Source organism: Heterodontus francisci, unplaced genomic scaffold (genome assembly GCF_036365525.1).
Source record: "Heterodontus francisci isolate sHetFra1 unplaced genomic scaffold, sHetFra1.hap1 HAP1_SCAFFOLD_121, whole genome shotgun sequence".
In the NCBI taxonomy this organism is placed as follows: Eukaryota; Metazoa; Chordata; class Chondrichthyes; order Heterodontiformes; family Heterodontidae; genus Heterodontus; species Heterodontus francisci.
The window spans coordinates 3,835,899-3,902,394 of NW_027140425.1; the positions used below are offsets into that span (position 1 = coordinate 3,835,899).

General features: G+C 46.5%; 4 non-coding genes across 4 annotated transcripts; 1 reads left to right on the forward strand and 3 right to left on the reverse strand.

The window, feature by feature from the left end:
- Positions 1–24,218: 24,218 nt before the first annotated feature.
- Positions 24,219–24,300, reverse strand: trnas-gcu (transfer RNA serine (anticodon GCU)). Its single transcript has one exon. It is a non-coding gene; the product is annotated as a tRNA-Ser (tRNA).
- An 11,549-nt stretch (positions 24,301–35,849) lies between these two features.
- Positions 35,850–35,938, forward strand: trnap-ugg (transfer RNA proline (anticodon UGG)). Its single transcript is given in 2 exon segments — positions 35,850–35,885; positions 35,903–35,938. It is a non-coding gene; the product is annotated as a tRNA-Pro (tRNA).
- An 11,610-nt stretch (positions 35,939–47,548) lies between these two features.
- On the reverse strand, positions 47,549–47,631 carry trnal-cag (transfer RNA leucine (anticodon CAG)). The gene has a single exon. It is a non-coding gene; the product is annotated as a tRNA-Leu (tRNA).
- Positions 47,632–51,376: 3,745 nt separating this feature from the next.
- Positions 51,377–51,459, reverse strand: trnal-uaa (transfer RNA leucine (anticodon UAA)). Its single transcript has one exon. It is a non-coding gene; the product is annotated as a tRNA-Leu (tRNA).
- Between the last annotated feature and the right edge of the window lie 15,037 nt (positions 51,460–66,496).

The window sequence follows — 66,496 nt, forward strand, 5'->3', positions numbered from 1 at the left end:
CCATTCCAGGTTTACACACACTCATCAGGATCACTCTTCACAGATCCCGCCATTCCAGGCTCGGATACCCGCTTCAGGATCACTCTCCACAGATCCCGCCATTCCAGGTTCGGACACCCACTTCAGGATCACTCTCCATAGATCCCAGCACTATGGGCTCGGAGACCCTCTTCGGAGATCCTAACACTCCAGGCACAGACATCCTTTGAGGACCACTCTCCACAGATTCTGCCCTCCAGGCTCAGACATCCTCTTCAGAATCACTCTCCATGCATCCCACCGCTCCACGCACTGATATCTCCCTCAGGATCAGATCAAAGAATGTTGCTTGTCACTTATCAGCTCAAGCCTGAATGTTGTTCAGGTCTTGCTGCTTGCAGGCACAGACTGCTTCAGTATCTGAGGAGTTGTGAATCATCTGAGAACATTCCCACTTCTGACTTATGTTGAAGAGAAAGCCATCAATGAAACAGCTGAGGATGGTTGGGCCTAGGGCACTGCCCTGAGAAACTAGGTATCCAGTCATGAAAGGTGGAGGACAATTAAATAACGAACCAGATGAGGAGGCTCCAAAAACATCCCTATCCTCAATGTTGGTGGAGCCGAGCACGTCAGTGCAAAAGATGAAGCTGAAGCATTTGAAACCATCTTCAGTCAGAAATTGCTCAGTGGATGATTCACCTCGGCCTCTTGAGGTCCCCAGCATCACAGCTTCCAGTTTTCAGCCAATTCGCTTCACTCCACATGATAGCAAGTAACAGCTGAAGGCACTCGATACAGCAAAGACTATGGGCCCTAACAACATCCCGGCTCTAGTACTGAAGACTTGTGCTCCAGAACTACCTGCGCTCTCAGCCAAGCTGTTCCAGTCGAGCTACAACACAGGCGTCTACTCAACAATGTGGAAAATTGCCCAGGTGTGCCCTGTCTGTAAAAAAGCAGGACAAATGCAATCTGACCAATTGCCGCCCCATCAGTCTACTATTAATCATCAGCAAAGTGATGGAAGATGTCACCAACAGTGCTATCAAGCACCACACACTTAACAATAATCTGCTCATCGATGCTCAGTTTAGATTCTGCCAGGGTCTCTCAGCTCCAGGAAATAATTTGGCAGATAGAGTAGAATGTGGGAAAATGTGAGGTTATCCACTTTGGTAGGAAGAATAGAACAGGAAAATATTATTTAAATTGTGAGAGATTACAGAATGCTGCGGTGCAGAAGGATCTGGGTGTCCTCGTACATGAATCACAAAAAGTTACCATGCAGGTACAGAAAATAATTAGGAAGGTAAATGGAATGTTACCCTTTATTGCAAGGGGGATGGAGAATAAAGTAGAGAAGTGTTGCTGCAAATGTACATGGTGCTGGTGAAACCACACCTAGAGTAGTGGGTACAGTTTTGGTTTCCTTATTTAAGGAGGGATATACTTGCATTGGAGGCAGTTCAGAGAAGGTTCACTAGATTTATTCCAGTAATGAAGGGGTTGTCGTATGAGGAAAGTTGAGCAGGTTGGACCGATACTCATTGGAGTTGAGAAAAATGAAAGGAGAACGTATTGAGACATATAAGATTCTGAGGGGGCTTGACAGGGTAGATGCTGAGAGGACGTTTCCTCTCGTGGTGGAATCTAGAACTAGGGGACACAGTTCCAGATTTAGGGGTTTTTCATTTAAGAAGGAATTTCTTCTCACAGAGGGTCATTAGTCTTTGGAATTCTCTACCGCAGAGAGCAGTGGAGGCTGGGTCATTGAATGTCTTCAAGATTTGTATCTACAAGAGAGCCAAGGGTTATGTGTGCAGGCAGGAAAGTGGAGTTGAGGTCATGATCAGGTCAGCCATGATCCTATTGAATGGCGGAGCAAGCTCGAGGGGCCAAATGGCCTACTCCTGCTACTAGTTCTTCTGATCTTCTGTTCTTATGATCTCATTGCAGCTTGGTCCAAACAGAGACGAAAGAGTGGAATTCCAGAGGAGAGGTGAGAGTGATTGCCCTTGAGTGAGTGTGGCATCAAGGATCCCTAGCAAAATTGAAGTCAATGGGAATCAGGGGGAAAACTCTCCACTTGCTGGAGTCGTACCTCGCACAAAACAAGATGGTTGTGGTTAGTGGAGGCCAATCATCTCATCCCAGGACATTGCTTCAGTAGTTTCTCAGGGTAGTGTCGTAGACCCAAACAAACTCAGCTGTTTCATTGACGACTTTCTCTTCAAAATAAGTCAGAAGTGGGAATGTTAGGTGATGATTCACAACTCCTCAGTTGAAGCAGTCTGTGCCTACAAGCAGCAAGACCTGAACAATATTCAGGCTTGAGCTGATAAGCGACAAGCAACCTTCTGGACACACAAGTGCCAAGCAGTGAACATCTCCAATGAGAGAGAGAAAAAAATCTACCTTTTGATATTCAGAAGCATTATCATCATTGATTCCCCCACCATCAATATGTTGGGGGTTACCATTGACCAGAAACTAAACGGGACCAGTCACATCTATGCTGCGGCTATAAGTGCAGGTCAGAGATTAGGAATTCTGCAGCAAGTATCTCACCTCCTGATACATCGAAACCTGTCCACCATCTACAAGGCACAAGTCAGGAGTGGGATGGAATACATCCCACTCAACAACACTCAAGCAGCTCAATTCCATCCAGGACAAAGCAGCCCACTTGATCGCCACCTAACCCACCACCTTAAACATTCACTCTCTCCACCACCAGTACACAGTGGCTGCAGTATGTACCATCTCTATATGCACTGCAGTAACTCGTCAAGTATCCTTCAACAGCACCTTTCAAACCCTTAAACTCTACCACCTCGAAGGACAAGGGCAGCAGATGCATGGGAACTCGCCATCTGCAGGTTCCCCTCCAAGTCACTCACCATCCTGACTTGGAACTATATCGCCATTTCTTCACTGTTGTTGGGTAACAATCCTGGAACTCCCTCCCCAACGGCAGTGTGGGTGTTCCTGCACCACATGGACTGCAGCAGTTCAAGACGGCAGCTCACCACTACATTCTCAAGGGCAATTAGGGATGGGTAATAAATGCTAGCCTTATCAGCGATACTCACATCCAAGAATGAATAAAAAACAAATCACTCTCCACAGATTCCCCACAATCTGGGCTTGGACATTCGCTTCAGGAGCACAGAACTTTATATAACTGCAACATGAGTTCCAAACTTCATATTCCGTTCGCTTTTCCCATTATTTTTCTACCAGTCCACTAGCTTTTAGTAATTCTGTATTCGGGTCTCGGCTCCTCCACAGTTTCTAACATCTCACCTCTTACAAAAAAACACTCTGATCTATCTTTCGTCGGTACTACATGACCCCACATTTTAAACTTCATCTGTCAAAGCATTGCTCATTCACTTAATCTATCAAGAAGATTTGAAAATAAATTTCTTGCCAAAGGATAATGTTCTGCTTCTGCTCCCTCGCCGTTTGCTTTTCCCGTTAGTCTTTCACTTGGTGTAAATCCACAGAAAGTAAAGATGGAAGGATGGGAGGGAGGGAAAATCTTGCTCCGTTTCGTGATCCCAATTTGATCTTCATTCCAGTCCAATTTGGGTGAAGAATCCCAATTGTCTGTCTCAATTTTAATAAAGTATAAACAATTCTGGAATCACCATCTGGAAATTGACAAGAACAGGTTTCCAGGCTGACTTTATGCAAAAAGTCCCCCATTGGAAACAATGCACCAAACAGCTCACAAACTAACAACAAGGATGCGATTCAAACCCATGCGTGCAGAACACAATGGATTAGCCATCGATTGCCTTAAACTTGCAAACACCTTAACAGTTGCACAAGCATGGCTGTCACCTTCAGTGCAACTCCTGGCTGTGCAGCCAGCTGCAGTGACCTAATGATTCAGGCATCTGAGTGATGTTAATCATAATGTGATCAAATGATTGCATGTTCCACTCTTTCCGTGGTGGGTTTGCACACTGAGTGGAAACGTGTTGGACATGGTCTGGAAATTTTTCACACCGCTCCATTCCCTGTTTCATTTACTTACAGAAGGTATATTTCCATCATTACACAACCCATAAGATGAACTTTTTTCAAAAGACTTCAGTGTATTTAACTCTGTGTCCAACACTGTGAGGCAGCTTTCTGTGTTTATAAAGAGTGTATTTTATTGACTGGTCTCTTGGATCTTGGATCAAACAGGGTAACAGACAGAGGTATGTGTGCAGAGGGTTTGGAGGTGAGCTCTGATTCCTCACCCTTTCTGGATTGTGAGGAATAAAGAATGAATGAGAGAGAGGGAATGTGGGAGAAGGGATGATGGAAGAATTTTTCCATGAACCTGAATGAAAGTGTCTCAAACACAAGATATCAAGAGCAGAACATTAACATAATCTGAGTTCCGCGATCTGGTCGGGTCCCATTCCCCTGAAGTGAGGAATGAACGCGTGAGGAAATTCCGCCTGGAGTTAGATTTGTCTCCAATGAAGATGAGTTCACAGTGAGGATGGAATAGCTCAGTTGGGAGAACACTAGATTGAAGAACCAGGATACAATCCCTGGTTTCATCAGTTTTAATTTGGTGTCTCCATCAATTTAAGTAGAGAGAATCAGAGGGGAGATTTTCCACTCTTGACCCCATGGGCTGAATTTTAAACTAACGGTGCGGCTCTCGGCAGAGACACCATGAGTGGGTGTCGTCACCACACAAGTGAAATGTGGCCGACCGACCCCGATCATGGAGCAGCCGACCAATTAATGAAGGGGAGGCGTGGGGCCCATGTAAACAAGGACCAGAGGTAGGGAACGAGGTGCCGATGGCACCGACATCTGACACAACGGCAGGTACTGGCACCATATTTAAAGGGCTGCCAGCCCTGCATTCACTGCTGCCTGGTTTAAAGGAGTGTCTTCCTGAGAGCCCTCTGCTGTCCCAGAACCCGTTCTGCTGCCTCTGCTGTCCCAGGACCCATTCTGCTGCCTCTGCTGCCCCAGGATCCGTTCTGCTGCCTCTGCTGTCCCAGGACCCGTTCTGCTGCCTCTGCTGCCTGTTGAGTAAGGAGCTGAATGCGAGCCTGCAGTGACCATGGTCCCACGGTTTAGCGATGCTTCCCTGCAGGTTCGCCTCCAGGTGGCAAGAGAAAGGTGGAAGATCCTCTTCCCAAGGGATGGGAGGTGGAGACCTGTCCACCAGACCAAGCAAAGCTAGCTGGAGATAGTCGGTGAGGTCAGCAGACGTGGGGTCACCCCCAGAACATGGATCCAGGACAGGAAGTGGGTCAATGACCAGATCCGGGTTGCTCAGGCGACAACTCAAAACACTTTGGACCCTTTGGACATTGCATGTGGCAGAGTGAGAGGGAGTGTTTGGTGGAAAGGGAGTGACCACCCAGTCATGTGTATTGGGGAAGGGCAGCAGGACATGCTGCCTGAGGCTTGGCTGCATTTCGGTGAGAGGCGCACGTCAGTCATTGTATAACCTCACACAGTCCCTTGAGAGGGGCCACATGCAGGAGGAATACGTGTGTCCCCATCATGGACTGCTGGATATCACCATCAGAGATGTTGGGTTTGTCCCCGCTGGGAGACTAACTTTGTTCATCATTGTGGCTGCAGGAGAAGACATCCCACAATTGGAAAGAGCGTGTCAAGACTGGCGGTGGAGTGCCTTATCTCCATGTCCTCATCCCGATGGAGGAGGAGGCCATAGAACTGGCTGGGCAGCAAAGCAGCTGCTCCACAGCTGATGGAGAGACAGGGTCACCTACCCAAGAGAGTGAGTGAACATCTCCTGGGGCACAAGGGAGCATCCTCTGCAAAGGAGCCACACTGCTCATCTGTTCACCACTGCATCAATGGAGCTGCACAGTAGGGGTGGTTGGAATGTCGTGATGGGCAGACCCTAACATTTCAATGTCCCTGTTTTCACATGCAGGCCCGGATGAACGACAAAAGCAAAGAGCTGGAGAGACTGGGGGACAGCCGGACACCTCTGAGGAGGAGGAGCAAGCCTCAGAGGGTGCACCATCACCTCATTCCCCTGCACCCTCCACCAGCACAGAAACCCTCATGTTGGTGGGTATCCGTTCGCGGTTAGATTCTGGCATACAAACTGATGAGCACACCACAGACAGGCCCGGGCAGCTGGCGGAGGCTGTGACAGCCGAGGCCACTGGGAGTTGGTGGTCTGTGGGAGGCCAGGCCCATGCTGTGGCCCAGGCTGATGACGTGCCTGTGGTGTCACCAGCAACACGGGAAATGCTGCAGCTGCAGTGAGAGGTCAGGCAACATCTGGCAGAGTTGCCGGAGGTTATGTGTACCCAAGTTCGGATGATGGAGGAGTCCATCCAGGCCTTGCATGCTGTACTGTCTCTGATGGGGGTGTGTCTGGCTTCCTTCCTTGAGAGATTGGTGACTCTGATGGAGAGCCAGATCCAGCCGACCAATCAGTGGCTGCCGGAGATGTGCGCAGACCTGCACTCCATCACTTTGTCCATGAGCTCCATCCAGCGGTGACAAGGTGAGAGGAGGGACGAGGCACCTGAACTCTTCACCAGGTCCACATCCCTCTCAGGTCAGCAGGGAGGTACAAGTGTGTCTTATAAGGGGGAGGAGCAGCTGGCTGCTACATCTGGGGTCTCCTCTCAGGGTGCTCCTGGTGTGGACAGTAATTCCAAAGTCCCTCTGCCAGTGACACCAGTGATGCCAGCACCTCCATCATCCTTGATGACAGAGGGGGTCCCTGTACCTGTGCAGGAGGCGCTCAGTGTGCCAGGGCCCCTCCAGGCCTCAGGCAGCCAGAGGACGGTCGCCAATGTCATCCCAAGCCATGGAGCAGCAAGGTCAGCAGCCTGTCTCCACCTCAGCTGACAGAGCAGGGGGAGCACCACGTAGGAGCACCCGGAAAAGATTTAAGAAGAGCACCTAGATTCACTAAGGGGTTCACGGGTGAATGTACATTCCAGATGGATAGGGTTGTGTTTGGTGTCACACAGAATAAAGAAATGATGTTCTCTCACTATGTCTCCTTCCTATTGTTGATGCCCTTTGGGACTTCATTTAAACCCTTCCTCCCAAGGGGCTGGAAGTGAGGGACCAAGCCCTGAGTTCACAAAGCTTCAGCCTTGCCAGTGTGCGATGTGTACCTGGGCACTGTAGTGTGGAAGGAAAGAGGTGACAACAGGGCTGCTTAAAGCTCAGGCTTTATTGCCTTGGTTCCAGAAGGTGGTAAGGCTGAAAGGAAACGTGAATGTATAAGGGTGTCTCGTGTCTCCCTTGTGTGTATCTCATGGTGGCTTTCCTGCTGTGCCTGAGGTCCTTCATCTGGCACTGCCTGAGCAGCATCCTCCTCCACATCCTCATCATCAGAGGTGCCATCACGCTCCATGATATCCTCACGAGTCAACACCTCACCCCTCTGTAATGCCAGATTGTGCAGTGCACAGCAAAACACCACGATATGCGAGACCCTCGCCGGGACATACTGAAGGGCACCACAGGAACAATCTAAGTGCCTGAATCTCATCTTCAGGAGACCAATGGCCTCTTTGTTGGTCGCTCGGGTTGACCCGTGGCAGGTGTTGTACCTCTCCTCTGCATTCTTGTGTGGGTTCCTCACAGGCGTCAGTACTCATGTTCTCACTGGGTTGCCCTTGTCTCCAAGGATCCATCTCAGAAAGCGCATGGGGCCACGGAAAAGTTCTGGTACCTGCGACTGCCTTGGTATGCAGGCGTTGTGACTGCTTCCCGGGATTTGTGCAAACACCTATGGGATCCATTTGCAGTGGTCGCAGACCAATTGCACACTGAGCAAGTGGAAGCCCTTCCTGTTGAAGGCTGCTGGCTGGTCTGCGGGAGCCTTTATGGTCACATGGGTGCAGTCAATGGCATCCTACACCTGGGGGAATCCAGCGATGGCCACGAATCCTGTAGCCCTTTCAGCTTGACTGTTTGGATCAATGTGCACATCGTCACCGGCCCTCCTGAACAGGAGATTGGTGACCTCCTTGATGCACTGATTCACCACAGACTGTGAGATTCCACACATATCTCCAGTGGATCCCCGCAATGATCTGCTGGTGTAGACGTTCAGTGGCACGGTGACCTTCAGTGACACTGGCATCAGGTGCCCACCAAGTCCCATCATGGCAGAAAGATCAGTGACAACCTCCGTTGAGAGGCGCAGTCTGTGGAAACACTCTCACTCGGACATCTGCAGGTAGTTGAACCTCGGCTGACGTGTTCCTCTGCCTCCTTCTCCAGCCTCCTGTTCGAGGCTGGCCCTCCTGTGGGCCCCCAAGCTGCTGTGGTGTCCCTGCTGGTGCCTGCACCTCCCTCCCTCCCTCTCTACTCCTCCTCCTCTTCAATGGGAGCCTCGAATCCAGGGTGAATGAGGGCCATGACAGGTTGCCCCTCCCTGAGTGCAAGGCCTTTACAGTAAACAACACCCAGCCACATTTACCTCACTTGTCACCCTCAATGAAGTGGCACTGCCCCAATGGCACCCTGGTGTTGTTCCCTCTGCAGAGCTGGCACATTGGCCCCCACTCCTGACAGTGTTTCCCGATGCCCTTTCCCCCTCCACCCTTGCTGCCAAGTTACGCTGCCTCACCCGATAGCTTCCCAGTGAAGCCAACACTCAGCTCCCACCTCCCAGTCACCTCCTTTAACCAGGCGAGGCTCTGAAGCCCCAGGGTTCCCGTGTGCTATTAGTTCAATTGGATCCAGTGAATAAAATTGCTGACAATTGGACTCATAAATACTTGAAATGCCTTCTTGCCGTGTGGATGTGCGAAGCCTGCCCTCCATGTCAGCCGCCGACAGAAAAATCCGGTCCGACGTCTTCCATCCCTATTTTATACACCCCCCTCCCCCTCCCCAGCCTCCATTCCCGTCTCCAACGGTCCCTTAAAATTCTGGCCCATGTCTCTAAGACTAATGGGAGTGAAACTACATCTGCTCCTTAGACTGAACAGGGAGAGCTGCTCTCTCTGTGTTTAAAGTGAATGAATCTGATCTTTACCTTGTCTTACTGGAACGTTCACTGTCTGGAGATGTCTGTTTGAAAATGTTTTCCTGTTATATTAATGGAGCAGAGGAGCAGATGTGAGGTACTGTTGAACAGAGAGGTTTGGAAGTGGGTGAAGGGGTGTAGTGACGGTGTGTGTGAGAGGTGCAGTGAGTTGGCCATTCTCAATAGAGTGTCAGGAATGAAGGTCAGAGGAACAGACCAGGCTGGAAACACAGAAAGAGCGAGGAGAAGCTGGTGTGAAAAACAGAGATTAAACAACAGGCTTGTTCAGTTGGTTTGGGTCTGGTGTTTAGAATACCCGGAATCTGGGTTCACTTCCCTTCCAACTCAAGCAATTGTACCAACATTATGTTCATAAAACCATAGAATGATACCCAAAGAAGGAGACCATTTGGTCCATTGTGTCAATGCTGTCTCTTTGGTTGTGCTATGCAATTAGTTCTGATGCTCAGCTTTTTCCTGTAATCTGTACATTTTCCTTCCAGTATTTATCCCTATTGCTTTTCAAAGTTACTACTGAATCTGCTTTCAAGTCCTGATCAGACAGTGCATTCCAGATCACAACACATCACCGGATAAAAAAATCATTCCTTATTTCGCCTCTGGTTCTTTTCTCAATCACCTGATAAATACATCCTCTGGTTACTGACCCTTTTGCCACTGGAAACAATTTCTCCTTATTTAACTTATTGAAAACCTTCTTGATGATGTCACATACTGGACTGCCAGTAAAACTGAAGCCCATGGAATAAAAGGGACAATGACAGCATGGATATGAAGTTTACAGACTGATCGGAACATAGGAGCAGGAGTAGGCCATTCAGCCCATTGAGCCGACCCCGCCATTCAATATGATGATGACTGATCGTCCACTTCAATGCCTTTTTCCCACACTATCTCCATATCCCCTATGTCATTTGTATTTAGAAATCTGTCAATCTCTGCTTTAAACATACTCAATGACTGAGCTTCCACAGCCCTCTGGGGTAGAGAATTCCAAAGATTCACAACCCTCTGAGTAAAGGAATTTCTCCTCATCTTTGTCCTAAGTGACTTTCCCCTGATTTTGAAATTGTGTCCCCTGGTTCTAGATTCCTCAACCGGAGGAAATAGCTTCATCTACCTGTCTATCCCTTTAAATACATGGTCAGTTTCAATGAGATCACCTCTCATTCTTCGAAACTCTAGAGAATACAGGCCCAGTTTCCCCAAAATCTCTTCATAGGACAGTCCCGCCACCCGGGGAACAAGTCTGGTGAACCTTCGTTGTACTCCCTCGATGGCAATGATATTCTTCCTAAGGTAAGGGGACCAAAACTGCACACAGTATTCCAAAGTGCAGTCCAACCAAGGTTATATACAATTGAAGCAAGACTTCACTACTCCTGTACTCAAATCCTCTTGCGATAGAGTCTAACATGTCATTCGCCTTCCTAATTGCTTGCTGCACCTGCATGTTAGCTTTCAATCACTTACTGACAAGGACACCCAGGTTCCTTTGTCCATCTACACTTTCTGATCTCTTACCATTTAAGAAATAATCTGCACATCTGTTTCTCCTACCAAAGTGGACAACTTCACATCTTTTCACATTATATTCCATGTGCCACTTTCTTGTCCACTCACTAAGTCTGTCCAAATCCCCTTGAAGCCGCTTTGCATCTTCCTCACAACACACATTCCCACCTAGTTTTGTGTCATCTGCAAACTTGGAAATACTACATTTGGTCCCCACATCCAAATCATGTGAACAGCTGGGTCACAGTATGGTGGTGAACAGTTGTATTTCTGTCTGGAGGAAGGTTTACAGTGGGTTCCCCATGGTTCCTCATAACCTCAGTTATGTGCAGAGACTGGAAAAGCTGGGGTTGTTCTCCTTGGAGCAGAGCAAGTTCAGAACAACTTTGACAGAGTTAGAATCAAGGAATCAAATGGTTACAGTACAGAAGGGGACCATTCAGTCCATCATGTCCATGACAGCTCTTTGCAAGAGCAAATCAGCTAATTCCACTCCTCTGCCCTTTCATTGTAACCCTGCAAATTTTCTCTATTCAGGTGTTTATCCAATTCCCTTTTGAAAAGCACGATTGAATCTGCCTCCAGCACACTCTCAGGCAGTGTATTCCAGATCCGAACCACTCTCTCTGTCCCACACCCCTGGTACCATTGCAGAAAATCTCTTCTGTTCATTTCATCCCTCATAAATAATTGAAATGAAATGTTTATTCGGAAATGCACAACATAAAAAGGAGAGAGAAATAAATGCTGAGCAAAATATAAGTTAATGTTTGGAAGGTAAAAAGAGCAAAAGATGTAACTTTTATTCTGGTTGAGTGAGAGGAATATATCACACTTTGGGGCTTTTGTAAGAGGATTTATTGATAAACCTGGGATTTGAGAGGAAGCTGGTTCATGGTTTACAGAACAAATTCAGCCCCTGGGATGGAGCCAACAGCTGCACTGTCCAATAACAGACAGGACAGGGACACTGTCTCAGGCATGGTGAGCTCAGTCAATGAAAGCATGAAACTCTGAATCTCAAGTTTTTGGGTTTGAGCCCCACGGTGGGTGTCTTTTATTTCCTTTGTAGGCTGATTTTACAGTCATTCTCCATCTCTGAATTCTTCGGCAGAGAGTTCAAGGAGTGTTTGAAATGAGATTCAACAGCAGGATGAGAAAGTCTCTCCTTGATTCAGGACTCTTACCTCTCTGCAGCATCTCGCTGCTGAAGTCTGAACTTTGTCTCATTTCATTCTCAGCTCAGGGTCAGTGTGGACCAATGGGACTTCTGGCTGTCTCCCACTTCACAATCCATCAGTGCTGAGAAAGCAATGGGGAATATTACTCACATGTTGTAATGTTTTATAAATACTTGAATGTATTTCACACCGTGTCTAACAGTGTGAATCTCCCCTGGTATATCAGCTCACCAATAGTTCAACAGAACATTCACATAATGTGAGCTCTGAGATCTGTTCGGATCCCATTCCCAACACCTGGAAAGTGGGATTGGGCTGGATCGCTCTTTTTCAGCTGGCACAGACACGATTGCTAAATGGTCTCAGTCTGTGCCATAAATTTTCTCCATTTTCTTTGTTCTGTGAAGTGAGGTGTGATTGGGAGGGGCAATTCCACAAGGGTTATATTTTCTACCAAAACAATGACACAAGGGATACTTCACTTTTTTATTCATTCATTCATGCGATGTGGGCGTTGCTGGCTAGGCCCGCATTGACCGCCCATCCTTAATTGCCCTTGAAAAGGTGGTGGTGAGCTGCCTTCTTGAACCACTGCGGTCCATGTGGGGTAGGTACACCCACAGTGCTGTGAGGAAGGGAGTTCCAGGATTTTGACCCAGCGACAGTGAAGGAACGGCGATATAGTTCCAAGTCAGGATGATGTGTGGCTTGGAGGGGTACTTGCAGGTGGTGGTATCCCCTGCATTTTCTGCCTTTGCCCTTCCAGGTGGTAAAGGTCGCTGGTTTGGAAGGTGCTGTCGAAGGAGTCTTGGTGCATTGCTGCAGTGCATCTTGGAGACGGTACACACTACTGCCACTGTGCGTCGATGGTGGAGGGAGTGAATGTTTGTAGATGGGGTGCCAATCATGCGGGCTGCTTTGTCCTGTATCATGTTGAGATTCTTGAGTTGGAATTGCACCCATCCAGGCAAGTGGAGAGTATTCCATCACACTCTTGACTTGTGAATTGCAGATGGTGGACAGCCTTTGGGGAGTCAGGAGTCATGGATGAGTGAGAGGAATATATCACACTTTGGGGCTTTTGTAAGAGGATTTAATCATAAACCTGGGATTTGAGAGAAGCTGCTTCATAGTTTCCAGAACAAATTCAGCCCCTGGGGTGGAGCCAACAGCTGCACTGTAATTACTCACCTCAGGATTCCAAGCCTCTGACCTGCTCTTCTCGTCACGTTATTTGTCTGGCTTCCCATTGTAACCCCCATGATGTTGATAGTGGGGGATTCAGTGATTGTAATGTTATTGAATGTCAAGGGGAGATGGTTAGATTCTCTCTTGTTGGAGATGGTCATTGCCTGGCACTTGTGTGGTGCGAATGTTACTTGCCACTTATCATCCCAAGCCTGTGAGACTGAAATAGCTCAGTTGGGAGAGTGTTCGACTGAAGATCCCTGGTTCAATCTGGGGTTTTGGCAGTTCTCCTTTATTCTGCATCGCCATTTAGTTTTGACTCTCGAATTGCACAATTTACACTGAAATTATTTACCCAACTCTGAAGGTTGGATTGGAATAGAGAGATATCAAGGATGGGAGATATTTACATTGTCTGCTTTAGCTTATTCTCTATCTCCTTGTGTCCTTTTCCCCAGTTTTTGACTCTCTCGGGGCAGGGTGAACATTTGATTTGCTGCATTTGTCCCAAACTGAAGCCTTTTCCACATCTCTGGGGGGTCAGACTCACTCTGTCTGTTTTTGCTGCTCGTGACCATGAACGAGAACAGGCCACGAGTTCAACGTTTATCAGCAAACGGAAGATAATTGGAAAGAATTCTGTGTTACTCCAGACCAGTGACAAAGATACAATGGATGTTATTCAAAATAAGTTTCCTCTGACATTTTATGTAAACTTGTTTGCATCTAAAAGTTGGATTTTAAGTGTTACAAAAATGTGTCAAATTAATGACTGACCATGTGACAGCGCACATGGGGATCAAATCCACAGCCTTGTTGTTATCAACACTGCGTCCTAACCAACTGAACTAAGCGGCCTATAGACAGAGCCAGGTATGGGTTTGAGCCGCACGCTGGGCGGTTTGTGTTTTATTTCTCACGCTGGGTGACAGAGCGATTGTACAAACAATGGACACATCACATCCCTGAAACATTGTTCTGATATAAAACAGTGTGAAATAAGAACTGAGCATGGAAATGGAACGGAACCAGAAATCAGGACTTTAATCTATTAAAGTTGATCTTGAAATTCAAACATTCACTGAACATTCCAATAGAACGAACTTTCTTCTGAGATAAAATCCAGGAACTTGAGCTGCTGTAAAACATAACTGAGCCTGATGTGATTTGAACACACAATCTTCTGATCTAGAGTCAGACACGCTACCGTTGCGTCACAAGCTCACAGATAAAGCAAAGTCTTCCATTCCTGACAGATTTACTTCTTGTTTAGATTCAGTGATTGAAATTAATTCAATCCTCATCTGACCTCCGCTCTGGAAAGGCCTGCTACCCGACCTGAACCCGACGGGACCCGACGACCTGTGTCGGGTTCGGGTCGTGTCGGGTCGCTCTTCCGGGCTTTCAGGTTCGGATCAGGTTGGGTCAGGTTCAGGTCAGGCTGGGTCCAGGTTAGGCTAGGTCCGGGTGTGACACACACAGTAAGTATTAAATTTTGCTCTGCTGGGAAGTTGAGTTTAATAAGTGTCAAAAGTTGAAAAGCCAACCTCAGCTGGGAGTCTGGGACGTCAAGGAGGGAAAGTCTGAGTCTGCTCAGTGAGCAAGTGAGCATCTCTATGATGTCATTGCGCTCATGCTGCAGCTTCCTGTAGATTCGGAATCGGGAGGTAGGTAAAGTGAACATTCCGGTGGTCGGGTAAGGCTCGGGTTAGTTTGGGCGTGGGAATAAATGGAGATACTCGGGCCGGGTCGGGCTCAGGTCCAATGTGGTTCTGTCAGGTTCGTGTCGGGTTTTTTTCCTGACCTGAGCAGGCCTTTACCGCTCTGTCAGTTCAGTGCCTTATTTAAACTATTACTTGGAGTTCTGTTTTACAGGGTCTCGGCTGTTTAAGTGTTTCCCAGACCCACTACTCTGATTAATCAGACATTTTGCTGCTAAATGCTGCTGCTACAATTGAAATGTAAAAAAGAATTTCCAGTGACCTGCAACCAAAGGGCAAATACATTTCAGAAAGATAAAGCTCATTCACCAATCCACAAATGTGTCTTTCTGCTTCTATTTATAAACAACTCCTTCTCTCCACTATGAGAACTATACAATCACTACAGTTATTTGAAAGTTAGTATAAGATGTTCCAGTTCATCAATTTTAAAACTGCAGCAGGTATTTTCCAGAAAACTTCTCTGTTGGAACCTCAGTCCCATTTAGATTGAAAGTGGACAATTAATGTATTCACTTGTTCATTGTGGACAGGTGTCTGACTTAGAATAAATCTCATTAACTTTCAATGAGGTGGCAGTATTTCTGTGCTCCCATTTTACACAGTCTGTCCTGTTCATGCACCATGTTTTTATTCTCCTCTCCCATTCGCCACAGGATACAGATTACAAGCATCATCAATCTAGCTGTTGAAAAGCATTGGAAGAATCTGGTCACACAGGTATTGAAACATTCATTATCTGCCATTTTACAAGTTGGTTGCTTTAAACACAATACAATGTGCAATCATCTTGAAAAGAGATTCTCTTCAATATCCAATACAAATTGAATTACAAACCTGACAGACAAACACAGGAGAACAAGTGACGAGTGAACACAAACCTCATGGTGCTCATTTTCAGATTTATTGCAGTCATCTTACAAAACAAGTGAAAGAATATTCCTGTGAAATGATTTGGAACGTAGGTGTGACTTTTGTTGGTGCCTTTCTTTGCTCTGTTGGTGAAACTTTCTTGCACCTGACTCCTGTTCATGTCTCTGTTTCCTCTATTGAATGAGGAAGGAGATATTTGATCAGAAATCAACTGGATTGTGTACCTTTGAGAGGGGATTTCTGCACCATCAGGGCTGGAAACAGGAGTGAGTGAAAGACAATGTGTGGAGTTTGATTTTGTACAGAGGGAGAGCAAATCTAACAGGGCTGTGAGACATTGGCCTGGATTTTACAGCCCCATTGGCGGCGAACACTGAGACTTTCACTGCTATTGAGGGTCTGAACAGCACTGCAAATGCCGGTACATGCACACACTAACACCAGCATCTGGAAGTTGTGGTGGTGCGAAATGTGCTCAGAAGGAGCCTCTGATCATAATCGCACCAGCCCACTCTTTAAAGTGACAGGGACCTGTAGTTCAGCAATTTGGGCTCATTGCCCACAATGAATCCTGATTTTTACCTTGGTTGGATTGGAGCCGGTACCAACAGGCTCAGGGCCTGTTCGGGAAGGACTTTTCTGTTGACACAACAGCTCCACTATTCCAGGAGGACACCGGTAGCAGCAGGGGTCAACTTTCAGAGGGAGTTCAGACATTTTAAATGTTGTATTTTGTTTCTTAGTTGTATGTAACTTTTTAGCATAGCCTTATCAGAGTTCTTAAATTTATATCTGACTTTTTATTAACAAGATTGAAGTGCTTTTAAAAGATCTCGAAATGTATATGCGTTTTCATCAAAGATTTACCTGGCTTCTTTGTAAAGACTCGAGTATGATTGAAGTGACTTTTAAAAACTACATCTTATCCTTTAAAATCCCGCTTCCATGTAGATGACATTGGAAGATGGATTCAGAATAACTTCGACTATCTTTCTAACAGGTACTGCAACAGCTTAAGTCCTACTTTCTGCAAAAGCTGGTGAATTACGAAGTAACAATGTATTGGACATTTTATAAACTGTTGATGCAGATGGGATTCAAACTCATACATGTAAAACAGATGGAATTAATAATCCATCATCTTAACCTCTCAAACACCTCATCACCCAGCTTTGTGCCAGTAACCCATCACATGTCTTTTTTGCCTCTTTGGAAATTTGGGCAGGACGGTCACCTTCAGCTCAGATCCTGACTGTGCAGCCAGATGTGCAATGATGGAAATGTAGCTTCTGTAAGTAAATGGAATTTCCATCACATCAGGTGATGGCCTGTTGGGAATGGAGCGGTGTGAAACATTTCCAGACCATGTCCAACACGTTTCAACTAAGTGTGAAAACCCACCACTGAAAGACTGGAACATACAATCAATTCATCACATCATGATTAACATCACTCAGACACCTGAACCATGAGGTCACTGACGAAGTCATGATAACTTCTAATTTCTCATGAAATGACAACTGAACTAACTGACTGGAAGAATTGCTTTAACTCCACGTGATCAGAGAGGCACAGCCTCAGACTGACTTGGGAGATGAATATTGATTGAATAATTTCAGTGTGAGGAATGTTCCAGCATCATAAACCAGGGGAACGTTCTGACTGAGCTGTGTCTTCATCTCTTCTGGGCAGTCGGACAGTTCACCCTTCATTCTGCTCTGATTCACTTTCCCAAAGTGGATCTACAGATTCTCAAATCTGGAGACTGGGTTTTCTTATTTTGTTCCTTTTGATTTTTCTTGCTCCTGAATGATAATATATTCTAAACCTCGGATCAACCCACCCCTTTGCGTCGTGTTATAGTCTTGGTTAAAAGAGACACAAAACGACACAAACACTCTGAAACATACAACACGGTCACACTTTCCTTCAGTGAGATTAATGTTGAGCTGTTTTCCAGGTTAAATGCAACTGCAAATACATTGCTCTCAAAGAAATTGTAGCGGATTGAGTTGCCGTTGAAATATTAGCACTGAACATCTGTCCGAGCAGGAACAGCCATTTCAAACTCACATCCTTCACAAAGGCAACCACTGAGCTGTTTTCTTTTGTGAATAAAATTCATAAGAAAAGTTAAAGTTCACAAGAAAACATATGTAAACGATTGACAGCTAAACTTTTGAAGCAAGGATATGAATCCAAGATTTTCTGATTATTAGACAAACACTCGAACCAATTAAGCTACTGAGCCAGATCACAAATGCTGTGACAACTAAGGGCAGAGGAGGGCACTCTTTATTCTCATCCCACTTCTCCACAGGTCACAACATCTATTTTAACTTTTCCCACTTACTGATACAGTCAGTCATGTACTCTATTTTTCCCAGAATAGAAGACACTGACCAGATTTCTTTAATGAACAACAAAATTATCCATTTATTGTCGAATAAGTTTTAACTAGTCATGAAGTGAAGCATAAACACACAGGTGGAAATTTTAAAAGTTCCTTTTTCACCTTGAACAACTTTTAAAGTCCTTTTTTTTGTCTTCGAGCCACACGCACACACACACACACACACACACACACACACACCGGATAGCTGAAAAAATAAAAGGGATTTTTTTTTTAATTCAGCACTCTGTTGCAGACAAAAACAACCTCTTGGGCTGTTTATTTGCTCATTTTTGAAGAAATCATCAGATGAGATAGGTTGCTCCAAAACTGGAATACAGTCTAACTTCCGAATATACGTAGACAGGTCACTAGGGTATTTTCGAACAGTTCTTTTCAGAAGGCATTGAGAATTAATTTTAGCAGGCCTTCTTCAAAGACATGCGAAAAGATGAATTAACTCAGTGGACTTCTCAGGGTCTTTTAAAGATTTTCTGGAAAACAAACTGGGTTGTGGTCTTCTCTCCTTCCTTGACGATTCTTCAGGCTAACTTTATCAGCTGCTCACTCCAGCAGGTAAAACACACTGACTGCTTCAATCAAAGGTTGTGAGTTTTCTGCTGTCTTCGGTTTGCGCTGCTGCTGCCAAGGTTGTCCATTCAAGGGGCATGACTGACTTCACTAACCACATTTCTCCCGGTTACCAGGGTTTCTGTTCTATATTTAACTTGAATCATGTGACAACCAGTAAACATAGTTGCCAAATTGGTCCTTTTGGTGCCCTCTTGAAAAAGAACTGGTCCTACATTTATTCAGTTTGATTATGACTTCTTCAAAAAATATTTTAACAAAAGAAACAGAATCCCTTCCATAACATCATGTACTTTCCCTGAGCTGCAGGTTATCGCAAGTCTCTCTGGCTGTGTTTATTTTAGCTGATTTTGTACTCAGGTTCTTTCTGAATCCATGTGTTTGCAGATCTTTGTGAGTGAGAGATGTGGTAATATGTTTAAAAGATTTCCCTGTAAATTATTCGTATCTCCATCTTTCCCCGAACTTTGTACAAACACATTAATATGGGAATCACACACATCAGGCCGTCAAACCTGTCTGCTAAACATTGAAAGGTGACGGTGTTTATTGTGACGGGGTTCCATTTCTGAAGACACATCTTGATGATTCACACATGTAAAAATTTGTATATTATGTTCATGACATAATGACATAAATAAACATTTCCTTGCACTTGGTGAACATTTTCTCTGCTGATGCCCCCTGAATATATTAGAGAACATGGTGAAGAGGTTGAGATAAAAGCCTGTAAATATAGGCAGCAAACAGCAGCAGGGACTGCAGTGAACAAGATTTACGTGACATATTTGTGCTTATATTGGTGGGTGAAATAAGATACTAAACACACAAAATCCGACATTTGAGCTCGCGTAAAAGATTGCTCTGTCTATGGAGATAGCATCAAAGAATGCTCAGGAATTTTGTCCTATGCCAGTGATAGTAACACACTTCAGGGGAACTTAAAAAAAAATGGTAAAATGGGCTTTCACATAACAGATGAAATTTTACACAGAGAAGTGTGAAGTGATACAATTTGGAAGGAAGAATGCCATATAAATGAAACGTTACAGTTCTAAACTGGGTGCAGGAGCAGAGAGACAATGTACACCAATGTGAGAAGGATTGAAAAGGTAGCTAAGAGCAAACAGGACACTTGGCTTTACTAATAGAGGCATAGAGTAAAAACATATAAGTTATGCTAAACCTTTATAAAATACTGGGAATGAATGGCCTCCACCTGTACCTCCACAGAAAGCTTCCATTCCAGGTTTACACCCACTCATCAGGATCACTCTCCACAGATCCCACCATTCCAGGTTCGGACACCTACTTCAGGATCACTTTCCATACATCCCAGCACTATGGGCTCGGAGACCCTCTTCAGAATTCCTAAATCTCCAGACACGGACATCCTTTGAGGACCACTCACCACAGATTCTTCCCTCCAGGCTCAGACACCCTCTTCAGAATCACTCTCCATACATCCCGCCACTCCACGCACGGATATCTCCCTCAGGATCAGATCAAAGAATGTTGCTTGTCACTTATCAGCTCAAGCCTGAATGTTGTTCAGGTCTTGCTGCTTGCAGGCACAGACTGCTTCAGTATCTGAGGAGTTGTGAATCATCAGCGAACATTCCCACTTCTGACTTATGTTGAAGAGAAAGCCATCAATGAAACAGCTGAGGATGGTTGGGCCTAGGGCACTGCCCTGAGAAACTAGGTATCCAGTCATGGATGGTGGTGGACAATTAAATAACGAACCAGATGAGGAGGGTCTAAAAACATCCCTATCCTCAATTTTGGTGGAGCCGAGCACGTCAGTGCAAAAGATGAAGCTGGAGCATTTGAAACCATCTTCAGTCAGAAATTGCTCAGTGGATGATTCATCCCGGCCTCTTGAGGTCCCCAGCATCACAGCTTCCAGTTTTCAGCCAATTTGCTTCACTCCCCATAATGGCAAGAAACAGCTGAAGGCACTCGATACAGCAAAGACTATGGGCCCTAACAACATTCCGGCTCTAGTGTAATTCTGAGTTATATTTGCCTTCAGTCTGGTTCAGTGAATATACTGAGTCGGATGTGTAGGTAAAATCAATTACTTTATTTGCGCATTTATCCGGCTGACTTACTCTAATGCAACGACACTGACTCCACCCAGAGTCTGTCTGGTCCACTAGAGTAAGTGAAGTTTTTTGATACGGGTACTACTGTTTATACATTAAGATTCATGCTATACCCCCTTGTTTAACCAATCAGTGCGATACAATTCGACTTCACCCACGTGGTGACATGCAGTACATCTGTTACTGAGGTTACAATACACTCCATTCTCAATACATACTTGTTACTAATAAAATATTGTTTTGTTCCAGCAAGATAAAACAAAGCAGACAAGCAAGCTAATCAGCAAGAGCATAGGAATCATTTATAATCATTCGAGTCTCACTCCCTACATGGATCATGAGTCTGTCTCTACCTTGTGACAAGTAATTGCGGCGCATCCTGCTATCTCTGTTAGGTGTACATTCCTGAGTGTTTCGTGCAGTCTGCAGCTACATCAAGTAGCGGCAGTTCACGAAGATAAGAGGGGCCCAGCACTCCTTATCACTCACACAGGGATGGACATCATTTGATTCACAGGAGTCCATTTGTTCCAAACCACAGGGAGTCACACAATCAGGCCATAAAGAACAGATGTCTTTGCAATTACCAGTGTCGGCTAGTCTTTACAGTCTCACACGCTCTGCCTTTACTTTTAACTATTTCATTGTGATTTCTGCCACTTAAAATCAAAGCTCAGCAAAGCTACTATTCCTAACTTGGCTAGATTTCCCATTAAGCATAGTGCCATGCCTTTCTGCTCACTTCCACACTCGTACTGAAGACTTGTGCTCCAGAACTAGCTGCGCTCTCAGCCAAGCTGTTCCAGTAGAGCTGCAACACAGGCATCTACTTGACAATGTGGAAAATTACCCAAGTGTGCCCTCTCCATAAAAAAAATGCAGGACAAATCCAATCTGACCAATTGCCGCCCCATCAGTCTACTATCAATCATCAGCAAAGTGATGGAAGATGTCACCAACAGTGCTATCAAGCACCACACACTAAGCAATAATCTGCTCATCGATGCTCAATTTAGGTTCTGCCAGGGTCTCTCAGCTCCAGGAAATAATTTGGCAGATAGAGTAGAATGTGGGAAAATGTGAGGTTATCCACTTTGGTAGGAAGAATAGAAAAGGAAAATATTATTTAAATTGTGAGAGATTACAGAATGCTGCGGTGCAGAAGGATCTGGGTGTCCTCGTACATGAATCACAAAAAGTTACCATGCAGGTACAGCAAATAATTAGGAAGACAAACGGAATGTTACCCTTTATTGCAAGGGGGATGGAGTATAAAAGTAGAGAAGTCTTGCGACAAATGTACATGGTGCTGGTGAAACCACACCAAGAGTACTGTGTACAGTTTTGGTCTCCTTATTTAAGGAGGGATATACTTGCATTGGAGGCAGTTCAGAGAAGGTTCATTGGATTAATTCCTGTGATGAAGGTGTTGTCTCATGAGGAAAGTTGAGCAGGTTGGACCGATACTCATTGGAGTTGAGAAAAATGAAAGGAGAACGTATTGAGACATATATGATTCTGAGGGAGCTTGACAGGGTAGATGCTGAGAGGATGTTTTCTCTCGTGGTGGAATCTAGAACTCGGGGACACAGTTTCAGATTTAGGGGTTTTTCATTTAAGAAGGAATTTCTTCTCTCAGAGGGTCATTAATCTTTGGAATTCTTTACCGCAGAGAGCAGTGAAGGCTGGGTCATTGAATGGCTTCAAGATTTGTATCTACAAGAGAGCCAAGGGTTATGTGGGCAGGCAAGAAAGTGGGGTTGAGGTCATGATCAGGTCAGCCATGATCCTATTGAATGGCGGAGCAAGCTCGAAGGGCCAAATGGCCTACTCCTGCTACTAGTTCTTCTGATCTTATGTTCGTATGACCTCATTGCAGCTTGGTCCAAACAGAGATGAAAGACTGGAATTCCAGAGGAGAGGTGAGAGTGATTGCCCTTGAGTGAGTGTGGCATCAAGGATCCCCAGCAAAATTGAAGTCAATGGGAATCAGGGGGAAAACTCTCCACTTGTTGAAGTCATACCTCGCACAAAACAAGATGTTGTGGTTAGTGGAGGCCAATCATCTCAGCCCAGGACATTGCCTCAGGAGTTTCTCAGGGTAGTGTCGCAGACCCAAACATCCCAGCTGTTTCATTGACGACTTTCTCTTCAACATCAGTCAGAAGTGGGAATGTTAGATGATGACTCACAACTCTTCAGATACTGAAGCAGTCTGTGCCTGCAAGCAGCAAGACCTGAACAACATTCAGGCTTGAGCTGATAAGTGACAAGCAACCTTCTGGCCACACAAGTGCCAAGCAGTGAACATCTCCAATGAGAGAGAGAAAAAATCTACCTTTTGATATTCAGAAGCATTATCATCGTTAAATCCCCCACCATCAACATCTTGACCAGAAACGTAACTGGACCAGTCACATCAATGCTGTGGCTATAAGCGCAGGTCAGAGATTACGAATTCTGCAGCAAGTATCTCACCTCCTGACACCCCAAATCCTGTCCACCATCTACAAGGCACAAGTCAGGAGTGGGATGGAATACATCCCACTCAACAACACTCAAGAAGCTCAACACCATCCAGGACAAAGCAGCACACTTGATCGGCACCTAACCCGCCACCTTAAACATTCAATCCCTCCACAACCAGTAAACAGCGGCTGCAGTGTGTACCATCTCCATATGCACTGCAGCAACTCGCCAAGTATCCTTCAACAGCACCTTCCAAACTCGTGACCACTATCACCTCGAAGGACAAGGGCAGCAGATGCATGGGAACTCACTACCTGCAGGTTCCCCTCCAAGTCACTCACCATCCTGACTTGGAACGATATCGCCATTTCTTCACTGTTGTTGGGTCACAATCCTGGAACTCCCTCCCCAATTGCACTGTGGATGTTCCTGCACCATATGGACTGCATCAGTTCAAGAAGGCAGCTCTCCACCACCTTCTCAACGGCAATAGGAATGGGGAATAAATGCTCGCCTTATCAGCGATACTCACACCCAAGAATGAATAAAAACCAAATCACTCTCCACAGATTCCCCACAATCTGGGCTTGGACATTTACTTCAGGAGCACAGAGCTTTATATCACTGCAACATGAGTTCCAATCTTCATATACTGTTCACTTTTCACATTATTTTCGACCAGTCCACGAGCTTTTATTAATTCAGTATTCGGGTCTCTGCTCCTCCGCCGTTTCTAACATCTCACCTCTTCCAAAAAAACGCTCTGATCTATCGTAGGTAGTAGATGACCCCTCATTTTAAACTCCATCTGCCAAAGCATTGCTCACTCAATTAATCTATCAAGAAGATTTGAAAATAAATTTCTTGCCAAAGGATAATTTTCTGCATCTGCTCCCTCACCATTTGCTTTTCACATTTGTCTTTCACTTGGTGCAAAGCCAGAGAAAGTAAAGATGGAAGGAAGGAGGGGAAGAAAAATCCTGCTCCGTTTCGTGATCCCTATTTGATCTTCATTCCAGTGCAGTTTGGGTGAAGAATTCCAAATGTCTGTCTCAATTTTAATAAAGTATAACCAATTCTGGAATCACTATCTATACACAGACAAAAACGGGTTTTGAGGCTGACTTTACACATAAACTCCCCCAACATAAATAGTTTATAAACAAGCGACAAAGATGGGATTCGAACCCACGCATGCAAAGCACAATGGATTAGCAGTCCATCGCCTTAACCTCTCGGCCACCTTGTCAGTTGCATAAGCATGGCTGTCACCTTCAGCACAGCTTCTAGCTGTGCAGCGAGCTGTGTCATGATGGAAATATATCTTCTGCAAGTAAATGAAGTTGGGAATGGAGCGGTGTGAAACATTTTCAGACCATGTCCAACACATTTCTACTCAGTGTGAAAACCCACCACGGAAAGACTGGAACATACAATCATTTCATCACATCGTGATTAACATCACTCAGACACCGGAACCATGAGGTCACTGACGAAGTCATGATGACCGAATTTCTCATAAAATGACAACTGAACTAACTGACTGGAAGAATTGCTTTAACTCCACATGTTCAGAGAGACACAGCCTCAGACCAACTTGTCGGGTGGTGTAAACAGATATCATTGCTTCTGATCTTCACCAGAACAGAGAGTGAGATGTGACATTGATCATCAAACAGACTGTGAGAGAATACAACAGAATAAAACACATGGAGAGACACTGTGGAATAACAAATAGATTTGATTGGAATGTTGAAATTTTGATTGGAATGGATAAAACACCAGAAACAGCAGATTAAATTGGGATTCTCATCATTATATTGATCTGGGACAGAAAAGAGAAACTGATGGAAAGAAGAGAAGAAGGAAGAAAAGAAAGGATGGAACTGTTCCATTTTTTCAGTTTTTTCACTCACCCATCAAAGCTGATAAAAAAAGTTGCAAATAACAGAGAATTTCACCAAAAAGGGAGATTAAATGTTGCTGAAACCTTGGATCGAAGGATGCCCCAACAGATCACCTGTTTAACTGTCTCCTCACTGGGGGATTTCAATCAGTGAGCAATATTATTCTCTACTTTTTTTGTTAATTGGTCCCAGAACTGTCACTTGGAATTAATATCAGTGTTCTGACTCCTGAATAATAAAATTGTGAGTTTCTCGATATTTTCTGGACACATTTCCTGCTGAAAGAACAAAGAACTCTTTTCTAATTTACACAATACAAAATACACACTCATCAAGCCTGCTAAGCTAGCATCCTTGGTGCTGCTCTCTCTTCTCCCGAACTTCATCTCATGTGACTGTTACATTATCACTCTGACATTGGGAGGGGTTGATCCCACCATCTTCAACATTAACCCTTTACATCCTTATACCACACTGTCTGTCCAAAAAAAATGGGTGGAGGGAACTTCCTTCATTTATCAAAGCACCAACAGCAGCACAGTGGCGCAATGGTTAGCACCACAGCCTCACAGCTCCAGTGACCAGGATTCAGTTCTGGGTACTGCCTGTGTGGGGTTTGCAAGTTTTCCCTGTGTCTGTGTGGGTTTCCGCCGGGTGCTCTGGTTTCCTCCCACCTCCAAAAGACTTGCAGGTTGATAGGTAAATTGGCCATTGTAAATTGTCCAAAATGTAGGTACGTGGTTGGAGAATGGTGGGGATGTGGTAGAGAATATGGGATTAATGTAGGATTAGTATAAATGGGTGGTTGCTGGTTGGCACAGACTCGGTTGGCCGAAGGGCATGTTTCAGTGCTGTATCTCTAAATAAGAAAAGTAAAATAAATGCTACCAGTCGTAAATCAACTCAAACCCATTAGAGAGATAGAGGGAGACTGTCAGAGAACTTCCTGCATCCAGTCCTGACCCTGTCACACTCAGCAGCTTCTCACCCAGACCCCACTCTCATCAAAACTGAACATTGTTACCGAGACCCTTCAAATACTGTTTATAAAAGGTAGAAAAATTCAAACTTCATCACAGCTAGATTGAATAGAACAAAGTTTAATATCTTCTCGTCGTCACCCGGTAACCACATGAAACAGTCCTTAAATCAGTAGCATAAATTATCAGCTGTAAGAATGTTTGTCATTGGGTTGAATCATTTCTGTGTGATGAATGTTCCAGCATCATAAACCAGGGGAACGTGTTGACTGAGCAGTGTCTCCATCTCTTCTGGACAGTTCACCCTTCATTCTGCTCTGATTCACTTTCCCAAAGCGGATCTACAGATTCTCAAATCTGGAGACTGGGTTTTCTTATTTTGTTCCTTTTGATTTTTCTTGCTCCTGAATGATAATATATTCCAACCTCGGATCAAACTTGCCCTGTCTCCCAGTCTCGGTTAAAAGCGACAAATAATGGCAACAACATTCTGAAACAAACAACACGGTCACATTCTGCTTCAGTGAGATTAATGCTGAGGCAGTTTCCGTGTCGAATGCGATTGTGAACAAATTTCTCTCAAGGAAATTGTGAGTGATCAAGTATTTGCACTGAATTTCTGTGCAAGAAGGGACAGTTTCAAACAGTCATTCCTAAATCACTTCCTTCACAAAGAAAACGACTGTGCTGTCTTAACGTGTGACTCAACTTCACAAACAAATTTGAACTCGAAGTTCAGGAGAAGACAGAGATGTGAATGATTGACAGTGTAATCTTTAAATCATAATTTTCCGTTTCTTCGTTGAAGTGAGGCTCAACCCTAAGCCACTAGAGATCGCGGAAAGCTACAAACTTGGATCCAGAAATCAGAAAAGTAGTGAAACAGTTGGTGAGTACATTGTGACACTGAAGAATTTATCACCACCTTGCAACATTGGCACATTCTTAGACCGTACATTATGAGACAGATTTGTGCTTATATTGGTGGATGAGGAAAGATACTAAACACACAAAATCCCACATTTGAGCTCGTGTGTAAGATTGCTCTTTCAAAGGAGATAGCATCAAAGAATGCTCGTGAATTTCGTCCTATGCCAGTGACAGTAACACACTTCAGAGGAACTTAAACACACTGGTAAAATGGGCTTTCACACAACAGATAAAATTTTACACAGAGAATTGTGAAGTGATACAGTTTGGGAGGAAGAATGAGACAATGTCCACCAATCTTTTTTGATCAAGGTTTGAAAAGGTTGCTCAGAGCAAACAGGACAATTGGCTTTATTAATAGAGGCATAGAGTAAAAGCAAATAAGTTATGCTAAACCTTTATAAAACACTGGGGCTGAATGGCCCACTCCTGTACCTCCACAGAAAGCTTCCACTCCAGGATCAGACACCCTCTCCAGGATCACTCTCCATACATCCCGCCACTCCACGCACGGATATCTCCCTCAGGATCAGATCACAGCTCCACAGTCCTGCCACATCCAGTCGTGAATGGTGGTGGATAATTAAATAACTAACAAGATGAGGAGGCTCCAAAAACATTCACATCCTCAATGATGGTGGTGCTGAGCAAGTCAGTGCAAAAGGCAAAACTGAAGCATTTGCAACCATCTTCAGTCAGAAATATTAAGTGGATTTGATCTGTGCTAATTTCAGCTCCTCATGCTCGCTGGTGCCTTGGTTCTCTGGTGCTAATTTCAGAATAAATCATGCAGCTTGACAATTGGAGCCAAAGAAAAAGACACAGGAGAGTTTGAAAGTGCCAAAACTTGGTATTGAACCAAAAAGTGTTCAACTGTTAGTACAGCACGAACTCAACAAAGCTATTTCAACAACACACGAAAGCCACCATTCTGTCACTGCTTTGGAAGACAATATATACATTAAAGTGTTTGTAAAAAGTTACAGAACACAACATGTGAGTAATATTCCCCATTGTTTTCTCAGTACTGATGGACTGTGAAGTGGGAGACAGCCAGAAGTCCCACTGTGCCACACTGACCCTGAGCTGTGAGTGAAATGAGATAAAGTTCAATCTTTAGCAGAGAGATTCTGGAGAGAGGTAAGAGTCCTGAATCAAGGAAAGACTTTCTGACACAATAAAAGCAAAATACTGCAGATGCTGGAAATCTGAAATAAAAACAAAAAGTGCTGGAAATACTCAATAGCTCTGGCAGCATCTGTGGTGAGAGAAACAGAGTTAACATTTCCGGTCTGTGACATTTCATCAGAACTGACACAGGTTAGAAAATAATTAGTTTTTAAACAAGTGAAGGGGAGGGGCATGTGGGAGAGAACAAAGGGGAAGGTGTTTGATAGGGCAGAGGGCAGGAGAGATTAAATAACAAAGCTGTCCTGGGACAAAGTGTGTTAATGCTTGTGGTTGCCTGACACCAGTCATGCTCTGATGTTATTGAACACAATGTTCAATCCACAAGGCTGTAGAGTGCCGAATCAAAAGGTCAGGTGCTGCTCCTCGAGCTTGGGTCGATTTTCACTGGAACACTGGAGCAGGCCAAAGACAGAAATGTTGACATGAGAGCAGCGGGGAGTGTTGAAATGGCAAGCAACCAGAAGCTCAGGATCATGCTTTCGGCCTGAGCAGAGGTGTTCCACCTAATCTGCTTTTGGTCTCCCCAGTTTAGAGGAGCCCGGATTGTGAGTAGTGAATACAGTATACATAATTGAAAGAAGTACAAGTAAATCGCTGCTTCACCTAAAAGTAGTGTTTGGGGCTTTAGATAATGAGCAGAGAAGAGGGAAAAGGGCAGGTATTATATCTCCTGCGATTGCATGGGAAGGTGAAGAGGTGTTGGGGTAATGGAGGAGTGGTCCAGGGTGTTGTGGAAGGAACAATCCCTTCGGAATGCTGACAAGGGAGGGGAAGTTGCGTTTGGTGGTGGCATCACGCTGGAGGTGACGGAAATGGTGGAGGATGATCCTTTGGATGTGTTTATGTTTGGAGATACAGCACTGAAACAGGCCCTTCGGCCCACATGGTCTGTGCCGACGATCAACCACCCATTTATACTAATTCTATACTCCTACCGCATCCCCACCTGTCCCTATATTTCCCTACGACCTACCTATACTAGGGGCAATTTATAATGGCCAATTTACCTACCAACCTGCAAGTCCTTTGGCTTGTGAGAGGAAACTGGAGCACCCGGAGGAAACCCACACAGACACAGGGAGAACTTGCAAACTTCACACAGACAGTACCCAGAATTGAACCTGGGTTGTTGGAACTGTGAGGCTGCAATGCTGACCACTGCGCCACTGTGCTGCTGTGGAGGCAGGTGGGTGGAAAGTGAGGACAAGGGGATCCCTGTTGCAGTTCTGGGAGGGAGGGGAAGGGGGAGGGCAGAGGTTGAAGGTCCATTCAACTACACTGGGAGGGGGGAGTTGAAATCTGGTGATGTTGTTGAATTTAATTTCAAACACCCCTTGAACTCTCTGCCGATGAAGTCTGAAAAAGGGAAGAACAACCACACAACATGGGTCTCAAATCGAAGACCCTGAGATTAAAAGTCTCATGCTCTGAGCTAACAAGGCCTGATACAGTACTTCTACTCTGTCTGTTATTGGACGGATGCAGCTGTTGGCTCCACCCCAAGGGCGGGAGTTTGTTCCACCAACCATGAAGCAGCTTCCTATCAATTCCCAAAATTATCAGTAAATCCACTTACAGAAGCCCCAAAGTGTGATATATTCCTCTCACTCATCGATAATAAAACTTATAAATCTTTTTACCTTGCAAATGCTGCCATCTATTTTGTCAGTATTTATTTCTCTCTCCTTTTTGTTTAGTACATGCATTCCTTTGGAATTTTTTTCCAATTATATCTGAGGGAAGAAATGAACATATCTGGCAACTCAAAACTGGGCATCCATGAGGCACTGTGGGCCATCTGCAGCAGCAGAATTGTATTTAAACACAATATGTTACCTCATAGCCTGACATATCCCTCACTCTACCATTACCATCAAGCCAAGGGAGCAATAGTGGTTCAATGAAGTGTGCAGGAGGGCATGTCAGGAGCAGCACCAAGCAGACCTAAAAATGAGTGAAGCTACAACACAGGATTACTTGCATGTCAAACAGTGGAAGCAGCATGCAATAGACAGAGCTGAGTGATCTCACAACCAACAGATCAGATCAAAGCTCTGCAGTCCTGCCACATCCAGTCCTGAATGGTGGTGGATAATTAAACAATCAACAGGAGGTTCCACAAATATCCCCATCCTTAATGAAAGGGGAGACCAGCATATCAGTGCAAAATACAAGGTTGAATAATTTGCAACCATCTTCAGCCACAAGTATCAACTAAATGATGCATCTCGACCTCCTCCTGATGTCCCCAGCATCGCAGATGCCAATCTTCAGCAAATCCACTTCACTCCACATGATATCAAGAAATGGCTGAAGGCACTGGATACTGACAACATCCCGGCTGTAGTGCTGATGACTGATGCTCCAGAACCAGCCGCGCCACTAGCCACGCTGTTCCAGTACAGCTCCAACACTGGCATCGACCCAGCAACATGGAAAATTGCCCAGGTATGTCCTGCAAACAAAAAGCAGGACAAATCCAACCCTGCCAATTACTGCCCCATCAGCCTCCTCTTGATCATCAGTAAAGTGATGGAAGGTGTCATTGACTGTGCTATCAAGCAGCACTTACACAGCAATAACCTGCTCATCAATGCTCATTTTGGGTTCTGCCAGAGCCACTTGGTTCCTGACCTCGTTGAAGCCTTGACCCAAATTTGGACAAAAGAGCTGAACTCAAGAGGTGAGGTGAGGAGACAGTGACTGCTCTTGCCAAGGGCATCAAGGAGCCCTTGCAAAATTGAAGTCAATGGCCACCAGGGAGAAAACTCTCCACTAGAATTCTTTGAGGATGTGACAAAGTTGATTGATGAGGGAAGGGCTGTAGATGTCATATACATGGACTTCAGTAAGGCGTTTGATAAGGTTCCCCATGGTAGGCTGATGGAGAAAGTGAAGTCGCATTGGGTCCAGGGTGTACTAGCTAGATGGATAAAGAACTGGCTGGGCAACAGGAGACAGAGAGTAGCAGTGGAAGGGAGTTTCTCAAAATGGAGACGTGTTCCACAGGGATCCGTGCTGGGACCACTGTTGTTTGTGATATACATAAATGATTTGGAGGAAAGTATAGGTGGTCTGATTAGCAAGTTTGCAGACGACACTAAGATTGGTGGAGTAGCAGATAGTGAAGGGGACTGTCAGAGAATACAGCAGAATATAAATAGATTGGAGAGTTGGGCAGAGAAATGGCAGATGGAGTTCAATCAGGGTAAATGCGAGGTGATGCATTTTGGAAGATCCAATTCAAGAGTGAACTATACAGTAAATGGAAAAGTCCTGGGGAAAATTGATGGACAGAGAGATTTGGGTGTTCAGGTCCATTGTTCCCTGAAGGTGGCAACGCAGGTCAATAGAGTGGTCAAGAAGGCATACGGCATGCTTTCCTTCATCGGACGGGGTATTGAGTACAAGAGTTGGCAGGTCATGTTACAGTTGCATGGGACTTTGGTTCGGCCACATTTGAAATACTGCATACAGTTCTGGTCGCCACATTACCAAAAGGATGTGGATGCTTTGGAGAGGGTGCAGAGGAGGTTCACCAGGATGTTGCCTGGTATGGAGGGTGCTAGCTATGAAGGGAGGTTGAGTAGATTCGGATTATTTTCATTAGAAAGCCGACGGTTGAGGGGGGACCTGATTGAGGTGTACAAAATCATGAGAGGTATAGACAGGGTGGATAGCAAGAAGCTTTTTCCCAGAGTGGGGGATTCAAATACTAGGGGTCACGAGTTCAAAGTGAGAGGGGAAAAGTTTAGGGGGGATATGCGTGGAAAGTTCTTTACGCAGAGGGTGGTGGGTGCCTGGAACGCGTTGCCAGCGGAGGTGGTAGACGCGGGCACGATAGCGTCTTTTAAGATGTATCTAGACAGAGACAGGAATGGGCAGGAAGCAAAGAGATACAGACCCTTAGAAAATAGGCGACATGTTTAGGTAGAGGATCTGGATCGGCGCAGGCTTGGAGGGCCGAAGGGCCTGTTCCTGTGCTGTAATTTTCCTTGTTCTTTGTTCTTTAGTTGGAGTCATCCCTAGCGCAAAGGAATATGGTGATAGTTGTGGGCGGCCAATCATCTCAGTCCCAGAACAGCACTCAGGAGTTCCTCAGGGTAGTGTCCTAGGCCCCAACCATCTTCCGTTGCTTCATCAATGACCTTCCCTCTATCATAAGGTCAGAAGTGGGGATGTTCGCTGATGATTGCAAAATGTTCAGTAGCATTAGCAACTCCTCAGCTACTGAAGCAGTCCGTGTCCACATGTAGAGAGACCTGGACAACATTGGGCTTGGGCTGATAAGTGACAAGGAACATTCAACCCACAAAAGTGCCAGGCAATGAACATCTCCAACAAGAGAGAATCTAACCATCTCCCCTTGACATTCAATGGCATTACCATTGCTGAATCCCTCACTATCAACATTCTGGGGGTTACCGTCGAGCAGGAACTGAATTGGATCAGCCACATAAATACCGTAGCTACAAGAGCAGGTCAGAGGCTGGGAATTCTGCTGTGAATCACTCACCTCCTGTCCACCATCCACAAGCACAAGTCAGGAGCGTGATGGAATACTCCCCATTTGCCTGGATGAGTGCAGCTCCAACAACAATCAAGAAGCTCAACATCATCCAGGACAAAGTAGCTCGATTGATCAGCACCCCATCCACCACCTTAAATATTCACTCCCTCCACCACCAGTGAACAGTGGTAGAAGTGCGTACCATCTACAAGATGCACTGCAATAACTCACCAAGCCTCCTTCGACAGCACCTTCCAAACCCTTGACCTCGACCACCTAGAAGGACATTGGATGCATAGGAACACCACCATCTGCCAGTTCCCGTCCAAGCTACACACCATCCTGACTGGGAACTATATCACCGTTCCTTCACTGTCACTGGATCAAAATCCTGGAACTCCCTTCCGAACAGCACTGTGGATTTACCTACACCACATGGACTGCAACAGCTCAAAAAGGCGGCTCACCACCACCTTCTCAAGGGAAGTTAGCAATGGGCAATAAATGCTGCCGTTGCCAGCGATGCCCACATTCCGTGAAAGAATAAAAAAGAGATTTGCCACAATGGTAGCAGGGTGAGGGACTTCAGTGATGTGGAGAGATTGGAGAAGCTGGGGTTGTTCTCCTTGCAGCAGAGAAAATTCAGAAAAGATTTGACACATTTGTTCAAAATCATGGAGGTTTTCAATAGTTTAAATAAGGAGAAACTGTTTCCAGTGGTAAAAGGGTCAGTAAGCAGAGGACACAGATATCAGGTGATTGGCAGAAGAACCAGAGGTGACATGAAGAACCATTTTTTACACAGTAATGTGTTGTGATAAAAAAGAAAAGACTTGCATTTATATAGCACCTTTCCTGACCACTGGATATATCAAAGCACTTTGTTGACAATGAAATACTTTTGAAGTGTAATCACTGTTGTAATGTCAGAAATGCAGCAGCTAATACCCACAAACAGCAATGTGATAATGACCAACTGATCTGATTGAGGGGCAAATATTGATCACAACACCAGGGAGAATTGCTCTTCACTTGTTTGAAATTGCAGCATGGGATCTTTTACATTCACCCAAACATGCAGACCAGGTCTTGGTTTAACATCCCACCTGAAAGGCAGCACCTTCAACACCCTCAGTGCTGTACTGGAGTGTCAGCTGTGAACTCTGAACCCAGAAGCTTGTGATTTCGAGGTGAGAGTGACCAACTGAGCCACAGCTTTTACCTGAGTCTCAATCCTTCTACCAACAGTTTCTCTCTATCGGGTCTGTCACGACCCCTCATGATTGTGAACACCTCTATCAAATCTCCTCTCTAAGGAGAACAACCCCAGCTTCTCCAATCTATCCACATAACTGAAATCCTAACCATACGTTGCAGAAAGGAATTTTTCCTCAAGTTCTTTCCAGTTTTGTGAGTCACATTAAATCTGTAACCTTCGGTTATTGACCGTTCAGCAGTTAGAAACAGTTCCTCAGTATTTACTCTACCTCAAACCTTCAAGGAAGCTCTGCAAAGTAACTGAAAATCAAGTTGTCAGAAGTGGGATTTAAACACATGCCTCCAGTGAAAGCTGCAATCTGAACAGAGAAGCTGAAACCGCTCAGTCACCTCAACTGTTCAGAAATATTGCGAGAGTGGTTAGCAAAGCATGTGGGATCTTGGGCTTTATAAATAGAGACATTGAGTACAAAAGCAGGGTTGTTATGCTGAACTCTGGTTAGGCCCCAATTGGAGTGTTGCATCCAGATCTGCTCACCAATCTTTAGAAAGGATGTGCGGATTCTTGAGAGGATGCAGAGGAGATTTACCAGAATAGTTCCAGGGATGGAGGGTTTTAGTTTCAAGGTTAGGTTAGAAAAACAGGGTTTTTTCTGCCTGTATCAAAGGAGATTGAGGGGAGAATTGATAGAGGTGTCGAAGGCTATGACAGTTTTAGATAAGTTGGCAAGGAAAAATTGTTCCCATTAACTATTGGTACAAGGACTAGGGGATTCAGATTGAAGGTTTTGGAGAAGAGATGCAGGGGGAATGTGCGGAAGAACTTTTTTACACAGTGATTGGTAATGATCTGCAACTCGCTGCCCCTGTGGGCGGAGGAAGTGGAGACAATCGTTGGTTACAAAAGGAATTTCGATGGGCATTTGAAGGAAATAAATTTACAGGGCTAGGGGGATCGAGCAGAAGAGTGGGACTGACTGGATCGCTCCATGGAGAGCTGGCCTGTACTCGATGGGGCGAATGACCTCCTTCTATACCACAAATGACCCAATGACTCGATGAGTCGATGTCACTCTCAGAATCAAGACAACAGAGTGACAGATTTAACACAACATTATAACATATGTTTGGTTTGACAAATTCAATAATAACTCGTCTCCACTCCTAGTATTTCTAAATCCCACACATTCACTATAATGTGAACAATTATTTCCTGTTGTGTCTCTCTCACATTTGTTAACTTCACTATATTGGAGTGAGGTGACATCTACTGGCGGGAAGCAAGAACTGCAATCAAGCAGCAGAAACTCCACAGTCTGTCAGGGTGAAAGAAACATTGCAATATGAGGAAATAGTGAAGGGGTTTGATCGGGTTGATGGAAACATGATTCCACTTGTGGTATCGTATGAAGCAAGGGCCGGAAATATAAAATTGTCGTTAATAAATGAAATGAGGAATTCATGAAAAATGCATTTGCTTAGAGAATGGTTATAGAGATATACAGCACTGATATAGCCCTTTGGCCCACTGAGTCTGCACTGACCATCAACCACCCATTTATACTAATCCTATGTTAACCCAGAATTCCCTACCACATCCCCACATTTCTCCTATCACCTACCCTAGGGCCAATTTGCAACTGTCAATTTATCTATCAACCCACAAGTCTTTCGTTGTGGGAGGAAACCAGAGTACCTTGTGGAAGCCCACATAAACAACTTGCAAACTCCACACAGGCAGTATACAGAACTGAATCAGGGTCACTGAAGTTGTGAAGCTACAGTGCTCACCACTGCACCACCCTTAGAATGTGGATAGAGTAAAAAGTGAAATTGGATGGACAGAAGCAGTCTGAAAAGATGGCTCAAACAAAAGGTGAAAACCCTGAAATGTTAACTCTGTTTCTCTCTCCACAGATGCTGTCAGAGGTGCTGAGTATTTCCAGCACTTTCTGTTTTTATTTCAGCTTTGTAGGATATTGTTTTGATCTGAAAAAAATGCATGATCGGCTGTGGGTGCCAGTGAAATTCCACAGGAGCGAATAAAAACCATGCCAACGGTGGCTCGTTGGTCTAGGGGTATGATTCTCGCTTTGGGTATATAAATGATTAATATGTGAGAGGTCCTGGGTTCAAATCCCAGACGAGCCCTTCTCTGTTGCCATTTTTAGTTTAAGGTCATCGATTGCTTTCAGCCTTCCAGAAAGCGGAATCGATTTCCAAACTGAGCCTGCTTGAGGACCGGGGAACTGGATTCAAAGAGCTTGTCGACAAAATTGAAATGAACAAAATATACAGATTGTCAAGTGGGAATATAAGGTTGCAACAGTAACTAAAGGCCTGCTCGGGTCAGCAAATGAAACCCGACCCAAGCCTGACAGCACCGCATCCGACCTGGTCCGAGTCCTTTAATTTTTTTCCCGTGCCCGAACTGACCACCAGAATGTTCAGTTAAACTTGCTTCCGTTTTTCACTTTTTATGCTTGTGCAGGTAAGGCAACAAAAACTGTAACTGGACTTGAAAGGTTGTTTAAATGTACATTAAGATTAGAGCTACGTACCGGAGGTGATGAGCTGAAGATTGTTACCATAGAAGTTAGTGATTGTGAGGTCACTAGTTCAAGAGAAACTCGTGGAGTTGTGCCCAGACAGGTTGTCCCACACTGTATTGATTAAAATATTGCCCGAAGGCGAGAAAATATCATTATACATTCCCTGCTTTACAGGTTGAAATACTTTCTGCAAGTTTATCCAGAGAGCAGCTGAGATGCAGAGACCAGGAAGGTCTTGAGTGATTAATTATTATAAAATATACATTCTTATATTAAGGAGATTGTGCTCTACCTTCGATGGAATCGCTCACTGCAGACTAGTGCGGAGTGTTTCCCGCCTTGACGTCCTGGCTGTCACTGGATCTTGAGTCCAGGCCTCTGGATTACTGGTCCAGTAATCTTTGAAATTTCTCCCTTGATCTAATATTTTAATCTGGTAAGTCAGATTTTACAAAAAAAAATTCAATGATTTAAGACTGCTTCATGTTCAGCAGTGCCAAATGAATAAAGAAATTCAAATATATTCAAAATTATATATCAACTATTAAATACTAATGCCCAGCTTTGAATACAAAAAATGCCTCTAACTGTGTTCTGGTTTGGAATGGAATTCTTCAGTGTTTCTGTTTAGCTTGGATTGACTCATCGATTTTCTTGTTTTTCACTTTGTCGATGCCTTTGAATAATTGTGGATCCTTCTTCAGGGAGTCTTCTTTCACCAGGTAGTTCTGACCTCTGATGATGTTGATCGTAATCAGCTTCAATTTGTTGATAGTTTTGGAAGTGAGCAGATTTCCTTTGCTTGAGTTTACAACAAGGAACTTAGTCTGACGTGTGGACCCATGGGAGGATTTGAAAGCTGCCCTTGCATTGGAGCATACAGTTGCATCCATCCAAACAGAGGAACAGTAGAAGTGACATATTCAGTTCAGTCTGTCGATCATGGGACTTTTAATCTCAGGGTTGTGAGTTTGAGCGCCATTTAGTTTTTCCATTTTTTAGGCTCCATTAGCAGAGAGTACAAGGAGTGTTTGAAATGAAATTCAACAACAGTATGAGAAACGCTCTCTTTCATTCCGGACTCTTAACTCTCTGCAGCATCTCGCTGTGAAAGATTGAACTTTACCTCATTTCTTTTTCAGCTGGGAGTCAGTGCGGCTCAGTGGGACTTCTGGCTGTCTCCCACCTCACAATTCATCAGTGCTGAGAAAGCAATGGGAAATATTACTCATGGCTGAGTAAGCAGAGGACACCGATTTCAGGTGAATGGGAAAAGAACCAAAGGCAACATGAGGAAAAACCTTTTTTATGCAGCAAATGGTTAAGATCTGATATGTACTGCCTGAGAGTGTGACGGAGGAAGATTCAACCATAGCTTTCAAAAGGATATATGATAATTATCTGAAGGGAAAAAAAATCAGCTTTTCATGGAATACATGAGGATGTGGCATGAGCTGAGTTGCTTGTGCAGAGAGGCAGCACAAGTACGATGAGCTGAATCCCTCCTTTTGTGCTGTAAGTATTCTGTGATCTATGATTCTATACAAAGTGAAACCAACACTCACATATGAGAAACTGACAGGTACAGTGTAAACCCCACACTAACAAACCAGCAAATGCCAGGGACAGAGTAAAACCAACAGTCCTAGACAAGAAACTGACAGATACTGTGTGAAACCCAAAAATCACTTATCAGGATTTGGCAGTTAATGTGTAAAAACCTCTCTTCAATATCCATCCTGCAAGGTACAAAGAAAATTAGGTACAAACCCAGGCTCATACTTCGAAGACTGAGAGATAAAGAGCAAAACACAGACTCACCTACAAGAGGCTGACAAGTACAGAGAATAAAATAGAGGGGGTGCAGATTAAAAACACATGCATGTAACGGATACTGATAGGGATAGAATCAAACCCTTTCTCACACATGACACGAAGATTGGTGGTGTCGTAATTAGTGAGGAGGAAAGCCTTAGATTACAGGCCAATATAGATCGTCCGAGGCAGAGAATATAAGAGCAGGGAGGTTATGACGGAGCTGTATAAAATGCTAGTTAGGCCACAGCTGGAGTACTGTGTACTGTTCTGGGCACCACACTATAGGAAGGATGTGATTGCACTGGAGCGGGTACAGAAGAGAGTCACCAGGATGTTGCCTGGGCTGGAGCATTTCAGCTATGAAGAGAGACTGAAAATGCTAGCGTTGTTTTCCTTAGAGCAGAGAAGGCTGAGGGGAGATAAGATTGAGGTTTACAAAATTATGAGGGGCATTGATGGGTTAGATAGGAAGAAACATTTTACCTTAGCGGAGGGGTCAATAACCAGGTGGCATAGATTTAAGGTAAGGGACAGGAGGTTGAGATGGGATTTGAGGAAAAAAATTTACCCAGAGGGTGGTTGGAATCTGGAACGCACTCCCTGAAGAGGTGGTAGAGGCCGGAACCCTCACAACATTTAAGAAGTAACTTATTCGGATTTGGAATGAATTGTCTGACAGGGTGGTGGAAACAGATTCAATTATAACTTTCATAAAGGAATTGGACAAATATTTCAAAGTGAATTTCTCCAGGACTATGGGGAAATAGGCAGGGGGTTGGACTAATTGCATCATTTTTTTCACAGATTCAGCACAGGCACAAAAGACCGATTGGCCTCCTTCTGTGCTGTTTGATTCTATGAAATAGTGACACTCAGGGCAAGTCTGTATAAGAAGGAGAAATGGAGACAGGTCAGGGAGAGCACATCACCAAAACTGGAGATACTACATTGGACAGGGAGGGTCGGAGGGGGAGAGAGCATGTACATACAGTCAGAATCAGCACCTTCAGGGGAGGAGAGAGAGAGGAACCAGTGAGTGTAGAACTGAACCCAGCCAGAGTCAACCTGCTGAAACACCAGTGAGTTCACACTGGGGAGAGATCATTCACCTGCTCCGTGTGTGGGAAGGGGTTCACTCAGTCATCCAACCTCACTGAACATCAACTTGTTCACACTGATCAGAGACCTTTTCAATGTCCTGACTGTGAGAAGAGCTTGAAAAGCAGTAATGATCTGCTGAAACACCAACACATTCACTCTGGGGAGAGGCCGTTCCCCTGCCATGTGTGTGGGAAGGGATTCACTCAGTCATTCAGTCTGCTGCAACATCAGCAAGTTCACATGTAACTGCAGGGGTTGGATTCTGCTGTTGTTGCTGCTATTCATCACTTTCAGAGACAAAGTTGGGTCTTACTTTATAACCAGTGTAGTCCAGAGCAAAAGCGTCTTCTTAATGTTGAGATAAACGGGAGAAGAAACCGGGAAGTGGCGGCGAGGATGGGGGAGGTGCTGCACCATCACTTTAATGGTGCACCCTCCCTCCCCCGGGGTCCTCGCTGCACGTCCGCCAGGCCTGGTGGCTCTGACTGGGGTCCTGAGAGCCCCTGAGACTCGGTGCAGCTGAGGCTGCGCTCACCCCCGCTCAGCTCTGTTGTGATATTTAAAATACGAAAGGCCTGTTGGACTGAGAGCTGATCTGGAATTCAGAAAGCAGCATTACTGGAGGCTCATTGCTGCTCAGCACAATCTCACCCCCGATCCTGGGAATTGTTGATTCTGCACCCTGTAGTTCAGTTCTGCAATTAACTCGAGGGGGAGATGTGTGAGCAGAAAAACAGAGCGAAATGAAAACACAGCTGGACAGATGTGCAACAGGTCAATCCACTGTTACAATAACTCCATCTCTGACTCCCTCCTGACAGTAACCAGCCCTTTCACAGAGACTGTGGGTGGCTCTGAAAAGAGCCTTTTGTTTATTAGATGTCATTTTGGCCGCTTTACTTTTTCTGGGAGCTCTGAGCGCTGGTTTTCTTGCGCAGCAGCACGGCCTGGATATTAGGCAGCACCCCGCCCTGAGCGATGGTCACCCCTCCCAGCAGCTTGTTGAGCTCCTCGTTGTTGCGGACGGCCAGCTGCAGGTGTCTGGGGATGATGCGGGTCTTCTTGTTGTCCCGGGCCGCGTTACCGGCCAGCTCGAGGATTTCAGCGGTCAGGTACTCGAGCACAGCAGCAAGATAGACCGGGGCTCCAGCACCCACACGCTCAGCATAGTTACCCTTTCTCAGGAGCCTGCGAACACGGCCCACCGGGAACTGCAGTCCAGCCCGGGAGGAGCGAGACTTGGCCTTGGACCGAGCTTTCCTGCCGGTCTTTCCTCTTCCAGACATTTCCACAATCTCACAAATACTTTCACAAAGAATGGATAATTTCTCAGCTTTTGTCGTAAGCTTGAAACAGTCAGGATGGCGAAGTGGTCTAAGGGGCTGTGTTCAGGTCGTAGTGTTTTCTAGAGGTGTGTGTTCAAATCCCAAATCTACCAAGTTGTGTTTTGACTGAACTGGAGGGATTTGGGAGCAGCGGTGAAGGGAAAGCATGGAAGATTATTGACAAGGAAAATGAAAATGGACCCAAAGATGTTTCTTCAATACATTAAGGTGAGAGGCAACTAAGGAAAGAGGAGTGCACTGAAAAGACCAAAAAATCACAGTGATTTTTGACATCCTGCCAGGAGTGAGTGGCGCGTGCACGGGATGATGTCATTTTGCAGCGCCAACATCATCACATTTCCGCAACAAATCCATCTTCGTGCACGCGTGATAAAGCGTCATTGGGTATCTAGCCACCCCATCCCCCCACCACTTGGCTGGTGGAAGTGGCTGAATGGGAGATTTTGAAGCTGTAGCTCTCCCCCCTCGGCAACTCACTCCAGGCCTTGACGATTCCCCCCCTCAGCCGCTCGCTCCAGACCTCGCTGCTCCCCCACCCCCCCACTCCCCTGGCCAGTTGTTCCTCGCTTCGCACTACCCCACTCTCTGACCACTCGCTCCAGGCCGCGCCGCTTCCCTCCTCTCAGCTACTCACTCCTCCGTCGCCCTGTCACTCCTTGCGGCCCTCCTGCTTCTACAGGTGGCGCCTGGTGAAGAAATGTGGGAGCGAGTGTCACGGCCAGAGCTAGCAGCTGAGGGCTGGGCTGGGACAGGGTGGGGGGTGGGGGTGCGGAGAGCGAACAGCCAGAGTGCGGAATTTCGCCAGTAGGGAGGAGGGGGAGAAAGCGAGTTGCAGAGTGGGGAGAGCGGTCAGTGAGGTGGGAGCTAGTAGCTGCGTTCGGGTGAAGTCAATCCTGGTCAGTTATATAAACAAATCACAATAACGAATTGGCAGCACATTTTATCCTCTGCCCAATTTTGCTTTCCATCGATCGGGGTGCTAATTCACTATCTTCCAATGGAAATTCAATCATAAAATTCCTTTTGTATTTCATAGGATTACTGAAATGTTAAATGGATCTGAGGATTACAGTTCGTATTAGCAAACACACCCGAGTGAATTAGCACCCCAATCGATGGAAAGGAAAATCGGGGAAAGTATAAAATGTGCCGCCAATTTCGTTATTTGGATTCATTGAGTAATTAGATTCTGCCCAACACTGAAATTGGCGGCTTTTTTGAATTCAACCTTTCTGCCAGGACGTCAATTTAAGCCAATGATTTGCTGTATTTTCTAATTCGAGGCTCGGCAATTGGTTAAGACATGCGAATGGGAAGAGGGTGACCAATCAGAAGTGGGCTCTGGATAGCGCGGGCTCAAACTGTGGGAATTCCAGGTCCCTGAATGACTGAGCTGAAACTGATCAGTTTCACAAACCCTGTCAGTTTCAGTGCAGGAAACACCGTCTCGGGGGAAATAACATCACAAGTGGGTCTGGTTCCAGCGACCGATTCAACGGCTGCTGCAAAACTCCCGGATTCCCTCATTGCAGCGAAATCATTTTGAAATTCTATGAAAACAATGAGTGATTCTGGAGGAGTGATGTGGCTTTTCACTGAGGGCATGTGTCGACTGGAGAAATAACAAACTGAAGAGCCTCAGGCGCTGTTTACACAGCCCGTTCAGAAAATCAAATCCACTGCATATCCTTGCTACAAATGAAATGTCAAATTTGGGGATTCTAGTTTTGTATCCCGAACACAGCACAGATTTATTCCAGACAGTTCTAAACAGCCTATCCCAGCTCCCGTTTCCAGGTCACTGCTCTCTCTGTGAGGCGGTGGGTGGCTCTTAGAAGAGCCTTTGTTGTGTTTGCTGTAAAGGGTCGAGTTGTTCAGCCGCTGAATTCGTAGAGAGTGCGGCCCTGCCGTTTCAGAGCGTACACCACATCCATGGCAGTGACCGTCTTGCGCTTGGCGTGTTCAGTGTAGGTGACCGCATCCCTGATCACATTCTCCAGGACAACCTTCAACACCCCGCGAGTCTCCTCATAGATCAAACCCGAGATCCGCTTGACCCCGCCACGGCGAGCCAGGCGGCGGATTGCTGATTTGGTGATGCCCTGGATATTATCACGAAGCACTTTGTGGTGCCGCTTTGCTCCGCCTTTGCCCAGTCCTTTCCCTCCTTTACCTCTGCCAGACTTTCTTTTATTAATTTCCAAAATATACTTTATTCATTAAAATCTGTAAAATAAAATACATTACAAAACAGTTCCCAAAAGCACCAAGTCAAACAATACAAAGAGTGCAAAGGAGATCAGTTTCCTTCAATACAGGAGTGAGTTGCCTCACAACCCTTCCATTTCATTGTCATGCCATGTACATTTTAAAGCAAACAAATATTTTCTGGCTACAGTTCGAGTGGTTTCCCATGGATCCGGCCCCTCAGTTCAGCTTGGTGAGGGGACCTTACACAGTGGTCTTTCCACATTGAGCCTTTGCTGCGGCTGCCCCAAGTTTTAATGCGTCCCTCAGCACATAGTCCTGGACCTTGGAACGTGTCAGTCTGCAACATTCGGTCGTGGACAACTCTTTGCACTGGAAGACCAGCAAGTTTCGGGCAGACCAAAGGGCATCTTTCACCGAATTGACAGTCCTCCAGCAACAGTTGATTTTTATCTTGGTGTGCGTCCCTGGGAACAGCCCACAGAGCACAGACTCCTGTGCTACAGAGCTGCTTGGGATGAACCTCGACAAAAACCACTGCATCTCTTCCACACCTGCTTTGCAAAGACACATTCCAGAAAGAGGTGGGCAACGTCTCTTTTCCACCACAGCCACCTCGAGGGCCGCGTGTGGATGGGGTGAGACTTCGGGTGTGCAGGAAGGATCTGACAGGGAGGGCTCTTCTCATCATCAGCCAGGCTACATTTTGGTGCTTGTTTGAAAGTTCTGTTGATGAGGCATTCTGCCAAATGACTTTGGACTTCTGCTCAGGGGACCATCCGACAGGATCCACCATCTCCTTTTCCCGTAGGGCCTTGAGGATATTCCGTGCAGACCACTGCCTGATGGATTGGTGGTCAAAGGTGTTTTTCCACAGAAACTTTTCCATGAAGGATAGGTAGTACGGCACAGTCCAACTGGATGGAGCATTCCGCGGCAATATGACCAGGCCCATCCTTTGCAACACCGGGGACAGATAGAACCTCAGCACGTAGTGACACTTGAAGTTTGCAAACTGGGGATCTACACACAGCTTGATGCAGCCGCACACAAAGGTAGCCATAAGGATGAGGGCGACGTTGGGTACATTTTTCCCGCCCTTATCCAGAGGTTTGAACATCGTGTCCCTCCGGACTCGGACCATTTTGGATCCCCAGATGAAGCGGAAAATGGCTCAGGTGATCGCCACAGCGCAGGAATGCGGTATGGGCCAGACCAGCACCACGTACAGCAATGTGAGCACCTCGCCCTTGATGACCAGGTTCTTACCCATAATGGAGAGAGATCGCTGCTCCCACATGCTCAGCTTATGTTGTACCCTGGCTACTCGCTCCTTCCAGGTTTTGGTGCACGTCCCAGCCCTTCCAAACCATATCCCCAGCACCTTCAGGTAGTCTGACCTAACGTTGAAGGGGACAAAGGATCGGTCAGCCCAGTTCCCAAAGAACATGGCCTCGCTCTTGCCGTGTTTAACATTGGCTCCCAAGGCCAGTTCGAGCTGGTCGCAGATGCTCATCAGTCTGACGACAGACAGTGGATCCGAGCATAAAATGGCGATGTCATCCATGTACAGGGAGGTTTTCACCTGAGTGCCTCCGCTGCCTGGGATTGTCACCCCTCTGATGCTCGCATTCTTCCTAATAGACTCTGCAAAGGGTTCAATACTGCAAACAAACAAGACAGGGGAGAGAGGACAGCCCTGTCTGACTCCAGATTGGATCGGGAAACTTTCTGATTCCCACCCATTGATTGAGACTGCACTACTGATGTTTGTGTAGAGTAGTTTGACCCAATTGCAGATTCCCTCCCCAAACCCCATTTTGGAATGCACATCCATCATGTAAGTGTGCGATATCCTGTCAAAAGCCTTCTCCTGGTCCAGGCTGATGAGGCAGGTGTCCACCCTCCTGTCCCGTACATAGGTGATCATATCCCTGAGTAGCGCAATGCTATCAGAGATTGTCCTGCCTGGTATAGTATAGGTCTGATCAGGGTGAATCACCAACTCCAGAGCAGACTTGAATCGACTGGCTATGACTTTTGACAGAATCTTGTTGTCAGCATTAAGCAGTGAAATGGGCCACCAATTTCTTATTTCTGTCCTCTCCCCCTTCCGCTTGTCGATGAGGGTGATGATGCCTTTCCTCATGGATTCTAACATACTGCCAGCCTGGAGCATACTCTTGTTTACTGCCAGACAAGTTGATTCTTGCCTCACATCGGTGCACAATAAAAGAGACTGATTCCGTCAGGCTCCTTTTTATACAGGCCACCCGGACCTGGCTGAGAATGGCAGAGAGAGAGCAGGAAGGGGAGGAGACAGAGTGAAGATTGAACAGAGAGCAAATGGGGAGGAGACACCCAGAGTGACAGACGGAGAGAGAACGGCCCCTCATCTTTCAGCTCCACCTCCAGTTTCCTCCGGGCTGCCAATTTCAAACCCTTTATTAACAGTGGAACCGAAACCCAGCTCTCCACACAAACCCTTCCAGACTCAGTCTTCATAGTCAAGGCTTTCCAGAAAGCCGGAGCTTTTAAATATGGTCCCGATGCAATTAACGCTCAGTAATATTCCCACCTAAACACAGTCCATTCTATACAAAGAAACCTCCTCAGTAACATCACCATTTCCACACACATCCCCTTCCAGCAGTTTGCAGCACCTTACTGCAGCTGCTTGGGGAATCTCCTGTGTTAAGATTGGAGTTGGAAAGCGGCCTTTACCCGGCAGTGTTATTGTCTCACACTGAATCTGCGAGACATCCTGTTCTCTTTAATGCGAGAGAGAAAGCACGGATTTAGGAAATGTTCATTTGAAATGATCTCTATTGAGAACGAGCCCGGCCGTGGGACAGGTATTCCAGTGCCAAGAGCTGTCCATGATCGAGTGTTGCAGACTGGCACATTGCAACGTCCAAGACTATGTGCTGTGGGACGGCATTAAAGCTTGGGGAAGCCACCATGGAGACTCAATGGGGAAAGGCTGCAGTCTAAGGCCCTAGTAGGCCACAGTACAGTGAGGGGCTGGAACCCGTGTAAAACCCCTCGGGCTGTTTGCACCAGAGAATGTTTGATGTGTAATGTAAATACTGTAAATATAACCTGTGCAGGCAGGGATAGTGAGATACATCATGTACATTATTGAAGGAAACTGATCTGTATTGTACCTTATGTAATATTAAATTTGAACTGCTTTGCAATGTAATTGCACAAATTATACGAATAAAATACATATTGTGCAAAAGAAAGCAGCTTTCCTGTCAACACACACCTTGTCTCAGGGCACAACTTTCCTGTGATCTTGTCATACCCAACTTCGCTCTATATCTTCTGACACACACACTTTACAGTCTGTCATTTCCAAAAACAAGCATTCTAAAATCAAAAGACCTTTTGTTTATTTCTCCTTTCTTTTCATTTCTCCTCTATTCTTCTCAATCACTCCCTTCAACAGTCCTATTCAGATCAAGGTGGAATGTGAATCGTGTCACAACTCACCTGACACTATTATTACCCTTCTTTTCTCTTGTCTCATTCAATGGGAAAGTTTTATTCACCAGTCTGTTGCTGTTTTACACTCTTGCCATACCATCTGGTATTGCATCCATCTGAATTCTGTGCTTTCATGGCCTTACATATCTTTTCCTCTTCTGGATGATTTGTTTGCTTCTGTTCCATTCAACCAGGCTGGACCACAGGGAAGCTTAGAACCTTTGCCTTGGATGGGTCCACGTTGATCCATTACATTCAGAATCACCTCCTTGAAATAACTCCATCGTACAACTACAGAAACCACACAGAATCTGCTTCAAACACTCCTCCTCATTTTATCTGTTCTGACTGTCAACACCTCCAGCTCTTTTGTTTAAGTGGAACCCATCAGGTTTGTATAGGCTCCTTCTATTCTGAAAGCTGTAGCATTGGTTCAGGGAATTCAGCCCTGTTTCTCTACTCGAAAGGATCAGCCATGCTTGATCTGCCTCGTATTTTGCTTTTATTGCAACGTTACAAGACCTCTAATCCTCTGGCACCACACCTGTATCCAGTGAGGGATTGGAAAATGATGGTCAGACCTTCCACTATTTCTTAAATGCAAAATACTGCGGATGCTTGAAATCTGAAACAAAAACAAGAAATGCCGGATTCACTCAGCAGGTCTGGCAGCATCTGTGGAAAGAGAAGCAGAGTTAACGTTTCGGGTCAGTGACCCTTCTTCGGAACTTCGGAGTTCCGAAGAAGGGTCACTGACCCGAAACGTTAACTCTGCTTCTCTTTCCACAGATGCTGCCAGACCTGCTGAGTGAATCCGGCATTTCTTGTTTTTGTTCCACTATTTCTTCCCTGGCTTCTTTCAACAGCCTGGGGTACATTTCATCTGGTCCTGATGATTTATCCACATTCAAGGATGCTCATCCCATTAAGACTTCCTCTCTCCTTAAGTTATCACGTCCAATACTTCACACTCCTCCTCCTTTAAACAATATCTGCATCACCCTCTCATTCGGGAATACAGTAAAGTATTCATTAAGGATATTGGCAACATCTTCCACCCCGATACAAAGGTTACATTTTTGATCTTTTTTGTGCCCTGCTGTTTGTTTAGTTGCCTCTGACTCTAATGTTTTAATGCAACATCTTTGGGTCCATTGTTATTTTGTTTGTCCATGTTCTTTCATGCTTTTACTTTGCTTTTTGCCGCTGCTCCCAAACGCCTCCAGTTCAGTCAAAACACAACATGTCAGAAGTGGGTCTTGAACCCACGCCTCCAGTGGAAACTGCGACCTGAACGCAGCGCTTTAGACCGCTCAGCCATCCTGACTGCCTGCGATGTATTATCAATGCTAAGGAAATTATTCATTCTTTGTGAAAGTATTTGTGAGATTGTGGAAATGTCTGGAAGAGGAAAGACCGGCGGGAAAGCTCGGGCCAAGGCCAAGTCTCACTCCTCCCGGGCTGGACTGCAGTTCCCGGTGGGCCGTGTTCACAGGCTCCTGAGAAAGGGTAACTATGCTGAGCGTGTGGGTGCCGGAGCCCCGGTCGATCTGGCTGCTGTGCTCGAGTATCTGACCGCTGAAATCCTCGAGCTGGCCGGTAACGTGGCCCGGGACAACAAGAAGACCCGCATCATCCCCAGACAACTGCAGCTGGCCGTCCGCAACGACGAGGAGCTCAACAAGCTGCTGGGAGGGGAGACCATCGCTCAGGGCGGGGTGCTGCCAAATATCCAGGCCGTGCTGCTGCCTAAGAAAACCAGCACTCAAGAGCTCCCAGAAAAAGTAAAGCGGCCAAAATGTCATCTAATAAACCAAAGGCTCTTTTCAGAGCCACTCACAGTCTCTGTGAAAGGGCTGGTTACTGTCAGGAGGGAGTCAGAGATGGAGTTATTGGAACAGTGGATTGACCTGTTTCACATCTGTCCAGGTGTGTTTTCAGTTCCCTCTCTGGATTTCGCTCTGTTTCTCTGCTCACACATCTCCCCCTCTAGTTAAGTGAAGAACTGAACTACAGGGTGTCAGAATCAACAATTTAATAAATCCCGCTGCCTTCGATTTGCTAAATCCCGAGATTATCCCGGTACATTAACGGGAACTGGTTCGGAGCTGATGAATTAATTTAATAATGGAAGTGTCCGGGTTAATTCTCTGTGTTTCATTTGGACAGTTTGAATTGTGTTTTTTTTTTCTCTCTGGTGATCTGAGCGCCGCTTCTCAATGAGAATCTGCTCCCGGAACAGAGTAAATGCAGGAAGGAAGAGGCCATTCTCGGGCTGTGTGTTTCTCTCCTAACCTGATCTGTTTAGACCGCACTGTTCCCAGAGGACGGAATCAGTGAGAGTTGTGCACACACAGGAGCTGAGTCCATTGCAGCGCTTTAATATGTGCCTTCCCCCCGGCCCTCCCTATTCTCCGGACACAGAGCTGTCTGTTACCCCCGGCGGCGGGATAGAGTCGGGGATTCTCTCCCCGCAGTGTCAGGGTCTGCAACCCCGGGGAACTGGCGGTTTCAGTCAGAGTGACCGAGCTGCCTTACATATCCTGTGTACTAATCTCCAATGGATTCAAATATTAGTGAACTCATTGGGTAATGTTAGTAAATAACCCTCATGTGAACGGACCCGGCTCCATTAATGCCTTCCAAATAAAACTGGGATCCATTTCTTTTCCCCAAATGCCAGCTAACGGATCCCAGGAGCGGGGTTGAGATTGTGCTGAGCAGCAATGAGTCTCCGGTAATGCTGCTTTTTAAATTCCAGATCAGCTCTCAGTCCGACAGGCCTTTTGGGAAAGTGATGTGACAAAACAGAAACCATGTGGCCGCCCCTCCAATCTAATGGGTTTGATGATGAACAGAGATGGCAGCTCTTTCCTTTGCTGATTTGGTGGCTCTGAAAAGAGCCCTTGTTACACTTGTTACTGAAGCTAGGTTTCAGGTGCGTTCCCCGCGGATGCGGCGGGCCAGCTGGATGTCTTTGGCCATGATGGACCGGGATCATTCTGGTGAATCTGCTCATTTTCCGGCAGAAGCATCAGTCGCTGTTTGAACTGTTTAAAGTCAGGGGTGTATTAGCAGCCAGAAAGTGAAGGGCAGTTCATTGCTCCCTGCAGCATTATCCGCCTCTTTCAGGAGAAAAGATCAGAAACCGCTCGTTTCTGTCAGTCCCCGAGAAGCCTGTGAGAGGCGGTTAGTCGCTAATTTGTTCCTTTTACAGAGTGGAAGCTGATATTTGTCTCGTTTTAAATTGCTGAACCGGACCTTCCTCCCGCCGCTGACAGTTAACAGATTGACAAATGAAAACGATTCCTAAAATCGCGTCAGGATTTTGTGACGGTACATACAGTAAAACAGAACATAAAATGAGAGGTTTTAAAATTGTTGCTTGAAAATTGAAATTTTCCATCACTTCAATTCCTTCCTGCTCTGGAATTGCCAGGCTTTTTCCAATTGGAAAATCTAAGCCAATGAGAACTTCTATTTACTTATATGTGATTCTCCTATTGGTTAAGAATTGGATTGAGAAGCGGTGACCAATCAGAGACAGAGTCAAACTGCGGGGATTCCAGGCCCCCAGTAACTGAGCTGAAACTGTTCAGATTGACAAACCCTGGCAGTAGCTTCACACATTGGACACTTCACACTGAGTCATTCAAGGGCTGGTGTGAGAGAAGCTTCAGATCCTGTCATTACTCTCTGACTCATTATTCATCTCGAACCAAACAATTAATAAATGTGAAGCAGTGAAGAGACTTTTCATTCTCACTGCAGAATGTGTCATCTGGGGAAATAAGGAACTATTGTTTTCGGAGATTCCAGGTACATTCCTCCCTGAACAAATCCATTCCTAACATTCCCGATCACAGCCTATCCCAGCTCCTGTTGTCACCCGACTCCAGCTGAATTGGAGAAACTCATGCGTTGGGGTTTGATTTGTGAGGTGGGGTTTCTCCGCCAGTGTTACTGTCTTACAAACTCTCCCCCTGAATTTGTGAACTGAGACTGCACCGAACACATCCCCAGTTAGAGTGAGGGCCGGACATCCCTCTGTTTTATGACAGAGAGTGGGGAAAGGGCTGGGTGGAGGGGAGTCACCAGGGATCCTGGATTTACTCCAAATCATTTCCATGTGGAATCTGCAGGCGGGGCCTGGACAGGGATCATTTGATCAGGGGATCAGCTCTTTCCTGAGAGATGTGGGTGGCTCTGAGAAGAGCCTTTGTGTTCAGATGTTTACAAGTTTCCCGCGCTTTCACTTCTTTCCACACCCTGCTTTCTGAGACTTCGCTGCTTTCGGCTTGACCTTGCTCTTCCATGTCTGCACTTTCTTCAGCGCCTTTCCGCCCGCCGCACTCTTGCCTTTTTTGACCTTCTTCGCAGGAGACTTTTTCTGAAGCGCTGCTTTCTTCACCGCCTTATTTGGCGTTGCCGCCGCCTTGCTGCTCGTTTTCTTGGCTGTTACTTTCTTTGTTGTCACTTTCTTGTCTTCTGGTTTCTTCACCAAAGATTTCTTGTCTGCTGGTTTCTTCACTGAAGATTTCTTGTCTGCTGGTTTCTTCACTAAAGATTTCTTGGCTGCTGGTTTCTTCACCTTCTTTCCCACTTTTCCCTGGGTTTTCCTTCTTGCTGATTTTGAAGGAGCCGGAGGCGCCCTGTCCCTTGCTCTGCACCAGGGAGCCTTTGTTCACATTCCTCTTGATACTTTGCTTGATCTGGGTCTTGAGCTTCTCCTGAGCGGTGGCAGACCTGCAAGGAATCAACTACCAGCTAGCGTACAAAGCGAGACCAAGGCTCAGGGCCTTCAGTTACCTGGAGGGGAGTCGGAGAGGCAGCGGATCCTGTGAGGAACCACAATCCAGGAAGGATGAGAAGGTCATTGTCAGGGTACAGAGGAGATTAAGTTAAAGATTTACCAGTTTATAAGCAAGCGCAGAGCCAAGGAACGGTGCTGGGGCAGATCAAATAATAGGAAGCTGTGATCAGTTGGAAGGCAAGAGTGATTAAATGACAGAAGAGATGATGATGCAAGGCAAAAGTCAGGGAAAGAATAAATAACATTTTATAAGCACAGATACCAGGAGTGGGGTTTGAACCCACGCAGACACATGTCTGTTGAATCTTAAGTCCAACACCTTAACCACTCGGCCATCCTGGTGCGTTAGCCCACCACTGAAAATGAAATTTAATGTGATCCGGGTGCCATCTGGCCTTTTCCAATAAAAAGTTATGACTCCTCTCCCATGCTAAATTGGACCCTTCATTATTTATGAACCTCAATCGGATCACCCCTCAGTCTAGGTTTCTCTAAGGTGTAGGGTCCCAACTCTTTTAGTCTAACTTGATAACCAAGATGTCTTATACTGGGAATTCGTCGAATGTCTCTCCTCTGTACCCTTTCCAAAGCCTCAATATCACCCATCATGTGAGGAGACCAAGACTGGATACAATATTCCAAGTGAGTCCTGACCAAGGTTTCATAAAAGGACAAATTCATGACATCTCAGATACTGAAGGAGTCCGTGTCCAGAAGCAGCAAGACCTGGACAACATTCAGACTTGGGCTGCTAAGTGGCAAGTAACATTCACACCACATAAGTACCAGGCAATGACCATCTCCAACAAGAGAGAATGTAACCATCTCCCTTTGACGATCAACAGCATTGCCATCGCTGAATCCCCCCACCATCAACATCCTGGGGGTTACCATTGACAAAAGCATAACTGGACCATTCATATACATACTCTGGCTACAAGAGTAAATCAGATCGTGGGAATTCTGTGATGAGTAACTCAGCTCAAGGCACGTGGTGAAATGCTCATTAGGAGAGCTGGAGAAATGGACTGGTCAGGTGGGCAGAAAAGTGGCAAATGGAACTCAACTTGGAGAAGTGTGAGGTGATGCCTTTGGTGAGGTCAAACACAGCAAAGGAATACACAATTAATGGGTGAATGCTGAGAGGTGTAGAGGAAGTGAGGGACCTTGAAGTGAATGTCCACAAATCCCTGAAAGTAGCAGGACAGGTTGATAAGTTGGTTGAGAAGGCTTATGGAATCCTTTCCTTTATTAGCCGATGTATAGAATATAAGAGCAGGGAGGTTATGCTGGAACAGTGTCAATCATTAGTTAGGCCACAACTTGAGTTCTGTGTGCAGTTCTGGTCACCTCATTCCAGAAAGGATGTAATTGCACTAGAGAGGTTACAGAGGAGATTTACGAGGATGTTGCCAGCTCTGGAAAAATGCAGCGATGAGGAAAGATTGGATCAGCTGGGGTTGAATAGAGGAGGCTGAGGGGAGATTTGATTGAAATGTACAAAATTGTGAGGGGTCTGGATAGAATGGATGGGAAGGGTCTATTTACCTTAGTAGGGAGGTCAGTGACTAGGGGGCATAGATTTAAAGTGATGTGTTGAACAATTAGAGGGGAGATGAGGAAAGGTTTTTTCACCCAGAGGGCTGTGGGAGTCTGGAACTCACTGCCTGTAAGGGTAGCTGAGGCAGAAACCCTCAACTCATTTAAAAGGTGTCTGGATGTGCACCTCAAGTACCTGAACCTGCAGGGCTACGGTCCAAATGCTGGGTAATGGGATTCAGCTGGGTGGCTCGTTTTTTTGGCCTGCCTGTGCTGTAAACTTTCTATGTTCTATGATTCTATGCAGACACAATTGGCCGAATGGCCTCCTTCTGCACTGCAATAATTTTGTGATTTTTGACTCTCCAGAACTTGTCAACCATCTACAAGGCACAAACCAGGATGAGTGCAGCACCAACAATACTCTAGAAACTCGACACTGTCCAGGACAAAGCAGCCGCCTTGATTGTCACCCCATTCACCACCTGAAACATTCACTCCCTTCATCACTGACGCTCAGTGGCAGTAGTGTGTACCATCTGCCAGATGCACTGCTGCAACTCACCAAGGCTCCGCAGACAGCACCTTCCAAACCGAAGACCTCCACCACTTTGAAGGACAAGGACTGCAGATGCATGGAAACACCACCATGTGCAAGCTCCCCTCCAAGTCACACACCATCTGATCTGCAAATATATCGCTGTTCATGCACTGATGCTGGGTCAAATTCCTGGATCTCCCTTCCTAACAGAACTGTGGGTGTACCTACACCACATGGAGTGCAGCAACTCAAGAAGGGAGATCACCGCCACCTTGTCAAGGACAATTAGGGATGGGTAACAAATTCTGGCCTTGCCAGTGTCGCTCACATCCCATGAAAGAATATGCCTCATTTTATACTCAATTGTCCTCTGAATGCAGCCCAACCCTCTATTTGCTCCAACTATCACTTCACAGCATTGCTGCTGTACCTTTAGAGATCTGTGCACTAGAACATGCAGATCTCTGCTCAAAATTATTTTCTTTTTTCCACCTACTTTAATGTTTTTCCCTGAAGGGTGTATGAATGTTGAGCATTCGCCCTGTCCTCATGAATAACACTGCACTTACCCAAATTAAACATAATTTACCAGTCATGAACCCAATCTCCCAACACATTAAGATCAGCCTGAAATAGTCGAGTATCGTCTACAGTCTGAACACTCGCACAGATCTTCAAATCATCTGTAAATTTACAGATGGTGCCCCCTACACCTACATCCAGATCATTAATAAAAATAGTAAAGAGCAACAGTCCCAACACCGATCCCTGTGGGACACCACTAGTAACTGGTCTCCAAACAGATCCAGATCCATCTGTAACTACTTTCTGCCTACGTCTGCCAGTCAGTTCCCAATCCAGATCAATATTTTACCACTGATACCAGGGACTTTAATCTTATAGAGAAGCCTCTTGTGTGGAACCTTATCAAAATCTTTTGACTGAGATCTGCGAATTGAACACAGGCCGGGGATAAGGCCTAGGCCTGTCCTGCTTTGTGTGTGGGTCTCAGGACCACACAAGGTGAGATCAGCTCACTGAGCACAGGCCCATCCTGCTCTATATGGTGCTCAGTACCTCACCAAATGAGAATAACTAACACACCAAAGGCCATGGAGCCTCGGCCCATCCTTCCCTGATTGCGGTTCAGTGCCAACCAGGTCAGATCAGCTAATTCAGCACAGGCCGGAGATGGAAGCTGGATCTTTCCTGCTCTGGGGACTCCGTACCATACCAGGTGCGATGAAGTAAAATACCACAGGCCGGGGATGGAGCCTGAGATTTCCCTGTTCTGTGTGGGGCTCTGGACAACAACGTGTGAGAAGAACTATCATCCCTCAGGCTGAGGAAGGAGCCTGGGCCCATTCTGTTCTGTGTGGCTCCTACCACACTGAGTGGGATCAGTTAACACAACACAGGCCATGAATACAACCAGGCCCTTTCCTGCTCCGTGTGGCTCAGTATCACACCAGGTGGCATCAGCTAACACAGCACAGGCTGGGGCTGGGGCTGGAGCCTGGGCCCGCCCTGCTCTGTGGGCTCAGTAACAACCCGTAAGATGAACTTTTTTCAAAAGACTTCAGTGTATTTATCTCTGTCCAACACTGTGAGGCAGCTTTCTGTGTTTATAAAGAGTGTAATTTATTGACTGGTCTCTTGGATCAAACAGGGTAACAGACAGAGGTCTGTGTGCAGAGGGTTTGGGGGTGAGCTCTGATTCCTAACCCTTTCTGGATTGTGAGGAATAAAGAATGAATGAGAGAGAGAGAATGTGGGAGAAGGGATGATGGAAAAATTTGTCCGTGAACCTGATTAAAAGTGGCTCAAACGCAAGATAATATTAAGATATCAAGAGCAGAACATTAACATAATCTGAGTTCCGCGATCTGGTCGGGTCCCATTCCCCTGAAGTGAGGAATGAACGGGTGGGGAAATTCCGCCTGGAGTTATATTTGTCTCCAATGAAGATGAGTTCACAGTGAGGCTGGAATAGCTCAGTTGGGAGAACACTAGATTGAAGAACCAGGATACAATCCCTGGTTTCATCAGTTTTAATTTGGTGTCTCCTTCATTTTAAGTAGAGAGAATCAGAGGGGAGATTTTCCACTCTTGACCCCATGGGCTGAATTTTAAACTAACGGTGCGGCTCTCGGCAGAGGCACCGGAAGTGGGTGTCGTCACCACACGAGTGAAATGTGGCCGACCGACCCCGATCACGGAGCAGCCGACCAATTAATGAAGGGGAGGCGTGGGGCCCATGTAAACAAGGACCAGAAGTAGGGAACGAGGCACCGATGGCACCGACATCTGACACAACGGCAGGTGCTGGCACCATATTGAAAGGGCTGCCAGACCTGCATTCACTGCTGCCTGGTTTAAAGGAGTGTCTTCCTGAGAGCCCTCTGCTGCCCCAGAACCCGTTCTGCTGCCTCTGCTGCCCCAGGACCCATTCTGCTGCCTCTGCTGTCCCAGAACCCGTTCTGCTGCATCTGCTGCCCCAGGATCCGTTCTGCTGCCCCAAGACCCGTTCTGCTGCCTCTGATGCCCCAGGACCCGTTCTGCTGCCCCAGGATCGGTTCTGCTGCCTCTGCTGCTCCAGGACCCGTTCTGCTGCCCCAGGACCCGTTCTGCTGCCTGTGATGCCCCAGGACCCGTTCTGCTGCCCCAGGACCCGTTCTGCTGCCTCTGCTGCTCCAGGACCCGTTCTGCTGCCCCAGGACCCGTTCTGCTGCCTCTGCTGCCCCAGGACCCGTTCTGCTGCCCCAGGACCCGTTCTGCTGCTCTGCTGCTCCAGGACCCGTTCTGCTGCCCCAGGACCCATTCTGCTGCCTCTGCTGCCCCAGGACCCGTTCTGCTGCCTCTGCTGCTCCAGGACCCGTTCTGCTGCATCTGCTGCCCCAGGACCTGTTCTGCTGCCTCCGCTGCCCCAGGACCAGTTCTGCTGCATCTGCTGCCCCAGGACCTGTTCTGCTGCCTCTGCTGCCCCAGGACCTGTTCTGCTGCCTCCGCTGCCCCAGGACCAGTTCTGCTGCATCTGCTGCCCCAGGACCTGTTCTGCTGCCTCTGCTGCCCCAGGACCAGTTCTGCTGCTTCTGCTGCCCCAGGACCAGTTCGCTGCATCTGCTGCCCCAGGACCTGTTCTGCTGCATCTGCTGCCCCAGGACCAGTTCTGCTGCATCTGCTGCCCCAGGACCAGTTCTGCTGCCTCTGCTGCCCCAGGACCAGTTCTGCTGCATCTGCTGCCCCAGGACCTGTTCTGCTGCATCTGCTGCCCCAGGACCTGTTCTGCTGCCTCCGCTGCCCCAGGACCTGTTCTGCTGCCTCTGCTGCCCCAGGACCTGTTCTGCTGCATCTGCTGCCCCAGGACCTGTTCTGCTGCCTCTGCTGCCCAGGACCCGTTCTGCTGTCACTGATGCCCCAGGACCCGTTCTGCTGTCTCTGCTGCCTGATAGGTAAGGAGCTGAATGCGAGCCTGCAGTGACCATGGTCCAATGGTTTGGCGATGCCTTCCTGCAGGTTCGCCTCCAGGTGACAACAGATAGGTGGAAGATCCTCTTCCCCAGGGATGGGAGGTGGAGACCTGTCCACCTGACCAAGCAAAGCTGCTTTGAGATAGTAGGTGAAGTCAGCAGCCGTGGGGTCACCCCCAAGACATGGATCCAGTGCACGAAGTGGGTCAATGACCGGATCCGGGCTGCTCAGGCGCAAACTCAAAACACTTTGGACCCTTTGGACATTGCGCATGGCAGAGTGAGAGGGAGTGTTTGGTGGAAAGGGAGTGACCACCCAGTCATGTGTATTGGGGAAGGGCAGCAGGACATGCTGCCTGAGGCTTGGCTGCATCTCGGTGGGAGGTGCACATCAGTCATAGTATAAACTCACACAGTCCCTCGAGAGGGGCCACATGCAGGAGGAATATGTGTGTCCACATCATGGACTGCTGGACTATCACCATCAGAGATATTGGGTTTGTCCCCGCTGGGAGACTAACTTTGTTGATCATAGTGGCTGCAGGAGAAGACAGCCCACAATCGGAAAGAGCATGTCAAGACTGGCAGTGGATGCCTTATCTCCATGTCCTCATTCCGATGGAGGAGGAGGCCATGGAACAGGCAGGGCAGCAAAGCAGCTGCTCCATAGCTGATGGAGAGACAGGGACACCTACCTAAGAGAGTGAGTGAACATCTCCTGGGGCACAAGGGAGCATCCGCTGCAAAGGAGCCATGCTGCTCATCTGTTCACCACTGCATCAATGGAGCTGCACAGTAGGGGTGGTTGGAATGTCACGATGGGCAGACCCTAATCTTTCAATGTCCCTGTTTTCACATGCAGGCTGGGATGAACGACAAGAGCGAAGAGCTGGAGAGACTGGGGGACAGCCAGACACCTCTGAGGAGGAGGAGGGAGCCTCAGATGGTGCACCATCACCTCATTCCCCTGCACCCTCCACCAGCACAGAAACCCTCACTCGGTGGGTATCCACTTGCTGTTAGATTTGGGCACACAAGCTGGTGAGCACGTCACAGACAGGCCCGGGCAGCTGACGGAGGCTGTGATAGCCGAGGCCACTGGCAGTTGGAAGTCTGTGGGAGGCCAGGCCCATGCTGAGTCCCAGGCTGATGACGTGCCTCTGGTGTCACCAGCAACACGGGAAATACTGCAGCTGCAGCAAGAGGTCAGGCAACATCTGGCAGAGTTGCCAGAGGTTATGTGTACCCAAGTTCGGATGATGGAGGAGTCCATCCAGGCCTTGCATGCTGTACTGTCTCTGATGGGGGTGTGTCTGGCTTCCTTCCTTGAGAGATTGGTGACTCTGATGGAGAGCCAGATCCAGGCGACCAATCAGTGGCTGCCGGAGATGTGCGCAGACTTGCACTCCATCGCTTTGTCCATGAGCTCGATCCAGCGGTGACAAGGTGAGAGGGGGGACGTGGCACCTGAACTCTTCACCAGGTCCAGGTCCCTCTCAGGTCAGCAGCGAGGTACAAGTGTGTCTTATAAGGGGGAGGAGCAGCTGGCTGCTACATCTGGGGTCCCCTCTCAGGGTGTTCCTGGTGTGGACAGTAGCTCCAAAGCCCCTCTGCGAGTGACACAAGTGATGCCAGTGCCTGCCTCCATCATCCTCGATGACAGAGTGGGGTCCCTGTACCTGTGCAGGAGGCCCTCAGTGTGCCGGGGCCCTCCAGGCCTCAGGCAGCAAGAGGACGGCCACCAATGTCATCCCAAGCCATGGGGCAGCAAGGTCAGCAGCCTGTCTCCATCTCAGTTGACAGAGCAGGGGGAGCACCACGTAGGAGCACCCGGAAAAGATTTAAGAAGAGCACCTAGATTCACTGAGGGGTTCACGGGTGAATGTACATTCCAGTTGGATAGGGTTGTGTTTGGTGTCACACGGAATATAGAAATGATGTTCTCTCACTATGTCTCCTTCTTATTGTTGATACACTTTGGGACTTCATTTAAACCCTTCCTCCCAAGGGGCTGGAAGTGAGGGACCAAGCCCTGAGTTTACAAAGCTTCGGCCTTGTCACTGTGCGATGTGTACCTGGACGCTGCAGAACAGAAGGAAGGAGGTGACAACAGGGCTGCTTAAAGCTAAGACTTTATTGCTGTGGTTCCAGAAGGTGGTAAGGCTCAAAGGAAACTTGAATGTATAAGGGTGTCTCATGTCTCCCTTGTGTGTATCTCATGGCCCCTTTCCTGCTGTGCCTGAGGTTCTTCATCTGGCACTGCTTGGGCAGCATCCTCCTCCACATCCTCATCATCAGAGGAGACACCACACTCCACGATATCCTCACTAGTCAACACCTCACCCCTCTGTAATGCCAGATTGTGCTGTGCACAGCAAACCACCACGATATGCGAGACCCTCGCCGGGACATACTGAAGGGCTCCACTGGATCGATCTAGGCACCTGAATCTCATCTTCAGGGGACCAATGGCCTCCTTGATGGTCGCTCGGGTTGACACGCAGCAGGTGTTGTACCTCTCCTCTGCATCCGTGCGTGGGTTCCTCACAGACGTCAGCAGTCATGTCCTCAGTGGATAGCCCTTGTCTCCAAGTATCCATCTCTGAAAGCGGATGGGGCCGCGGAAAGGTTCTGGCACCTGGGAGTGCCTTGGTATGCAGGCGTTGTGGCTGCTTCCCGGGATTTGTGCAAACACCTATGGGATCCATTTGCAGTGGTCGCAGACCAATTGCACACTGAGCAAGTGGAAGCCCTTCCTGTTGAAGGCTGCTGGCTGGTCTGCAGGAGCCTTGATGGTCTCATGGGTGCAGTCAATGACACCCTACACCTGGTGGAATCCAGCGATGGCCCCGAATCCTATAGCTCTCTCAGCTTGACTGTTTGGATCAATGTGCACATAGTCACCGGCCCTCCTGAACAGGACATTGGTGACCTCCTTGATGCACTGATTCACTACAGACTGTGAGATTCCACACATATCTCCAGTGGATCCCCGCAATGATCTGGTGGTGAAGAAGTTCAGTGGCACGGTGACCTTCAGTGACACTGGCATCAGGTGCCCACCAAGTCGCAGGGGGCACAGCTGCATCATGGCAGAGAGATCAGTGACGACCTCCGTGGAGAGGTGCAGTCTGCGGAGACACTGTCACTCGGACATCTGCAGGTAGTTGAACCTCGGCTGACGTGTTCCTCTGCCTCCTTCTCCAGCCTCATGTTTGAGGCTGGCCTTCCTGTGGGCCCCCAAGCTGCTGTGGTGCCCCCGCTGGTGCCTGCGCCTCCCTCCCTTCCTTTCTACTCCTCCTCCTCCTCCTCAATGGGAGCCTCGAATCCAATGAGAGCCTCGAATGAGGCCCATGACAGGTTGCCCCTCCCTGAGTGCAAGGCCTTCACAGTAAACAACACCCAGCCACATTTACCTCACTTGTCATTCTCAATGAGGTGGCACTGCCCCAATGACACCCTGGTGTGGCTCACCCTGCAGAGCTGGCACATTGGCCCCCACTCCTGACAGTGTTTCCCGATGCCCTTTCCCCCTCCACCCTTGCTGCCAAGTTTTGCTGCCTCACCCGATAGCTTCCCAGTGAAGACAACACTCAGCTCCCACCTCCCAGTCACCTCCTTTAACCAGGCGAGGCTCTGAAGCCCCGTGGTTCCCGTGCACTATTAGTTCAATTGGATCCAGTGAATAAAATTGCTGACAATTGGACTCATAAATACTTGAAATGCCTTCTTGCCGTGTGGATGTGCGAAGTCTGCCCTCCATGTCAGCCGCCGACAGAAATATCCGGTCCGACGTCTTCCATCCCTATTTTATACACCCCCCCTCCCCCTCCCCAGCCTCCATTCCCGTCTCCAACGGTCCCTTAAAATTCTGGCCCATGTCTCTAAGACTAATGGGAGTGAAACTACAGCTGCTCCTGAGACTGAACAGGGAGAGCTGCTCTCTCTGTGTTAAAGTGAATGAATCTGATCTTTACCTTGTCTTACTGGAACGTTCACTGTCTGGAGATGTCTGTTTGAAAATGTTTTCCTGTTATATTAATGGAGCAGAGGAGCAGAAGTGAGGTACTGTTCAACAGAGAGGTTTGGAAGTGGGTGAAGGGGTGGAGTGACGGTGTGAGTGAGAGGTGCAGTGAGTTGGCCATTCTCAATAGAGTGTCAGGAATGAAGGTCAGAGGAACAGACCAGGCTGGAAACACAGAAAGAGCGAGGAGAAGCTGGTGTGAAAAACAGAGATTAAACAACGGGCTTGTTCATTTGGTTTGGGTCTGGTGTTTAGAATACCCGGAATCTGGGTTCACTTCCCTTCCAACTCAGCGAATTGTTTCAACATTATGTTCATAAAACCATAGAATGATACCCAAAGCAGGAGACCAATTGGTCCATTCTGTCAGTGCTGTCTCCTGTAATCTGTACATTTTTCCTTCCAGTATTTATCCCTATCGCTTTTCAAAGTTACGACTGAATCTGCTTTCAAGTCCTGATCAGACAGTGCATTCCAGATCACAACACATCACTGTATAAAAAATCATTCCTCATTTCGCCTCTGGTTCTTTTCTCAATCACCTGATAAATACATCCTCTGGTTACTGACCCTTTTGCCACTGGAAACAATTTCTCCTTATTTAACTTATTGAAAACCTTCTTGATGATGTCACATACTAGACTGCCAGTAAAACTGAAGCCCATGAAATAAAACGGACAATGACAGCATGCATATGAAGTTTGCAGACTGATAGGAACATAGGAGCAGGAGTAGGCCATTCAGCCCGTCGAGCCCACCCTGCCATTCAATATGATGATGACTGATCGTCCACTTCAATGCCTTTTTCCCACACTATCTCCATATCCCCTATGTCATTTGTATTTAGAAATCTGTCAATCTCTGCTTTAAACATACTCAATGACTGAGCTTCCACAGCCCTCTGAGGTAGAGAATTCCAAAGATTCACAACCCACTGAGTAAAGAAATTTCTCCTCATCTCTGTCCTAAGTGGCTTTCCCCTTACGTTGAAATTGTGTCCCCTGGTTCTAGACTCCTCAACTGGGGGAAACAACTTAGCTTCATCTACCTGTCTATCCCTTTAAATATGTTGTAAGTTTCAATGAGATCACCTCTCATTCTTCAAAACTCTAGAGAATACAGGCCCAGTGTCCCCAATCTCTCTTCATTTGACAGTCCCGCCATCCCGGGAACAAGTCTGGTGAACCTTCGTTGCACTCCCTCTATGGCAATTATATCCTTCCGAAGGTAAGGGGAACAAAACTTCACACAGTATTCCAAAGTGCAATCCAACCAAGGTTATATACAAATGAAGCAAGACTTCACTACTCCTGTACTCAAATCCTCTTGCGATAGAGGCTAACATATCATTAGCCTTCCTAATTGCTTGCTGCACCTGCATGTTAGCTTTCAGTCACTTATTGACAAGGGCACCCAGGCCCCTTTGTACATTCACACTCTTACCACTTAACAAATAATCTGCACATCTGTTTCTCCTACCAAAGTGGATAACCTCACATTTTTACACATTATATTTCATGTGCCACTTTCTTGTCCACTCACTAAGTCTGTCCAAATTCCCTTGAAGCCACTTTGCAACTTCCTCACAACACACATTCCCACCTAGTTTTGTGTCATCTGCAAACTTGGAAATACTACATTTGGTCCCCGCATCCAAATCATGTGAACAGCTGGGTCACAGTGTGGTGGTGAACAGTTGTATTTCTGTCTGGAGGAAGGTTTACAGTGGGTTCCCCATGGTTCCTCATAACTTCAGTTATGTGCAGAGACTGGAAAAGCTGGGGTTGTTCTCCTTGGAGCAGAGCAAGTTCAGAACAACTTTGACAGAGTTAGAATCAAGGAATCAAATGGTTACAGTACAGAAGTAGCCCATTCAGTCCATCATGTCCATGACAGCTCTTTGCAAGAGCAGATCAGCTAATTCCACTCCTCTGCCCTTTCATTGTAGCCCTGCAAATTTTCTCTATTCAGGTGTTTATCCAATTCCCTTTTGAAAGCCACGATTGAATCTGCCTCCAGCACACTCTCAGGCAGTGTATTCCAGATCCGAACCACTCACTCTGTCCCACACCCCGGTACCATTGCAGAAAATATTTTCTGTTCATTTCATCCCTCATAAATAATTGAAATGAAATGTTTATTAGGAAATGCACAACATAAAAAGGAGAGAGAAATAAATGCTGAGTAAAATAGAAGTCAATGTTTGGAAGGTAAAAAGAGCAAAAGATGTAACTTTTATTCTGGATGAGTGAGAGGAATATATCACACTTTGGGGCTTTTGTAAGAGGATTTACTGATAAACCTGGGATTTGAGAGGAAGCTGGTTCATGGTTTACAGAACAAATTCAGCCCCTGGGGTGGAGCCAACAGCTGCACCGTCCAATAACAGACAGGACGGGGACACTGTCTCAGGCCTGGTGAGCTCAGTCGATGAAAGCATGAAACTCTGAATCTCAAGTTTTTGAGTTTGAGCCCACGGTGGGTGTTTTCTATTTCCTTTTTAGGCTGATTTTACAGGCATTCTCCAGCTCTGAATTCCTCGGCAGAGAGTTCAAGGAGTGTTTGAAATGAGATTCAACAGCAGTATGAGAAAGTCTCTCCTTGATTCAGGACTCTTACCTCTCTGCAGCATCTCGCTGCTGAAGATTGAACTTTTTCTCATTTCATTCTCAGCTCAGGGTCAATGTGGATCACTGGGACTTCTGGCTGTCTCCCACTTCACAATCCATCAGTGCTGAGAAATCAATGGGGAATATTACTCACATGTTGTAATGTTTTATAAATACTTGAATGTATTTCACACTGTGTTCAACAGTGTGAATCTCCCCTGGTATATCAGCTCACCAACACTTCAACAGAACATTCACATAATGTGAGCTCTGAGATCTGTTCAGATCCCATTCCCAAGACCTGGAAAGTGGGATTGGGCTGGATCACTCTTTTTCAGCTGGCACAGACACGATTGCTAAATGGTCTCATTCTGTGCCATAAATTTTCTCCATTTTCTATGTTCTATGAAGTGAGGTGTGATTGGGAGGGGCAATTCTACCAGGGTTATATTTTCTACCAAAAGAATGACACAAGGGATACTTCACATTTTTATTTATTCATTCATGCGATGTGGGCATCGCTGGCTAGGCCAGCATTTATTACCCATCCCTAATTGCCCATGAGAAGGTGGTGGTGAACTGCCTTCTTGAACCGCCGCAGTCCATGTGGGGTAGGTACACCCACAGTGCTGTGAGAAAGGGAGTTCCAGGATTTTGACCCCGCGACAGTGAAGGAACGGCGATATAGTTCCAAGTCAGGATGGTGTGTGGCTTGGAGGGGAACTTGCAGGTGGTGGTATCCCGTGCATTTGCTGCCCTTGCCCTTCTCGGTGGTAAAGGTCGCTGGTTTGGAAGGTGCTGTCGAAGGAGTCTTGGTGCATTGCTGCAGTGCAATTGTAGACGGTACACACTGCTGCCACTGTGTGCCGATGGTGGAGGGAGTGAATGTTTGCAGATGGGGTGCCAATCAAGTGGGCTGCTTTGTCCTGGACGGTGTTGAGATTCTTGAGTTGGAATTGCACCCATCCAGGCAACTGGAGAGTATTCCATCACACTCTTGACTTGTGAATTGCAGATGCTGGACAGGCTTTGGGGAGTCAGGAGTCATGGATGAGTGAGAGGAATATATCACACTTTGGGGCTTTTGTAAGAGGATTTATTGATACACCTGGGATATGAGAGGAAGCTGCTTCATGGTTTACAGAACAAATTCAGCCCCTGGGGTGGAGCCAACAGCTGCACTGTAATTACTCATCTCAGGATTCCAAGCCTCTGACCTGCTCGTCTAGTCAAGTTATTTGTATGGCTCCCCATGGTAACCTCCATGATGTTGATGGTGGTGGATTCAGTGATTGTAATGCCATTGAATGTCAAGGGGAGATAGTTATATTCTCTCTTGTTGGAGATGGTCATTGCCTGGCACTTGTGTGGTGCGAATGTTACTTGCCACTTATCATCCCAAGCCTGTGAGACTGAAATAGCTCAGTTGGGAGTGTGTTAGACTGAAGATCCCTGGTTCAATCTGGGGTCTTGGCAGTTCTCCTTTATTCTGCATCGCCCTTTGGTTTTGACTCTTGAGCTGCACAATTTACACTGAAATTATTTACCCAACTCTGAAGGTTGGATTGGAATAGAGAGATATCAAGGATGGGAAATATTTACATTGTCTGCTTTTGCTTATTCTCTATCTCCTTGTGTCCTTTTCCCCAGTTTTTGAATCTTTCGGGGCCGGGTGAACATTTGATATGCTGCACATGTCCCAAACTGAAGCCTTTTCCACATCTCTGGGCGTTCAGACTTGCTCTGTCTGTTTTTGCTGCTCGTGACCATTAACGAGAACAGGCCACGAGTTCAATGTTTATCAGCAAACGGAAGATAATTGGAAAGAATTCTGTGTTACTCCAGACCAGTGACAAAGATGCAATGGATGTTATTCAAAATAAATTCCCTTTGACATTTGATGTAAACGTGTTTGCATCTAAAAGTTGGATTTTAAGTGTTACAAAAATGTGTCAAATTAATGACTGACCATGTGACAGCGCACATGGGGATCAAATCCACATCCTTGTTGTTATCAACACTGCATCCTGACCAACTGAACTAAGCGGCCTATAGACAGAGCCAGGTATGGGTTTGAGCCGCACGCTGTGCGGTTTGTGTTTTATTTCTCACACTGGGTGACAGAGCAATTGTACAAACAATGGACACATCACATCCCTGAAACATTGTTCTGATATAAAACAGTGTGAAATAAGAATTGAGCATGGAAATGGAACGGAACCAGAAATCAGGACTTTAATCTATTAAAGTTGATCTTGAAATTCTACCATGCACGAACATTCCAAGAGAACGAACTCTCTTCTGATATAAAATCCAGGAACTTGAGCTGCTGTAAAATATAAGTGAGCCTGACATGATTTGAACACACAACCTTCTAATCTGGTGTCAGACGCGCTACCGTTGCGCCACAAGCTCACAAATAGAGCAAAGTTTTCCATTCCTGGCAGATTTACTTCTTGTTTAGATTCAGTGATTGAAATTAATTCAATCCTCATCTGACCTCCGCTCTGAAAAGGCCTGCCACCCTTCCTGAACCCAGCGGGACCCGACGACCTGTGTCGGGTCCGGGTCGTGTTGGGTCGCTCTTCCGGGTCTGGCTTTCGGGCTCGGGTCAGGTCGGGCCAGGTTCGGGTCGGGCTGGGTCCAGGTCGGGCTGAGTCCGTGTCGGACACACACAGGAAGTATTACATTTAACTCTGCTGGGAAGTTGAGTTTAATAAGTGTCAAAAGTTGAAAAGCCAACCTAAGCTGGGAGTCCGGGTCATCAGGGAGGGAAACTCTGAGTCTGCTCAGTGAGCAAGTGAGCATCTCTATGACGTCATTGCGCTCATGCTGCAGCTTCCTGTAGATTCGGAATCGGGAGGTCGGGAAAGTGAACATTCCGGTGGTCGGGTAAGGCTCGGGTCGGTTCGGGCGCGGGAATAAATGGAGATACTCGGGCCGGGTCGGGCACGGGTCCAATGTGGTTCTGTCAGGTTCGTGTCGGGTTTTTTTTCCTGACAGTTCAGTGCCTTATTTAAACTATTACTTGGAGTTCTGTTTTACAGGGTCTCGGCTGTTTAAGTGTTTCCCAGACCCACTACTCTGATTAATCAGACATTTTGCTGCTAACTGCTGCTGCTATAATTGAAATGTAAAAAAGAATTTCCAGTGACCTGCAACCAATGTACAAATACATTTCAGAAAGATAAAGCTC